The sequence below is a fragment of the Papaver somniferum genome, chromosome 1 (genome assembly GCF_003573695.1).
Source record: "Papaver somniferum cultivar HN1 chromosome 1, ASM357369v1, whole genome shotgun sequence".
NCBI classification, from domain to species: domain Eukaryota; kingdom Viridiplantae; phylum Streptophyta; class Magnoliopsida; order Ranunculales; family Papaveraceae; genus Papaver; species Papaver somniferum.
Genome location: NC_039358.1, coordinates 86786150 through 86858238, shown reverse-complemented (window position 1 = coordinate 86858238; position 72089 = coordinate 86786150). Strand labels below are relative to the sequence as shown.

General features: G+C 35.2%; 4 protein-coding genes across 4 annotated transcripts; all 4 read right to left on the bottom strand.

Moving 5' to 3' along the window:
* Positions 1 to 20039: 20039 nt before the first annotated feature.
* Positions 20040 to 20780, bottom strand: LOC113347132. The gene is made up of 3 exons (XM_026590721.1): positions 20632 to 20780; positions 20345 to 20546; positions 20040 to 20291 (listed from the first exon to the last, which is right to left on the bottom strand). The coding sequence occupies exons 1-3, from the start codon at positions 20778 to 20780 to the stop codon at positions 20040 to 20042; spliced, it is 603 nt and encodes a 200-aa protein (XP_026446506.1).
* Positions 20781 to 22524: 1744 nt separating this feature from the next.
* On the bottom strand, positions 22525 to 23391 carry LOC113347124. Its single transcript, XM_026590711.1, has one exon. The coding sequence runs from the start codon at positions 23389 to 23391 to the stop codon at positions 22525 to 22527; it is 867 nt and encodes a 288-aa protein (XP_026446496.1).
* Positions 23392 to 28875: 5484 nt separating this feature from the next.
* On the bottom strand, positions 28876 to 34812 carry LOC113347113. The gene is made up of 8 exons (XM_026590703.1): positions 34754 to 34812; positions 34578 to 34657; positions 34420 to 34481; positions 32844 to 34314; positions 31357 to 32742; positions 30358 to 31263; positions 29731 to 30262; positions 28876 to 29008 (listed from the first exon to the last, which is right to left on the bottom strand). The coding sequence occupies exons 1-8, from the start codon at positions 34810 to 34812 to the stop codon at positions 28876 to 28878; spliced, it is 4629 nt and encodes a 1542-aa protein (XP_026446488.1).
* Positions 34813 to 48521: 13709 nt separating this feature from the next.
* On the bottom strand, positions 48522 to 50083 carry LOC113293485 (classical arabinogalactan protein 9-like). Its single transcript, XM_026542112.1, has 2 exons — positions 49354 to 50083; positions 48522 to 48849 (listed from the first exon to the last, which is right to left on the bottom strand). Exons 1-2 carry the CDS (start codon positions 49942 to 49944, stop codon positions 48772 to 48774), a joined length of 669 nt encoding a protein of 222 aa, XP_026397897.1. The 5' UTR covers positions 49945 to 50083; the 3' UTR covers positions 48522 to 48771.
* Positions 50084 to 72089: the final 22006 nt, after the last annotated feature.

The window sequence follows — 72089 nt, the reverse complement described above, 5'->3', positions numbered from 1 at the left end:
CTTGTCCTCTGAAAGATTCTGCCATCTGATCCTTGCTTACACTTGCATCTTAGCATCTTGCTCTATATTGGCAACATAGATTGCATCTTTTGGCTTATTTCTGTGATTGGTGTCTTGTGCACATTTGAACTGATAAGCACACTTGTGTCCTAATTCTGCTCATGCTTCTATGAACTGATAAGAATCTCAGTTACAGTTCATATTTCAGCCATTTAGGCCATATTGCATCTGTAACTCTGTCACTTGAAGCTTACTTGAAATGGTATACTTTCAACCACTGCACCATTGCATCTTGTTAGCTATGTTTCAGTCCAATTGAACTGACAATCTCAACTGAGTTGTGCTGTAACTGGCAATATCTCCATCTATGTACAACTACACTCTTGTAATTCGCACTCTGTGAGACTGTAACCTTGCTATTGCATCTGCAACTTGCTCCTGCTGCACAAATACAAATTGTGTTATCTCTGAAAACTGCCTGCTCATCTGCAGTTCTAACTGCACTGCTTTATGCAGTTGTTCATTTTGCTTCCACCATTCCATGCATTTTCTGTGTACTGATCACACACAGTGAGTGTCAGGTAGTTGGTGTTGCTGCTGCAAAGGCAAAAGAGCTGGAGGAGAAAGGAGTAGCAATGCACTGAGAGCCAAAAATCTTGTGATACTACCTGTGGTGCTGCTGTTCAAGCCAAAGCAAAGGAAAAGAAAAGGAGCAGGAGAAGCTGTGGTGCTGCATTGGTTTGGATAAGACCCAACTGGGTTGTTGCATTTGCTTGAGTAAGCCTAAAAACAGTAAGCCTAAACTCAAAACAGTTCTGTGGGCTTGTTGTGTATCCCTGAATTGTGGGCTTGTTTAAATTTTGTTTCAAACTGAAGTCTGGGCTTGTAGTTTAACTGAAGAGTGGGCTTATAGTTTGTAACTAAACCGTGGGCTTAAAACTTAAACTGAACTTTGGGCTTTGTAATCAAAACTGAACTTTGGGCTTCTGTTTAAAATTAAACTGCTGGGCTTCGTCTAAATTGCTCAGCTGGGCTTCATTGAAAACCAAACAGTGGGCCTAGAATTTTCACAACTTCTCTGCTGGACTTCATTCAAACTGAGTTGTGGGCCTTGTAATCCAAATTTTCAGAATCAAAAGCCCCTCTTAACCCATTAAAACCAAGAATTGCTTCCATTTAACCAAAGTTTTGCTCCCATTTAAAACCAAATTTCCCATTTAAAACCAAAATTCCCAAATGGGCTTTACCTTTAAAGTCTAAAACCAAAATTTTGGGCTTACCTTTTTTCTCAAAGTTTGGGCCTTGCTTCTTTGTGATCTGTGTGGTTGTTAAACAAAACATGTCTGGATTTTGGTCTGCTTCGGGGAGTGGAAACAAAACACTTAGAGAACTTGCTTACGGGCCAGATTCACATTGTGATCCTCCCCCATTCCATAATGTCAATAGTTATAAGGATTATTATTATGAACCTTTTCAAGGTCATGAGCCTCAATTTGCAAACCCTAATGACTATTCAGACATGTATCAACCTAGCCAACCTGAAATGCATGCTTGTACCTTATGTGGTGGTTTAGACCACCCGGATGAATATTGTGATATTTTGCATGAATTTAGGCAATCTAGAGGATACCATGAAAATCCAAATTATGAAATGCTCACATATTATGAGGCTGGTAGTCATTGGGACCATAATCAACCTTTCCAAGGTTGCGATCAGTATTTTATAGATCCCAATGAACATGCAGACATGTACCAATCACCACCACAATTTGAACATGAAGAATTTTGTACTCCCATGAATTTAGACTCCACCATAGAAGCTCTCAGACTCAGTGAACAAAATTCTGCTAGATCTATATCACGAATTCAGGCGCATTTAGATCAGATTTTGCATCACCTACAAAAGGAGGAAATTCATGAGGAAATGTATGTTATCCCTAATGAAGTGTCTAGTCCCATTCATTTAAGTGATGTTGAATATGAACCTAATTTAGAGGAACATGAATTGACTAAGGACACCACCACTGTTAATGAGGACCAATATGCATGCTACCATGATGATGATTATAATGATTATGATGATATGTTAGAAGAACATGAAAATATTTTGGAACCTGTTGGTTCAATAACATATGGCTTCTCGCCCTCGACCTTCATGAATGTTGTTTTTTCTAATACTCATTGTAATTCATATGATTTTGATATTGACATGGGATTCGTACAATTGTTCTTCGAAGATGAACATGACATAGGAATAGTTAAATCTTCTGTAGACACTAATGTTAATATGCATGAAAACAAATTTGATGTGTCTGATTCCTTGCCTAAGTCACAAAATGTTATTTCTTCCGATGTTGATTTGAGTACTACGGACAATCATGATACCGATTTAGGTCTTGATGTTTTGTTCGATGAATATGAGCATGATTTACCTGTTTCTGATTTAGGGAAAGTATGTACTAATACTATTGATCATGAAAATAAATTAGAAGTGCCTTCTTTCTTGCCTAAATCATAGATTGAGATTTTTCCACCCAACCTAGATTTGGTTTGTCACAAAAATTTTAAACCAACTAATCTGAGAGTCCCTAATCTAGGATTGGAACTGTGTGCTTCCCAAGTCCTCTTGGACTATTTTTCTGCTAAATATAACATCTTTAAAGAACCACAGTTGTAATTAATTTCTCTGACCATCCCAAACAAAGTCCATTTTGAGTTAGACCTGGTGAATCCCGAAACCCCAAAATTGCTAGATTTTGTGCTTAAAAATAAATCCGTTGAAAAATTTAGGTTTAGGGGTGATTCATTTGGTTTTTCACTCTCACTTTCATTTCAGTCCAATTTTTGTTGTTTGAAACTGTCTATGTTTCAACACTTTGTCTTTTGGGTTGATCCTCAACTCTTTAGACTGTATGTATATAGTGAATTGTTTGTATATAATCTGGTAGGTAATGTTTAGTGGAATCATATGTTTCTTGTATATATTGTGCTAACCCAATATGAATTTAATTGAGTTACTGTTGGGTTTTGCCTTGAATAATGGAGTTCAAAACTTGTTTTCGCCAATATCCGGTAATCTCTTTCCTTTTTCTACACTTAGCATCGTTCTCATGGTATGTGTTATAATCATGTTTATCTTTTGAAACATTGAGGACAATGTTTAGTTTAGGTTTGGGGGTGGAAAGTAGATACTTTGATAACATTCTATAATCGAAAAATAGAACTCTTTCTTTTTGAAAAAAAAAAATGAAAAATGAAAATAAAAAATAGAAAGTGAAAAAAAAAAACATAAAAATGGATCTCATTTACCTTGAAATGTTGACTCTTGTGCATATATGTAAACATAAGGATTCTTAGTCTAGATATTTAGGCACCCTGATTCTAGCAGAATTCACATAGTGATAAGAAACTTGCACGCGCACGATCTACCAATACATGTATAGCCTCAACCTTGAGGTGTTCTATCGGAAGTCACGATTGCCAATCACTTTAGAATACTGAACGAAACTTGACTAGCTTGTTCTTTGGTTGGTTGGGATAGAAGGTGGAGGTTACATTAAGAAAGACAACCATCGAATTTAACTGGGTGCATCAAAAAGGGCTACCTCTTGCAAAGTGTCATGTAATTTTTTGTTTCTTTTTGCTTATGTATCAAAAGTGTTACCATGTTAAAAAAAAAAAAAAAAAAAAAAAAAAAAAACGATGTATATATTCAGAAAAAAATCAAAAAAAAAAAATCAAGTATTTATCAATTCCATCCTCTCTTGTTCCAAAAATAAAAGAGAGTAGTCAATGTAAATAAGAGTCATGTAAAGAGTCATCTTTTGTGTTTTTGTAATAAGCAAGGAAGGGTGTATGCATTGATGTACAACGCGAGTAATTGTGAAATACCTCCAACTCATTCACAATTCTCGTAAAGTCCGGACAGATAGCTAGATTTCGACCTCGGTTATTAGCCTGAGAAACTATCTCTTGGTGATTAGTAGTCATAACGTCCGATCTTTCTTTACACATGTGTAGATACACTTTACACTCTTATCACATGTCTTTATTTTTTATCAGTGCTAGGATTGTGCCTTTGATAGCTAGATTGACATCTCCATTTTGTTGTGAGCTTAAACTGTCTTGCACATGTCACATTTAATGGAATCTGAGCTTATATTTTGTCCTAGAACTTTGTAGGTACGTTCTAAGCAAACCTTCACGAGACTTCAACTCGTCCACTAGGGACACTTAGTGGTTTAAAAGGCTTATTGCATTCGCTAAATGCAATCGAGAGACCAGCGACAGTGGTATAGGTAGGATTTCCTTAGTTTTGTTTTACTTGAGGACAAGTAAAATTCAGGTTTGGGGGTATTTGATGAGTGCCAAATATTGTATATATTTGCACCCTTTTATTGGCATTTAACTCATCTTTTGTGCATTAACGCTCCATTTTATCCCATATTCTGTGTTTTCGTTGTTTTCAAGAATAAATACTTTTCTTAATTAATTTTGCATTTTTAGGTACTAAATAAAGCCTGGTTAACTCACGGAGCGAAAAGAGCAAAGAAACGGCAAAGACTCCCGCAGAAAGGCAGCGAAGAATGATGTTTGCAAGAGCCGGATCAATTAGAAGTGGGCTTGAAGAGGAAGAATTGTTCTTAAAGAAGATATGGGCTTGGCATACCCAAGGCCCAAAACCCTTACCCAAATCCATTTCCAATATCCATACCCATTTCCATGAGAGCCGTCAGATTGGATCCATCACATCATCCAACGTTCGCCTCATCACCGAGCATCAAATCTTGAAGCTCCTGTCAAACATCATAGTACCTAACTCCAATCTAAGCCGTCATAATTGTTGTATCACGCATCCAATGGTCGCTGCAAGCTTGTTCCATCTTAGCCGTTCGATTCAATCCAGATGTGATCATCCATCGTATCATCTTCGCTGGACATCGAATTTGCTACAACCGCTCAACAATACAACACCTAACACCTATACCCGCAAAACAAACGCACACTTCTCCTATTCTATCGACTCCATCTTCTCCCTCACGGTCTGCAGAGAAAACTCTGCCATCACCACCACTTTACGCTACCTCGAGCTCAACCACCACCTTCCTCAACCACTCCATTCAAACAACTACCAAAACCCATCATCACCATCACTTCCACCAACCCTCTAGCCAGCTATTTTATTTCCTTCTCCTCTATATAGAAAACCCTAGGTGAGGAGTTGATAAGATAGCTCGAGCTAGAGACGCATATGGAGCAAGACTGGGAGCAGGAGAAGAAGAAAAGCATGGGTGAAGATGATTGAGTGTTTTCAGAGATTAGGTAAGATTTAATTTTATTTTTTATGAGACCCTAATTCTGAAATTGGTGATTTTTAGGGTTAGTTTGTGTAACTATAAATTGAGACCTTGGGTTGTTGTATAAGGCATGCCCGGATTAGCCGGTGCACGAAGCAGTAGTTCATGTTTGATTTCATCATCTTCATCTTGTTCTAAATTCACATGCTAGGGTTTAGATGAAGCCCTAGTTTGCTACTATTTATTCCTGTTAATGGCAGTAACCTTGTTGTGCTTAATTATTTTAGAATAAAATTCAATCTTAGGACTTCAGTACTTTACTTTCACAGTGTATGCCATGTATCCATTGTAGTTAGAATAATATTGTGATGAAGAACTACAACTCATACTTAATCCCATGTATTGATCTTTTGATTAGATGTTCCCTGAAAAGACAGTTAATGCTTAGGAGAAATACCTTAGTTGTGATTGAATCATTCATATCAAGGTGACCTTAGATATACAGAGGATTGACATCCCTTTTGTTATCAGATATAAGGACAAGGTTAGTGTTATGAGCAGAATAAATAGTGTAAGTTAGTGGTGGAATCAAAGGCCCTAGTACCATTCTCATCATTTGCTCTATTTACTTTCTTTGCAAATTACTTTACTGTTTCTGTTACTATCAATCATCTTCGTCGTATCGACACCCAACCAAACAACAATTGTGTTACTCTTTCATAGAATCAGTTAGTAAAGACCAATAGAAGCAACTTTAGCACCCACCTTGTCCCTGAGGACAAACCCCTTCTTACTCCACCTATCTACAACAACCCTGTATACTTGCAGGTGTAGTTGTAGGTTCTTTTAAAACCTCACCAAGTAACTCATGAGAATTAGTTTGTGCAGAAGAATTTTTTCTTAAGACAGAGTTTTCCTTTTCCAAGGATTTGCACTGTCTATGGGCTAGAACAAGTGATGCTTCAAGCTTTTCTTTCTCAACACGAAATCTGTCAAGATCAGATGAATGTGTCTTGATCAAACATTTTTCTCTAATTCAGCTTTCTTTGATCAGCTTTTCAAGATCACCAATCTTTTCATGTTATAGATTATTATCTTGAAGAAGTTTCTCAATATCCTTAGAGAATGACTCTATGATGTTATAGAGTACATATTCACGACCAATAGACTTTTCAAATTCATCAACGAGCTGTTCATGATTCTGAAGATCAACAAACTTAGTAGAATTTTTTGCTATTTTGGTGAGCTCCATTTCAGCTTTTGCCATTGTGTCCAATGTCTCATTGGAGGAAGAGTGGTCAACACAAAATGGGACAATCTTACTACCTCGGGATTCATAAGAATCAACTAAGGAGTAATCCTTTGAGGTATTTCCGAGACACTTGACAAAGTTGAAAGTTTTAGGAGGCATTTTGGTATGCGTACGAGATTTCGTCCTCAGACTCAGATTGCTAAAAACACAGACTTGTAAGGTCTTAAACGTGTTTGCCTGCTCTGATACCAATTGAAAAAGCGGGGGTCTAACAACACCATCCAATATTTCGCTTAGAAATCTGTATGGACTAACTCCGAAATACTTTCTAGAGAATCAACTGGACAGTCAGACTCAATCTAGGTAAAACTATCTCAAGGATTTAATCTTTCTCTCTTGTTTTGATTCACTCAAGCTAATAGAAATCAGCGAGTCTATAATCAAACACAAGGAATAACACAGACACCAGAAGTTTTGTTAACGAGGAAACCGCAAATGAAGAAAAACCTCGGGACCTAGTCCAGATTGAATACACGATGTATTAAGCCGCTACAGACCCTATCCTACTCCAAGTTAACTTCGGACTGGACTATAGTTGAACCCCAATCAGTCTCCCAGTGATCCAAGGTACAGTTGTACTCCCTACGCCTCTGATCCCAGAAGGATACTGCGCACTTGATTCCCTTAGATGATCTCACCCACAACTAAGAGTTGCTACGACCCAAAATCGCAGGCTTTAACAATAAACAAATCTGTCTCACACAGACAAGTCTATCAAAGGATCAATATGTCTCCCACGACTAAAGTTTTTATTCCGTCTTTTGATAATAATCAAGGTGAACAGGAACCAATTGATAATCCGGTCTTATATTCCCAAAGAACAACCTAGATTAATCAATCACCTCACAACAATCTTAATCGTATGGTAGCGAAACAAGATGTCGTGGAATAACAAATGATGAGACGAAGGTGTTTGTGATTACTTTTTATATCTTGCCTATCGGAGAACTCTCACGATATCAAGCCAATCAATATGATTATACTTTGATGATGGAAGATGCAAGATCAGATCACACAACTATGATAAAAGTAGTATCGGTCTGGCTTCACAATCCCAATGAAGTCTTTAAGTCGTTTACCTGGTTTTCTCAATCACACGGACATGTGGGGATTAGTTTTCTCAATGCTAAATGTCTCCTTTATATAGCCTTTCAAATCAGAGTTTTGCCTTAGTTACAAAGCAATCAATATCCACCGTTAGATGAAAACCTGATTTAGATTCAAGCTAATATTTCTGAACCGTTAGATCAAAAACTTAGCTTGTCATACACAAATGACTGTACGCTTCTAGGTTTGTTAACCGCACCCAAACATGTACATTGTTGGTTCAACAATAGTCTACCCAAAGAGGTTAACCATATGAGCGTTTCATACCAACCATGTTCTTATTCACCATAACTAGTTCAATTGACTCAAATGAACTAGTTAAGAGAGTTATTCAATTGCAAGGAAATCTTATGTAACTACACAAGACACAATTGAAGCAAAGATGATTTGATTCACTTGAAATCGGTTCATGAACTTTGATAGCCACGGTTTGCAAATGCATTCCTTAGTCTTTTAAGATTAAGTTCAGAAATCATCTTTAGATATATAACCTTCTCAAGTTCGCAGACTTGGTTCGCGGACTTAAGACACCGGATAGAGTTTACAAATTCCAGCAGAAATTCTCGGGTTCGAGAACTACGCCGGTTCGCGGACTGGGTTCGCGGACTTGGCACTTGCCATACTTCCGGTTCTTTTGATCAACAAAGTTCAAAAACTTCGGTTCAAGGAATCCATTGGTTATGTAATCTAAACTCTCATTTCAATCATTGAAACATTCTTAGAGGACGTTATATAGTTGTTACACTATTTCTCGTCAAAGCAATTTTCAAGGTGATTGAAACATTCATGACTTCCGTCACTAGGTAAAGATAAACTTGGTCGAAGCGAAAAGCTTACCAACACATATTTCGAGATATAGATAGGCGAGGTATACTCGGTTCGAAATACCAAATGTGTATGAGCTAGTCTATATATATAGCATACGATTTTTGTCTCAAAGAGTAGGAGATAAAATAGATAGACTTTTGAGTGACAAATAAGTTCAAGTCTCCACATACCTTTTTGTCGAGAAGTTTCATCGGTTCCTTGATTAGATCTTCTACTTGTATGATGAACCGCCATGAAGTCCTTGAGCTCAACTACACTTACTATCCTAGTCCCAGACTTAGCTATTAGAGACTAGAAATCCAGACTTATAGTTTTGATCACTAACATTGACAAACATGCTTGAGATAGCAATGCATGCGAGTTTGACTGAGCAGTGCTCTAACAGAATCAGTTATCATTAGACGAAATCAGTGTTCGAACTCGATCTAGGTCTTCATTAGGATTTGTATTCAGAAACTTTGGAGAACCCGATGCTGCTGCTGATAATATAGATCTTTTTGTGATGTTACTATTCATGATAAGCTTCATCAAAGTAACAAAATCAGATGAAAAAACCCAATCAAACAGCTCCTAAAGTTAAAACCCAAAACTAAAAATAAAATGGATACTTAAACCTATTATTGAAATCAAAAGAAAATAGTAGATAAAATCTAAACTTAGGTTTAGAAATCAATAAAGGAGAAAAGGAAGAAAAAAAAACTAATTCTAGATCTCAAATATAGTGAAAGAAAAAACACAAAAGAAAAACAATTAATCACTACTTGGCGAGACTAATTAAAGTAAAAAAAGAATTTTGGGTGAAAATCGGCTCAAATCTGTCGCCATGAGAGCAAATATGAGCCACTGACAGAGTTAGGTTTTCGTTTCTCTTGCCGCCTTGTCTAGAGAGAGACAAAAAATTTGCCTCTTTCTTGTCTAGGAGAAGATTGAAGCCAGAGAATGGGAATATTCATTTAATAGCCCTTGCTGAGCCTTTTAATCAAGTGAAATGGGAGTTAAAACACTCATCCAATATCCCTTGGTGGAAGGTTTTTTATTTTTATTTTTCGAGTCAGATTTTAACTTCTAGACACATATTTACTAGGGGGAAGATTGAAGCCGAAGAACGGGAACATTCAAGCGATAGCCCATGCAGAACCTTTTAATCAAGTAAATGAGACGACCTTTTTTGTATTGGGGAGAAAGAGATTCGAACTTATCAAAATGGTTGGATTATAATCCCAAAACCATTCTTTCAATCTTCGGATTGTTTGGTACCCTTGTTGGTAGCTCGTTACTTCTCTTCACCGATTATTGTTTATTAGTATCTTTTAGTTGTATTTCGATCTTTGATCTTGACGTTCTTGAAGTCCATATAATCTCCAATTTATCATAAACGAAATTTATGAGATTTATCAAAAAGAAACTCCAACCATCAAAGTCAATTTTCTCGTAATCCTGCTTCGTTATATCACTATGGTCTTCTTCTATATACCCACAAAAACACTAGTGGTACCCCTTTATCTATCTACCCCCAAACCCTATCTTTCTACTCCATTAAATCTATTAAATCCGTGTACCCCCGAGATCATAGAAAACCAGGAATACATATGTACATAGGATATCTTCCTATTCTCTTCATAAATGATCCTCCAACAGAAAAAAAAAATCCAATTGTTCTTAAATAGATCCGTCGGTTATTTTTATCCCAAAAAACTCTAATTTTCATCTTGATTTACCCATAAACCTTCTTCTTATAGCCAAGAAATTTTTTAAAAACCTAACCCTAAATAGACCATCGTTTCTCTCCTTCTCACCCTCTTCTTCCGTTTGTCTCCTATTGGATGTTTGGATCACAAAATAAATAAAATTAACAGACTTCTGATCTTCTGCTCTTAGCTAACAGAACCCCAAACATCTAACCTTAAACAAAGATCAAATCAACTAAATTAAACAAAACCTAATCAGTTGATCACATTTTGAATCAAAATAGTCTAATTCAATATCTTTCAATCTAACATAAATTCTATTTATTTATTTTTTTGTTGTTTTTGGATGAATCAGAGATGAATGAGGTTTTCAAGTTTTTGTGATAGTTGGACTAGAAGTGTGGAACTTTAATATATTATTTTGAATCTACGGCGTATCAGTAGAGAAAAATCTCGGAAATCCATATTTGAATCCTTGCTGCGTTTTACTATCTATCATGCCTAACAATGTTCGTCTTTTCGATGATTATATGACAGAGACAGGGGTATACATATAAACAATTTCAAATAATTTTAGGAATTTCATGTTAACAGAATTATAACTAACAAAACTAATTTATGGGGGTATTGTTAGTGTTTTTATGGGATATATAAAGGAACGCCCATATCACTATTTGCTTGATACACTCCAAATTATTATTACTAGTGTCTTTCACGTGCGTTGCACGGGGATAAGTTAATTGTAGTGTAATTGGCGCTGAAAAATGAAGATATGGGTCTCTCCTATTGTGTCAAAATGTAGTATTAGCAGATCAAATAGTTGTAGCTGCGAAAACATATAAATTGCAAATATTTAATACTCCAAGATTAGACTTCATAAACTTTAACCTTTTTTATAAATTGGTCGTCCAAGAATAGATTTATATCAACTTCGTAAAAGTAAAAAAGTTAACTACAATAGAAACTCTTTTAATTAATACTCGATTATTTAATAAATTCTCTTAAATAATATTTTTGGCGGGTCCCGAGTCGGGAACAACGTGCCAAATTAATAGTTCGCTATAATTATAAGATAATACATTTTTGATGACCTATGTAGACCCCATATGAAATATAAATTAATAATGCATATATATATTTAATACATTAGTGATTTACGTAGACTTTTTGAAAAATAATTTAAGCAATATTGCATTGAATTTCATCTCTAATTTTTCTTATCATTGTTTTGGTGTTGTTTTCTCATAGCTCAGCAAGAAATTATTCAATGTTATTGTCGCTTTACTAACCCCGTTTCGTGAAGGCGGCTCTATTTTAGAACTTTCATCATCTTATTCTACATCTTTATCAAGTCCCATAACGCTCTTGATTATTTCTTCATCAGTCAACAACTGTGTAACCAAAATTTTCTTTCGGATAATTTAGGACATCTTCGACATTCATTGAATTGCGACAGCCCAATTTCTCGATCAGATTTCGCAAGTCTTGAGTGATTTCACTGTCTGTATGTTCATCCGAATTGTCTAAACGTGTGTTATCTGTTGATCGAAATTTACAATGACAAAAGCATCAATTTTGTCTAACTTGTAATATGAAATTTATCTATAAGTTAATAAAATATTAATTAATAATTATTAATTTATCGGTTAATTAATATCTCGTTTAATTAATAAATTTTGATGGTCCGACAACATTAATTTATAGAGTTTATACTCTGGAGTAATAAAATCAGCCTATTAAACCAAATAGATCGCATCAGCTTATTTGTATTTTATCACAACGCTATCATATTAAGGAGTTTCTCCATTAAAGAATGAAAATTGGAGGCAAGTTGAGCAAATGAAGAATTCAATGTACAAACAACAACAAACAAAGAAAAACAATGAAAATGGGATGCAAGCTAAGGGGGTAAATCATTTGTTTTGTTTTTTTTTTCTATTTGAAAAATATCACAAACTTATTTCATATGAAGTTAACCGTTATTGAATTCCCCGTACACTAAATCTCGGAGGACAAACTACCCATCCGATATCGACAATTTGCCATAGATAGTTTTCTATCATAACAGATGTTCGATTTATATTTACAATATATTTCGTAGAAGACTGTATTTGAAGATAGTGGTAAGTTCAGATCCTTGAACCATTGTGCAGCTTCAAATAACGCTAATTCCTCAGCCTGCTCTGCGCTTGTAGGCTGTAGCAGTATTAGTTTCTGTTTTCCCTGCCATAAACCCATCCGCAGAGTCAGCAAGTATCAAACCAATACCATCTTTTTTAGTGTCAGTATTAAAAGCTGCATCAAAGTGTAATTTTACCCAATTGGATGGAGGTGCATGAGTCCAATACAGATTATTACGATGAGACCTAATAGATTTATTATGAGAATGTTGATGATATGAGATGAGGTCCATCTTATAAGAGGAACATAATGTGAATTTTTAGCTCTTAGATCAGGACTTTTATGTTGGAACACTATAAAACATTTGTGTTTCTAGAGATGCCAAGTTGATCACATAAGGATTTTGAAATATAATATACTGACCGTACGCGTGATTATCCCGATTCTTTATCGGTTGATGAACTGAGTTGGATGAATCGACATAATATACTGATTCAGGTAAAAGAAAAAATCAAATTGCTCTCTCCATACTGCAATAAAGTAAAAGATGTCTAATAGACTCAATTTGCGGATGACACCAGGGGCATAAGAAGAAAAATATTAAATAAATACACTTTGGATCATCCCAAAATGAATTTTATCTAACTAACCAAGACTTCTTACCCATGGTGCATAGTTCCGGGTCATATATAATTCTGTTGTTGGTGAACAAAAGGGTGATGATTATTATTTAACCAACAATACAAAAATTATATGAGCGCATAAAGAGCCCTGTACTCGTTTTACACTCTAAAGCTTGTCATTCAAGAGAAAAGAAACTTACTCGTCAGATTAAGAGATGTAAAGAAACTTACTCATCAGATTAAACACGCTTAGGCATGACGTTCATGACCCACGATTTGGGAGAGTAAATCCATGCATCCCAATTCTGCATTCATATTAAATATGTTGTGGTACCCCCTGAATCAGGGAGCTTAATGATGTTCTTATAGGGGTGGCTTTGAAAGATCTATATGATCACGCAGCCACCCTCCAATCTGCGTGAGCTACATCAGTTATACAGAGAAAGAGTCAATCAAGCTCTCCAAAAATTCAGCTCAGACATTCACCCTCAAACTTAAATTTCCCAAGTAGAAACTGGTATGAAAACACCCAAGTACGTACCTTCGCGCCACTTACACCCTTTACATGACATATTTCATTGGGCTGCAAGCTCTTGTTTTCCCTTAATATCTTATTAAGAACAGCCTATAAGATAAGGTTAAGATGAGAACATGGAGCTGACATCTTTTTTGAAAATAGGATTTAATGGAAACTCAACCATTGGTGAATCATAAACATTAAATCGCATCGACAATTAAAGGATATTATACAAAATATTTCAAAAATAAATAAATACATAATACATGATCAAATACAGCAAAGGAAAAGGAGAAAAACAACTCATATGGGTACATCATATTAAAAAACAATACATACCGGATGATTTACGTATCAAAGCAAAGGAGGAAACATAGGCCATCTGGATCAACCACTTACAAATACTTATGAATGGTAAAATATAGCAAATTAAAGGGGGAAAAAAATACACACAAGATGATTTACGTATAGCAAAGCGCAGGGGGGAAAAATCTCAAGTTACATCTATAAAATAATTCAGTAAACAAAGATTCCTATCCCATCGTTGCTTGAGACATTTTTTCAAGTACACATCCATGCACAAAGGGATTTACAGTATCGTGTCAGATCATTTTAGGTTATCCCTCTTTGAGTAATAATTCCTATAAATTACTACTTTATATACTGATTGTGATATACATGCATACCATGCAAGCGCTTGCATCTTGCTCATCTACTATTGTATGCGTTACTCTATGGATATAGAAAACACACCTCGTTCACCTAACAACCATAGCAGCTACTACTGTCCAGACATCCACTCCTTCAATAATGACTTAACTGGTAGCAACGTTAAGGACCAATATGTGGTGTTAACATTCGGCGGAATAAGATTCACCATATGCCGACGGAATAAGTTTGTACCTTAAATACATTGTGCACTTGTTGCATGAGCAAGCGTCATTTTTTCATTTGTTTGACGTATCACCATTGCAATAGAAGTTAGGAACCTGATAATCAACTTCCATTACATAAGAGACTACTAAGAATGCCAATAAACATAGAAACTCCAAAATTATACATCAATACGATATGCCCAAATAAATCACCTCAAAAGTGATTCATGTTGGACAAAAGCGATTGGATTCTACATCCTAAGTAGCTGAGTTGAATATTAATAATATAAAATAAAATTCACGAAGAGGTACCATGTATTTCAAAACTTAATAATCTCGAAATAAATTGACAACCAAACAAAATTGACAAAGAGGGTACCTTGACGCTTTTGGATGTTGTTGTAAAAATGAAAGAAGAAGAAGAAGAATACAGAGAAGAAAAGAGGCGGCAGAGATTTTAGGTCTCATGCCATTAGAAAGAACTCGGAAGCTCCTCTGTTCTCTACGCATGCTAACAGGTTTGGATGTTGTTGTAAAAACCAAATAAGAAGAAGAAAAAAAAGCAGCAGGCATGCGTTTCTTTGTGCTGTAAAAATGAAGAAGAACCGGCAGAGGGAAATCGGCAACAAACGTTTCTTGATACTGTAAAAACAAAGAAAAATAGGCAGAGGGAAATCGGCTGCAGAAATGGAAATTAGGGTTTTATTTTCGTGCTCACGAATTAGGGTATCGGTTTGACTTGGCGAATACGTTTGGTATCTAAATATTGATCATGTATACCGAAAAGATCTCAAAACTCTCAATTCCTATTGGTCGGAGGCCAGAAGCTCTAAAATTCAAGCTTTTGGCCTAACTTTCGATGTGAGGCCAACAATTTGTACTCAAATTATATATACATTTTTTTTATAAGAAAAGAATAAAAATCGCCAGTGCACATGTAAAACAAACCGCTGTGTCGGTGTTGATAGTTTGCTTTTCATTTATCCGGTTCCTACAACTAAAATTGTTGGAGAATTAATCATTAAAAATTGATCAATTAATACGAATGGATCAGATTTCATTTTGAGGATTTAAATCAATAAAATAGTTTTACTTTTGTTTCTTAATTAATTGATGCTCACCAATGGCATAAAATAAATCACTAATTGCATGTAAAGGAGCTTACCCTCTTCTAGATAATCGATCTTGCTCTTCAAGACCACCATTAGGAGATTACACCTCTGGTCGGGGTAAACCTCGTTAAGATTGTAGCCGTGTAGAGCGATTGACTGCACTCATGCATATATTAATTAGACTAGATTTTATGCCCGTGCTACGCCCGGACAGCTGCACTCATGCTACGCCATGCTGTAGATAATAAAACCATACAAATCTATGCAAAGAATCACAAATTGTGCACAATTAATAGAACAAATTAGATAATAAAATCATAATTAAACTATCATAAAAACAATTGTTGCATAACCTATTAAAAACTAATAAAGTACCAAAACCATAATAAAGCCATTGTTGTATAACTTAACAAAAACCAAAAAATTACCCAAACCATAATAAGCAAATCCTAAAAGAAAAGTGTGTTTGATTTCAAGGACCATTCTGGGGTGTTTTTTCCGCGGCTTCTAATTATGCTAATGCCGCCTCATCCTCCAAGTTTTCATTGTCACCATGCTGGGCAGTATCCGACGAGTTCTCCCTTTCAAGTCTATGTGGCATATATTCACCCTTTTGACCATTATGACATGCTTTTTTCCCGGCTTCTAATTCTGCTAATGCCGCCTCATCCTCCAAGTTTTCAGTATCAACCTGATTGCCAGTATTCGCGGCATTGTTGCTTTGTAATCCCTTTTCTGCCAAGTCCGCCAATGCTATGATTTCTTTCATATTTTCATCTCTGTCCATATTAGCAGTTCCGTTGGTTGGTAATACCTGCAACCAAATTTAATTCGTTATTTTTTTCCCTTACATTTGATTAGAAATATATTTTGTGTTTGATTTTTTACCTGCTGCATATTGCGGAGTTCATATTTGGCTTCAAGATCATGATTTATCGGATATAGTTTCCTAACCGAAAAATTACTGTAGCCGAAGAATTTCTCATTCAGGTGCACTTCAAATATGAATGACCTTCCTAGTGTATCCACTATTTCGGGAACAAACTCTGCCATATTTTCCTGTTTTTACAATGTAACTGTTAGATTAAATTTAGTATATGCGATTTATTTAGAACCTAAGAGAGAATATATTTCATACCTTTATGTCAATGCTGCTGATTTCCATTAGTTTTGATACCCTTACATTATCCAATAGTGGTTCTGCCGCTGGTCTCGAAACTATTATAACAGCTGGCGTGGCATTGTCTGTCATTATGAGCTGCAATTTGTATCTTGGGACTGGATTTCTAATTTTTAGTGCAACCGTTGCACCATGGATATCCATCTTTCATGAGGTGCGCCTTGGTACATCTTGGACACGCCATGTAGAACCAATTCGATCGCTCTACGATACTGATCATTGTTGCCTTGATTGTGAAAGTTGTTCCCTGTCATGAATATATATTAATGGTTAGGATATTGTTTTAATTAGATAACCAATTATGTAACAATGTAACAATTATGTATGCATATGTTACATTGTTGGCTGGATCCTGTAGCAGTTGAAGCCCTTCCATTACAGTGACTCTGTTTCCAAAAAGTAATGCATCAATGGACTCCACTTCCTTTTTGTTTGTATGAATAACATCCACTTTAGTTGAATCTTCAAATATGTTTTATCACTGGGTTAGTAATGATATTAGGTTTAACTTTGTTTTTGTAGTTTTAACTATATTCACGTGTACTTACTTGGATCTTGTTTCATGAACTTGTTTTATGTCCAGATCCACATATACGGAAGTCGACTTTGTTGTCTTGAAGTAATAGTTATTTAAGGACATTTGGACGTTAGTATAGGAGGTATTCTGGAATAATTATAAATAATATTTTTACATGTTTTGGTTTTAGTTACCTGAAAACTTATCCACTATTAGACCGGTTACAATCAACATCACATTCTGACCTTCAGTTATTGTCTTTGTATTATGAACTGGGTTTGCAGTGTCTCCCCACAAAGCTATCGTTGTTCGTGCTCCCCTTTCATTTTCTATTGTGATGTCAGTTTTGAGGGCATCTAGATCTGATCTTTTTCGAATTATCTCTGGTGCTTTTACACTCCTCGGTATTCTAATGACATCTGCCAGAAAAACAACACATAACTAATTAATATACATGTTAACTTCCATAGAGATTAAGGATCTGGTCCCCTTCCATGACTAATTAATATACATGTTGTAATTTTATGTGTGTATAATAATGTTACCTGTAGTGTAGGTTGTTTTCCCACATCTTTTCTGTAATTGATCCATGTCATCTAGGTCAGTGAATATGAATCTTTAGGTTGGGATATCCTTAGTGTCTTCAGTTTCCAGTTTCACTTTTGTAAAAGCGTTGAAGTACAGCCTTATATCCGAAGGCAGTGGTCTATAACCTTTTGATGATTCCATGAGCTTGAAAAACTGTAGTGATATCACGTTCTGGTCTATTAGTTTGTCTCTGTGGATGTCAAACTGGGTTGGTGTGAGATCGCATAGGATTTGATCACCCTGATAAATATTGATATGTTAATATGATATTCTCATCCAAAAAAATATACACCTTTTTAAAAATAAAGTGTATATTTTGATTGTTGTAATTGCTATCAAATAAATCAGTTCTGTAAATGTGACAGCCAGATCATGATCATAAAAATACATTCAAAAAACTTACAGTTGGATCCATTAAAATCATGTAATGATGGTAAGGCTTTCCAGTATTTATATCTTTTTCTTCCCATGTACGCATGATCCTCAGTTTTCCTGAGATTTTAATTTCTCCTGGAGCCATGTGACATAAATCCGGAAGGTGCGGGCTAACTGGTAATAAGTTTCCTGCATAATGACATTAATAGATTAGTATATTTGATAATACATGGACTGGAATTTATTCATAGGAATAGATATTACTGTGTTTTTGTTTCTTTGGTTTTTTTTGATATAGTCCCATCTTCATTTGAATTGACATCTCCTTCATAAAACAAAAACAACAGTGTCAAGTATAGGAATATTCGGAACATTAACTTAATAATGTCATGAACTTACTTTTTTTGTTGTTCTCCTGTTTTGACGGTGTGATTGGCATGAGTTTTGATGATTCACTTGTTTCATCAACCATTGGCGATTCTGTATGTAATAAGTATAACACATTAGTTATCTAGCTTATGGATTAATACCACATGAATTATCTAAAACTTGGATACAAACATGATAAATAAAAGAAAAGTAATAGCCTATGGATTAATACCATCTGATTCGATGACCATTGAGATTTCTTCTTCAGCCATGGATAAATCGTCAATTGTTTCATTAGTCATTTCTGCATATACATTTTTTTAAAAAAAGATTTTCTGAAAAAGTTTTTATGAAAACATAAGAGTAAATATGTTTAAAATATCACACCTTTGGTTTTTCTCTTTGAACCACCCAATCTCTTGTTACGACCCATCGTTGTTGTATCAACTTCTAGGAAGTTTTAGATGTCATGTATGTTTTTGTGTGTTGATGTATATATACGTGAATTGAATTAGGGTTTCTTGGTGATTAATCCAACTAAAATAGGTAGATTTTTATTTTAACTAAGTTCGGTAAATCTATCTTTACCACGAAAATCTGTAATACGTATTTGTATATAATACGTTTTTCTTTGATTTGCTTAGGATGAATATAACTAAAATAGTTAGATTCGTATATTTATTTATTTTGGTAGAAAGTTTGATTCGTATATGATCAGTTAGATTTGTACATTTATTTTTGTTAAACAAAATCTATTATTAATTGCTTAGGATGAATGTAACTAAAATAGTTAGATTCGTATATGATCGGTTAGATTTGTACATCTATTTTTGTTAAACAAAATCTATTATTAATTGCTTAGGATGAATGTAACTAAAATAGTTAGATACGTATATGATCAGTTAGATTTGTACATCTATTTTTGTTAAACAAAATATATTCTTAATTGCTTAAGATGAATGTAACTAAAATAGTTAGATACGTATATGATCAGTTAGATTTGTCTTTTGGCCGAATCTTGCTAATGCCAAATCCAAACGAAGCTTCATCATGCATGACCATCATGGATGAGAATTCGAGCCATGAATAATGCATCATATGTCTGTGCCAAGTCACCATAATAATCTATACGTAATTGTGCTTGGTTTGGCAGTTCTTTCTTCCTTGGTTTGCCAAGGAAGTGCTGAACTGAATCTGTAAACTTATTGCCAAGTGCGTTGATTGCAAGAAATGAATTGATACTTGTTTTACGTCATTTCAAGTCCTTTGATTTGATGTAATTATTATTTCAACTTCGGATGTATCTTGAATTCAAGTAGAGAATAATATTCTGTATGGATTGTGTATTGTGATATTAGGGTTTGCATGCTTATACTTTGAATGTAGTCAAAAATTAATGAACCTAATTAAACTTATTTAAAGAACATACTAAATAATAATGTAGCATAACTCAGAATGCTAAACAAAGAAAAAAATCAAGGTCCTTCAAAGAAAATACTAATGAAAATACTAAGAATGATAAAAAAAATCCTAATTTTCGTCGTCTGATATGATCACCACCTCGGGATGTTTGGTTTCTTCTGATTCACTGTCGTCTGATATGATCATCACTTCGGGATGTTTGGTTTCTTCTAATTCACCGTCAGAAATCATGATTAGCTTCCTGCGACATTTTTTCTTGGAAGGTGTCTCCGGAGAAATTACATCCGAGTCGGTAGAGCTTTCATCCAAGTCACTATCGGTATCAGATAAGATTAAAGATGTAGGGTTTGGAGTATTCACCTTGACAATTTTTTCCACCCGAAACATTTAGCACCCCATGTTAGCTTAGTCACCTCAAGATTAAAGATACATTGGTATCCTCTAATCTTCTCAGCTATAGCGCGTCTTAAGTTGCGTTGTTTTTCTTTATTTTTTTCATCTATGCATGCTTTGATCTCATTTAGCTGGATAGCAGTTAGCTGTTCAGCTGTTTCTCCATGCACAACAAATATTGATGCATCATTTTCATCTTTCACCCTAAGCTTTAATAATAACCTGCAGGTGATCATACAAAGATTATTTCAGTTTTCTCTAACCTATATTGTATTAATCAGTTCTTTGTTCTTTAATATTTATTAACCTTATCTCTGGGGTCTTGACCTCCTCATTGCAGGAGTAGCGCCATTGTGTGTTGTCCACTATTGCATGCCTGCCTTTGCATTTCTGGCAAGCCGAATAGTACCACTCTGATGATTTCTTGATGCCCCTGATCGTAGCTTTGCAATTCATTGTGTAACGTTGTTTAGAAAACAAATAACAAAAAACATCAGTGTATGACATATGTACTTATAGATATGCAATAAATATTTGATGAACACATATGTACTTATAGATATGCAATAAATATTTGATGAACTCACGTATTTTTTGTTTTCGAGTTTTTTCTTCTCCAGAAGCCTAGAGGCTTCAAGTATGTTCTTTTTTCCAAGATTGATTAGCTTTGACATCTCTCTTTCTTTTCACAGAATTTTTATTTCGTGTTTTTTTAATCTTATATTTTCCAGTTTATATAACTTTTAGTTTTTCCGTGTTAATTTAGGTTTTTTCTTTTTAACCACGGAAAAATCTTTTAGATCTGGATTTAGATTTTTTTAGATTGGATAATTATGTTTAAAACATTTGTTAAATATAGTATAAGCATATTTTGATTTTTTTAGATTTATTTAACTAATTTAGATAGATTTCTTGAGAGAAAATTTAGCTAGATGATAATCTGTTAAAGGCACCTTTTGTTTTTTATTTATCCATTGTGGCATGTCCACATGTTTGTTCTTGAGAAGAGGCAATGTTCAATGCGTCAACTGCTAGTTGTAGGTTGTTGCTCATTAATGGAAATTTAATGGTAATTGTTTAAATTAATTGGATATTTAATGGTAAAAGGTTTTTTTTTTTTGATTTATCCATTGTGGCATGTCCATATGTTTGTTCTTGAGAAGAGGCAATGTTCTATGTGTCAACTGCTAGTTGTAGGTTTTTGCTCATTAATGGAAATTTAATGGTAATTGTTTCAATTAATAGTGACAACTGCTAGTTGTAGGTTGTTATTGTTAACCTTAGGGTAATAGTATACTATTATAGCTTCAGCTTTCTTTTCAATGAAAAATGAAACGTATACGAATTACCTGCAAAATGAAACTCATTAATGCAAATTTATAGCCTTACACTATTAATATACGAATGAAACGTATGGAATTACCTGCAAAATTAACTCTCCATTTAAGGCTCATGCATATATAAGAACAGTTAGCTCATTAGTTTTACCAAAAGAGTTTTGGCTTTTGTTTTTATGTTCTTTATTGGTGAGGAATCGAGCTTAAGTTTATTTTGGTAAGGACAAAGTAAAATTGGGAGTGTTCATCAGTTAGCTCATCAGTCTTACTTTGTGTTTTACCAAAATCAACTTAAGTTGATCTTCTTTTAAGAGCAGCTGGTTCATCTGTGTGGCGCTGTAAGTTATCTGTGTTTCTCCATTTTTTTTATAAGTTTTTTCTTTTAAGAGCAGCTGGTTCATCCGTGTGGTGCTGAACTTATCTGTGTTTCTCCATTTTTTTTTTCTGAAAAATATTCTTGATTGTAACCATGGTGGTAATAAGAAGATTCTTTGGTGATGAACTGTTCTTACTTAGAAGTTACAAAGCTGATGTTCATTTTATCTTTTGGCAGTTTGTGATTGAAGTAGAGGAAGTCCTTAACTGAAATATCTATACATTTGCACTGCTTGTATGTGTTGATTGATTTAATACCTTGTTTTTATTTGAAAAGATGGATTCCAGATTGTATCTATGTATTTGGATATTTTTAAAAAAATTTAAAGAGATCAAATTTCTTATTAGAAATTGTTGAAATAAGAGACAAACAAAACCAATGAGGAAATACCTAAATAGCTAAGTAAACAAAAAATAAACCAATCTTTTTCTAAGAATAACTGAGATAAGTACCCCATAGACACTCCATATAACCATCTGGTGAGTCATTAGATTTGGAGGATCATACGGTCAATAGAGCTGGAATTGTCAGGAATGTGTTGATGCACAGTAGTCTTGGTATAACCATCTAGTAAGTCATTCTTCTTGATGATGGTAATCTTTGTTTTTGATGCTCCCTTACCTGTATTTGAAATGCCAATGTATGCAAGATTGTTATCTTCATCAAACGATCCTGACTTGAAGTAGAATCCAGCATTGTGTAAGCTTTGTCCTCTGCTTCTGTCCATGTGCATTACAATTGCTATTTTTACTGGAAACTGACATCTAGTGAGTGGTATTGCATTTGTTGATTTCATCACATGCTTACCTATAACTACTTTCTTCCCGACTGCAGGTCCTGTTAGCACTTCAGCAACAATTTCATGTTCTAGCAATTGCGTTATAATTAATCTTGTGCCAGTAATGATACCTTTTTTCTCGTCCAGGCATCTCAAAAGAGTAATTGGTAATCCAATTTTCAGTCGCAGCTCATGTTTTGGCATGTATGCAATTTCCACCTTGTTCAGAAATTCGGTAGGATACAGCTGCTTTGCTTCGTTGTAATTCTCAGTAGCAAAAGATATATAATCCTTACTTAGATACTGACGTTCTTCTCCTGGAAAAAGGGATGTCGTGTGTCTATTTATTTCATCCATATGATCATCCTGAACAACCATAATAGTTGTATGGGCGACGTACTTTTTGCTGAACTTATTTCTTAGCAAATCTGAATATGAAGCTGCGATTACTGCATTGAGAAACTCATTTTTAGTTGAGAAAAAAAAATAATGGAACTTTGTTAGATTAGTAATCACTGCTTGGGTTTCTCCATTAATGGTTTGTAAAACATCTCTGACAAATAGGTTTTCTGCCATACCCGTGGCCAAAAAAACAGCAAGAAAGATTAAATACATATCATGTGAGACGTTATTATATGTTATTAAAATTCAATGGAAGATAACCACTCACCGTATGCTGCACATATGAGAAAGAACTTTTGCATATGATTCCTGAGCCTATATTTCATATTTATATAGTCTTTTAAAGCTATACAAGTCAAGCTAACCCTAACGTGTATTCCAAGTTTTGTGACAACCAAACCCTAACATTTTAGTTTCTTCATACAAATCTTAGTGATTTTCTAAGTACGACAATTTTTTTACCAAAATTGGATAACCATAAAAGACCAAAGAATAAGCATATTTAGATTATCACAAATATATTTTGATTAATAAAATATGTACTTATCATATTTTTATTTTTTTTGACAAAACTTCTATATTTGATGTTAATATGTTGGGTGTATTATCAGGGTTTATGTTGTGTGTATTATCGTATTTTTTTTCTCCCCTGATATATAAAATTTATTTTGTTTTCTCCCCTGATGAACCCTAATAATTAGATGTGGTGTTTTAATTAGATTGTCAATAGAAGATATGTATAAGAAAATTTAGTACTTTCAGACACAGAATATTGTCAAATTTCAAGATTACATGAACAATGTAAAAATGGAATTGAACGATGATCAAATTTATTTGATAATAACTAATGAATCTCTAATCAAAAACATTTTTTCTACCCTATTAGGCTTAAAGTATTGGAAACTGCTTTCGATAAATAATATTCGTAAAACCCATTACATGATAGTATATCTTGAATACAATCCTCGGTATGAAAATACTTTCACCATCATCTTCTCCGGTTAGTATCCTAGCTTCAATGACTTTCGAAGACAATCGAGTCACCAGAATTGTGCTTATGTTGGGCACTTTGTTGGACAATCTTCGAATAATAATTATTATCATGCCTGTTTCGAGTCTAATAAGATGTTGCGGGACATTCTAGAACTCCAAAGTGTTAAGAAAATCTGTAGCATACGGAAAAGAAGCTCCATCGACTATGTTTATGCTCGCATATTCTTGTTGTCCAGCCATTTTTATGCTTATTTCTGCATAAAATAATTTAGATGTTACTCACGGCTATAAGAAAAAAAAAAAAACAAAGAAGTTGTTCTCTTACCTTTGTAATATGAGATTAGGGTTCCAGTCTTTTAGTTTATTAGAGGTATATATAGTTCTTAGTATGTACTGATGAATGCTTAGGTTTGTGGATATGGACTTGGATTTTCCGAAATGGACTTAAATTCATAATGGACATAGGCAAACTCTTAAGTTGTCCCAGTCACTGCTCATTACCTTCTCTGTCTTTTATAGCCAACATTCACAATTCAGAAATGTATATTTACATTTGAAAACTTATATTATTAATTATAAAAACAAATTTCATTAATCAAATTCTACTATCTTGTACAAAAAACCCATTATTTGATTAAACAATCTAAATAAGAAAAAAGAAATCACGGTGCATTACACATCTGTGTCATGATCATTTAACCCGAAAGTGAATTTATAAATCTTTGAGTTGTGCTCTACTTCCCAGCTCCTTTCTTCCATTCTAAAGAGTGTAAGACTATGTTTGCATACGTGAATTCTCTCTTGATACCAAATTTTATCTAAGTTTACATAGTATTTTTGTCTTAGATGTTCTTTTAGTTGTAACAGCTTATGTTGTTGCTCTCTCTTTACTTCTTGTTCATCCTGATAGATATATTCTTTATATTCTCTTATGCAGTCCTCAGATCCATGTTTTGGACAACGGCACATTAATCTATATTCTCTATATATTTGCTCGATCACTTGTTCTCCTATGAATGAAACAACTTCTCTATCAATTTCTTTGATTATTTTTTTCTTCAAAACAATGTTTGGAAAGCAATAATGGTTTACGCTTTTGATGCTTTGAAGACATTTTCTTAGTTGTTTTTGATCATGACAATTATTATACTCATCTTGAAATTCTTCATCCAGTAAATAAGCTTCGACCATTTTAGAGTCCCAGTTCAGACTTCCTGTTGTTGTATTTTGCACATCTTCAGTGTCTTCCAACGCCATGAACTGGTTAAATGTTATCCCATTCCAGTTTTTTGGTAATTTCTGATACTCTCTAAACTTTTCCAGTTGGTATTGTTGTGTTTTCTTAAATCTCTCCATATATGTTGTCATGTTGTAGTGATATTTGATCCATTCTTTTTTATCAGATCCATATATCTGAACAGGATCCTGCTGCGCCGAAGCTGTAAAAGTGTAGTCAATACGTTGCTGCAGTATAAAAGATGCGATTTCTCTTTCGTCATCTGAATCTTTATGGTCTCTATTGTTTTTCCATGGAATCCTTGTGTAAGATGATTTCAGTTTTTCCATTGCCGTAAATTATTCTAAACCTAGACACGATGATTAGAATAGTTTTTCATGTTTGGTGTTATTAGGTGGTTTAGGGTTTGGCTTGGTCTATATTGGAGGAGGCACTTGTTTAGGTGGTTTAGGTTTTAGGTTGTAGTACGTGGGGGCCAGTTTATCGCAAGTAGAATTTCTTTGGGTCAGTTAATTTGTTTGGGCCAACTGGTATATGAATTCGCAAGTAGGATCTTCTATTTTTTACCCCCTTAACGCAACTTGTGTATGAAAATAATGAAACATCATAGTAAGAACTCAGAATCTTTAAACAAACTGGTATATGAAATTAAGAAATCTAAATCTAAATAATAAAATAAGAACTATCAATCTTGTTAGGAATTATCTAACTAAATAGTTATCTTGATCATTTACTAATAATAAATTCCTCATCAGTATCTAACCCAATGTCTTTCTGTTGCTCCCATCTTTAATGGATCAAAAACTGGGTCTCATCTTGGCCATTAGGCAACGTGCGCTTCTCTTACGTTTTTTTATTCCTTTCCGTTGTTTCTCCCCTTGTTCATGGACTTTTATAGGAAACTGCCTCCTGTGTAAGACGAATTGCAATGATTCTCAATATGCGTAGGGTGTTTGTCTTTCTATGTAAAAAATGTCACCACCTTGGCGTAATTTCTTAGCACCGATATATACATCATTCAGTTCCACAACTGTAAGCACATCACCGATATTGGCTACTGGTTCATCCGGCATAACTAAATATGACTTTTTGGCCTGTATTATCTCTACCCTGGATCCAATGTCTAATTCGAGTTTTCGCTTAGGCACACCTTCAAATTGCTAGCTGTCAAGGAATTCGACTTGAAATCCTACCTCAGGTAATTTATAGAGAGGGTTTAGCTTCAGTATGTCTTCGCTGTAATATGTTTGCTGCTTAAATTTTAAGTAAGAGTTCCTTCTGTAGTTGTATTCCCAATGAAGAATTGCTGATTTCCAAGTCTGCATTACTGTATGTGGCAAATTTGGCAGGCAAGGACGCTACACTTTAGATACAACAGTATTTATCAAAAAAATTAGATACAACAGTATACCTGAGTTAAGTAGTTTTAAACAAAATGGTATTTTTAAAAGCAGAATGAGATTTAGTAAGAAAAACGTACCTCTTGTAAGGATCTGAAAACAAAGTAACTTGTAAATGTTTGATAATTAATAAGCCAGGAACCTTTTCTGGTTGGTTTTTTGAATTTGCGCTGCGTAATTCTATCTTCGTCCCGTATCCTGTTAATGTTGGTTTTGTACTTCTCCTCTAAGTCCTTTTTTAATTTGTTCAAGTCTCTTTCTTGGACTATGTCTAATTCCTGAATCCGATCGTGCACCCATTGTATGTGATCATGTTTTTGACTTAAAGAACCCATAAATGGAAAATATTGGATAAGATAATACTCAGTGCGCTCTAATTCGCGGCGTTGTTGATCTAGTAATTGCATAATTTCATAGTTGATAAAACTCAGAATTTTTTTGTGAAAACTATTGTTGGCAGTCCAAAATTGTATAGTTGTTTAGGGTTGTAAAGATGGGGCTTTAGTTCTGTAGCATCACAAACAAATAATTCTTTGGCATCACTTTCTTCGTTCTTATGTATTTGAGGATTCATGAAATGAATACCTGGATTGGATATGTTAAATAGGAAATCTACGGATTGGAGCACGCTCATCTGTTAAATATTTTGGGTTCAAATCACAAAGTAATTCACATTAATATGCTAATAGATTAAAATTATTAAACAAAAAAATCGATAAAGAAAAATAAGTTACTGTCGTACCTCTGGAATACATGGTCAAAGGACTTGTTAGGAGTTCTTTTTCGATATACTTCGACTAAGTTGAGAAGCCATCAGAAAAATATATAGTTTTTCGAAGTGATATAAAATTAGGGTTTTAGCATATTATCATGGGTTGAAAATGGTCATGCAGAATAGATTTAATTATTGGCCTCACCTACGTGTAGGGAATGGATACGGGCTTGTAAAATGGACTATGTTTTTTTCGGTATTCCTTTACGGGTAGGGAATGGATACGGGTTCAGTAAATAGAATAGGCTTTTGCCGGTACTGGTTCCTACTTAGATAGAATAATCCCCTTCGATAGAATAATGCATCTTTCATTTCTGAAAATGAAGATCGAGTGAACAACTGAATCTGTCGACGGTGCGGGATCTGAATGAAGAATTGGATTCAGTCTTTTGTATAATCAGATAGCCATTACAATATCTTAATTGACCTTACGAATGTTTTAGATTTGTTTTTTAAAAGCATTTGTAAAAATGTTAGACCTAATTTCGTTATAATCTATGACTGTTATTTTCTTATTCAATTGTGAATAACTGAATCCGTCGACAGGATTTGAGTTTGGGGTTTCAGATTAATCGATTAATGGAATCTTTGCTGGAAATGAGGAATCCTGAATTTAAGAATTGGATCAATTCTTTAATTGATAATCAGGTATGCATTACAATTTTCTAATCGATTTTAGCAATGTATAATTGTTTTAGATTTTATTATAAACATGTAGAATTGAATAAATTTTAAACTTATAATCTGTCATGTTTTAGCTTTGGAATTTTAAACTTATAATCAATCTGTAGATATCATGGAATTATTTGTGGATCATAGATATGGAATTGTAGAAATTTTGTTTTAACATATGGTTGAATAATTCAAAGGAATGATAAAAGAACATAGATAAATCTGAAACAAATCTAAATCTATAATATCAAGGCATTTTCAGGCTAGTCCAATTCCTCCATTGATTCCATTGCATCTGAGTTTGCTTTTGGAAAGGCATGTTGATCTCTATTTGCATCTTGTTGTGATTCGTAAGCTTGTCTGATTTCAACCATCCAAGGAATCATCTTTTGTCCATAATGCTGCATTGTTTTAATGATAATCTTGGTCTTCTCTTCAAGGCTGGTGGTTTTAGACCATTTTTGATAGAATTAGTCTGTTTTATTGTCTTCATCATCAATTTTCCTTTTTTTACAGGTCTTCCGATCTGCAAACTGTCTCAGTAACATATTCTGGTAGGCCTCATCCCTAGCAATGATTTGTTGTCAATGCCATTTATGCCATGTAGTGGTGTTTTCATCCTTCAGCCCTTCTTCAGAAATAGCCTCCTTAAATTGCAGTGCTGGTACGTTTCTTTCCCTGTTCTCCTCCATCAGTATTATCTTTGTTCTATTGTACCTGCATGAACTATTAAACTGTTATACCATTTAAGAGGAAAAAAGAATAACACAAAACACATAGACAAAGAATGATACCTTTTAGAAGAGGTTTTGTTAAATCTATATACCTTGTAGAAGAGGTTTTTTAAATATAGTTTTTTTGTAGGGTTTACATGATTAAAAATATACCTAATTATATTTGTAGCTATCATAAAAATATATACCTATTATATCTGTAGTTATCTTAAATATATATTTATCATATTTAAATGCATACTTATCATATTAAAATCCATATAATAACAAATATATTGATTAGTTGATCTGTTAAAATTCAGAATCAGTTGGGAAGAGTAATATGTCATGTTTGGAAGTCTAAATTTGAACAACCATGCTTGTCTTTACTAAGAAATGCAATATCTCAGATTATGACCTTGTTAAGCAGTTTTCTGGTGTTATATTATGAATTTGTGATTGACAATAGTCTTAAATAAATTGAGCTAATCTGTTATTTATACCCAAAATATTAAACAAAATCAAAAAATAACACCAGCAAATCAATAAATAATGTTCAGGAAGTAAATAAGATGAAGTAACTAATTCAAGAGATTTTGAAATATTAAACAAAATAAAAAAATAACACCAGCCAATCAATAAACAATGTTTAGGAAGTAAATCATATGAACTAACTAATTCAAGAGATTTTGAAATATCTCTTCAAACACAATATTTTGTGTATACCCGTCTGGTTCTTTCCCATTCTTCTTGATCAATATTTTCAAGCCTTGTCTTCTAGTGGTTCTTGAAATGGCTACATAAAGCTGTCCATGGGAGAAAACAGGTACTTCCAAGTAAACTCCCACATTTGGTAGGCTTTTCCCCTGACTTTTATTTATTGTCATGGCATAGCAAATTCTTACTGGAAATTTCCTTCTGTGTAAAATAAATGGTAAACTTGTCTCAGGTGTAGTCATAAGTATTCGTGGTATGAAAACCCTATTTCCACTACCTGGACCTGTGAGTATTTCAGCTTCAATTACTGTATCTCCTAACTGGGTCACAATTAACCTTGTGCCATTGCATAGTCCATATGCGTTGCTCAGATTATGCAGAAGCATAATTGGTACTCCAACCTTTAGAGTTAACTTGTGGCTTGCCATTCCAGATTCCTCATGCTTGTTGAGGAATTCTTTGTCGTAGAAAACAACACTTGAGTGATATTCTGATGACTCTGGTCCGATTGAATCCGCACTTAGATATGTACGTTCTTTTCCTGGCATACACGACACAATATATGAATAATGATATGTATCAAGTTCAGATATAACAGTAGATTGATCTGATGAGTTAAATAGGAACATTATTTACCTGGCACAGATGATAAGACATGTGAATTTATCTTGTGAAGACATTTATTCGTGGGCGCCAGTATACTCCGTTCAGCAAGGTACTCCTTTTCAAGCATTCTTTTCAAAAAGTCAGGATACATGGTCTCTACTATTGTCTGAATGTGATTTTCTTTACAGTCAATCAGTAAATCTGATGGTATCTGTATCCAATCTTTGTCTTCGGATTCATCCAAAATGATTGCCGGTGCTTTACCATTTCCAACATCAAGAATCCATTTTGCGAATTCCTCTATTTCATCCTTTTTTTCCTGGGATGTATCTCCGGTGGATAATCTCATATTCTCTGTAAGTTCGAAAACAGTGAAGTATTTCCAAAATTTTGATTTGCTTATAGAAGCATTTACTATGTCTTCTCTTGTTCCTTCCTCAATAACTGGTAGAATTTGTCGGAAATCACCCCCTAACACCAGTGTTTTTTTCCCGAATAATAACTTCTTATCGTTATTCGCTTCCATCATTAAATCATCAAGAGCTCTTTGAACTGCTTCAAGTGCATTCCTGTGCATCATTGGTGCTTCATCCCATATAATCAAATCTACTTTGCACAATAACTCAGCTAGATCTGTTTTTTTAAATAGATTGCAGCAGGATGTTTCATTCAGCTTCAATGGAATCTTGAACCTTGAATGAGATGTACGACCACCTGGTAATAGAAGTGATGCTATTCCAGAAGAAGCAACTGCTAGAACAATTTTACCCTGTGACCGAAGGGAAGCAATAAGGGTTCTCCATAGGTATGTCTTACCTGTTCCACCACTTCCATAGACAAAAAACAAACGACCATCATTCTGTTCTACTGACCTTGAAATCTCGTTAAACGCCAATGCCTGTTTTTTGTTTAATGCGTTCTTCAAATCCTCTGCCTCTGTGAGTAGAATATCTCTGTCATAGTTTAGTTCTTCATGAATAAGGGTGTTTTTAGGAATATCTTATTCAGACATTTCTGGGTATGGTATACCCGAAAATTCATCCTTCCTTAAAGTTCGATTATATTTCCAGAAAATCTTCTCAATTTCCTGTAGTGTATAATTTTGCAAGACTTCATTGGCTAGTGTTCGTGCCGAATCTCCGTAAAACTTTATTTGTTCGTACTTGATGTCTTCTGCTAAAAGATCCCAATTATCATGCCATAGTTTTTTGGGTTCTGTTACTTTGCAATTCAGTAAGATTATAACAAACAATTCACGTAACCTCTTGCATGTATGTGTTTCTGCTGCTTCCTGAATGGCTCTGTGCCATTCACCATCATCTTCCAACAATCCTAGTGCCAAACAGGCGGCTTTGAATGTAAGATGAATCATTCCACCCACTGTTTTAATATCATTATAGTTTTTGCAACCTTTTTGCACATTCAATAAAATACGCAGGTAGTATTTCTCACCCGTTGTTGGATGCACATAGTAGATACGCCCAATCTTGAAGCCCCTTTGCCTTACTTTCCATGTTTTTATCGCTTGGTCCCATCTCCAATGCTTAGGAAACTCTGCGTATGTCCATTGTATTGCATCTTCATGATCTCTATTAGCTTGCATCCATTGAATGAATTTTGATGCATCCGGATCTGCCTTGTCTAGAACATCTCTCAAATCATCGGTATCGTTGTGGTACACTAACTGTTCCCCTTCGAGATGTAATGGCAACCTTTCCACACTTGGATTTCGGTAATGAATTTCAAAACCAAGTGTCCTCCATATACATTCACATCCTGATAGGTATCGTCCCTCGAGATATGTATTGACCTCGTCCTTAGTTGTCTTTTGTGTTTCTTCGACAACACCATTGTTGTTTGGATTTTTGTCATTTGCACCCTGGTTGTATGAATTTTTTTTACCAGGTGGAAATACTGCAACAATTGCAGTTATCATGTCCTTTCCTTTGTGGATGTACTTGAACAAATATTTAATAGTCATACCCCTACAGTTGCAGATTTCCACATTGATGTGTGCATCATATCTCATTATCAAGTCTAGATTGTATGACACAACCCATCCTGCATCTAACTTGATTCCTTCCTTTTCCGGTCCCCAATCTGCATGTCGTCTCTTATAAATTACGAATCCCGTATCATCAACATATGTTTTGCTGCTATATTTCTTTGGGAATTTTTTTTTGCATTTTTTGCCGCGCATACATGTAGAGTCAGGTTTTGCATGTCCGCATGGACCGTGGAGCATATACTGGCATACTGCATCAAATGCATCCTTGTTTTCATTAGGGTTTGGAATTTCTGCAGATATAATTGAATCAATATGTGCTGCGGATCTTCGCTTATCCTCAGGTTTAAGCCACAACAATATATGAGCATGAGGTAAACCTCGTTTTTGAAATTCAACAGTATAGAGAGCTGTAATTTAAAACAAAATGTTAATATGTCTCCAAATATATGTAGCTAACGTCATGTATATATATTTATTTGGGAATTAAATGTTCAGTTTCGAAATATACCTCCTTGCACTTCTCCGAAATGCCTGCTTCCAACCAAGTCCGACATTAACTGTTTCAGTTTGATGTGAAATACGCGACTGATCATGTCGGATCTCTCACTTGGCTTTTTCCCATGGAACATTTTGATAGCTTCTGCAATTTCCGGCCAATTCGGATTACATGTGAATGTAATAAATAAGTCAGGGGGTCCCAACTCTCTGCATAAGGCTATTGCATCCTGGTAATGATGAATCATATATCTTGGCCCACCTGTGAAAGATGATGGTAAGATTACTCGACCTACGCTACCGGGTTTAGTGTCTCCAACCCTTACGGCTTCTTGTATACCATTGTATAAGTCACAACGTATTTCTTTTTGATGGCCTTTAACCCACTGCAATCTGTTTTGCTCAATTGTAGCATAAGCATCAACCACATACCGCTGGAATAGTCGTCCTCCCCGGAGAAGTGTTTGACCTTCACCTGCTCTTTGTTGCAATATGAATGTATAGTATTCCCTCATAGTTATGTTTTTTCTCTTCTTTTCATTACCTATTTCATCGTCTATTTCGTCGTCGTGAATAATTTTAATTTTCTTATCATATGGAATATCAATATGAAAACCATCTTCACCATAAGGAAATAATAGTGGATACTGCAATGCCATATAACTTGGGTGCAACTCGGATATATCTATCAGTAAACCATTTTTTAGCTGTATGATTATGTCCCTTTTTCCATCTGAATCGGGATCATCAACTACAATTCCAGCTATTTCAGATGTAGTTGGAAGATTGTATTGCCTCGCATCCCTTTTTCGTGTACCAATAAGACGGAATTCAACATCGCTTAGTTCATCTGGTCTGTACCTATCCCTCCACATTCTGAATTTTTGGCTTAGCCAGTTGTGTGTGTCCAGCATTGTAACTAAGCCAGCAACAGTGTTTTCATTCAATTCCCTTGTGCTCTTCTTTCCATATTCGTCCATGGCCATCATTGAAGATTTAACGCCTGACTTTCCATCCTGTTTTTCATTTTTTTTCTTACAGGTAATAGCATTCATCCTATTTTTGACTTCATTTTCAGTGTCTATAATGTACAGTTGTAAGAATGCAGGTGGCTTACCATCCAGTGGCAACAAAGACCCCATGAAGTGATGATTAAGCCCATACATTGTAAACACCCATGGGGCTGAACCATTTTTCTGTTCTTTGGACACTTTGGCACCCTGTGAGGTAAATGCAAACATTGAATTATATGCCCTGATGTTCAGTCTGAAATTTGATGCTTGCGACCCACCATCTACATATTGCATTAGTTTTTTCAGAAATTCAGGTGCCTCCTTAAGTAGTGGTAATTTGACAGCTCCTTTCCCACAACAAATGGAAAATTCTGGTGGTTGTTTCTTTTGGATTTTGTTGACTCTTTCCTCATCCCATATCATTGCTTGCCAATGAGGGCATGTTGCAGTTGTCCCTCCAATATAATAATTCTGGGGTGGCATCACTGGTTAACATAGATAATCAGAAAGGATGGTAAGTATATACTGTTTTATTTGAGGTCAACGTATAGTTTAGATCCAATTGAATACACTTACATGTATATGGGAATTCTTCCTCTGATTATGCTGTTCCTCATTATTGTTGCCTTCTTTTCCACCTAATCAATGTCAGAAATATCATCAATTGAAATTAGTGAATTATGCAGAATTGACAACATCAATTTATGTTAATATAGTTAGTTGAGACATGTCACCATTCATGTAATTGTCGGCGAATATTTTTGCTTGTTTCCTAGCTCTTTGAGATATGTCCTGGAATGAGACTGTCACAAAACTGCACATGTTAGTAAACACATAGGATATTAAATAATAAAATTGCAGATGAGCCTAAATCATGTAAGGTTTATACCTGTCCACTTCTTTTTAGAACCTTTCTGCTTGCCTTGACTCCTTTTTCTTCTCAGCAACCTTATCTTGTTTGTCATGCATCTCTGGTCCATTGGTTTATGTGCAGTTTGTTTTTTTGCAGGTATTCTAGGTTTTAAAGCATGCTTGAGCTGATGTTTGCGAGAACTAATTATCTGTCTCCTAAATCGTCTAGCAGTTGTGGGGTTTTCTTGGTCATGATTGTGTGTATGGTTTGTTGATTGCCTGATAGTCCTCAAATGGAGATAAAATGGTTTGGTAAGTAGAATGGAAAGCCTTAAGCTTCTGGAAAGTTTATGGTCTCTGGATTGTAGGATTGTTCTCTGGATTGGAAGCATGTCATTAGTTGTTTGAAGTCTGGAAGATCTCATATGCACATAGAACACCTTGTTCAGTAAACGATAAATCCTTTTGTCCCCTGGCTAGTTGCTTTTCTTTTCTTTGTATCATCATCTCCATGAAGAAAGCATATCCTAAGGTTTGTTTTTAGGGTTTGTAGTTTTTTTCTTTCTTTTTTTTTTAGGTTTTGTGAGCCGAAATAGAAAAGGGTTTTGTATGTTTTTTTTGGGTTTTATGTTGTGTGCTGGAAATTTGTGTGGAATTCCTTTTTTTTCTCTTTTTTGAGGAAAAGTGAAACGGAGCAATCATGTGAGAGGGTGACGGTCACCATTCAACGTGGAGCCTAAGGAGCTTAGGATTTTAAAGGAATAAGATATGTTCTAAGAGCATCTCCAATGCCAGAGATCAAGGTCATCCTATGTGGAGGTCTTATTTATACCTTTTGGTAGTGAGTTATTTACTACATGACAAAAAAATACTCCCTCCGTCCCTAATTAGATGGCCTACTTGGTTTTAAGTTTTGTCCCATAAATAGATGACCTATTTTTGTTACTATAAGAAATATGTATAATTTGATAGTTATGTTTATATTCGTCGGAAAATGGGTCTTTTGTCCAAATATTTTTAAATCACGGTTCAAATGGACGAGTAAAAAATAGTTTGGGTGAAATGGCCAAAAAAAAATAGTAAGGATGAAACTGGTTTCATCCTAGCTTAAATTTAAAAAAATAGCAAGGATGAAACTGGATACATCCTGTGTAAATTAAAAATAAGAAAAAATATTTGAAAATGGGCACGATGAAACTGGTTACATCCTGCCTATTTTTACATTTTTGTCCATTTAAACAGTATCAATATCTAACTGTCCATTTCACCCAGGAATTGTTGATTTTGGTCTTTTTAACCAATTTTGTGTATATTTGTTACATATGTGTTTTAAAATGCTTTTCAACTGTATAAAGTTTACGAAAAACCATGATATGGTTTAAGAGATAAATCATTTCTAAGTTTTACTAACATCCTTGTCTTAAAAATTGTGCAAACTACAACTAGGTCATCTTATTAGGGACGGAGAGAGTATAAAGGTAAGACTCTCTAGCTAAATTTTATCTCCAATCCCCAATGTCTTACCTAATACTTTTTATTTAAATTTAGAGACAAAAGATGATGTGGACTTAAGAGTCAAGGTTATGAAGAAAGTCTTATTTAGACTTTCTCATTTACCCGCACTTAGCCATGTCATCTTTTTCTATGACCTTTACCCTTGCATTGGAGATGAAACTTTGGTGGAAAAGATCTTAAATCCCAGGTGTCAAACTAATTTAAGACCTTTACCCCTTGCATTGGAGATGCTCTAATGATCCAACAAATATTATATCTAATCAGTTCTAATTGTACAATGGAGGAACTAGGTTTTAGATGTTCGAGGAACTCGGGCTTGACAAGAAAAATAAAATAAAATTGCACCCTTCTCGACCCTATTTTTGTCTACAAAAATGTAATTCACTACATCACACACAAAAAAAAAATCGCCTTTAGGGGTGGCTGGAGTCAGGGAAAGTCATCCCCCGAATCCACCCCTATAATTAAAGCTATTAATTTATTTGGCAGAGTGAGTGATTGGATTGGTCTATTTAACAGCGTTGGCATCCAAACTGAAAACACATATTAATTGTTAAATCCGGGTTGTTCTTTATATGTCTGAAATTATATATATATATATAAGGATCATTTTCATTTATCGACACTAATAAATGATAGGTCCGGAATTTCGGACTAATCATAGTCGATGAAAACAAAAACTTATCATCATTATATAACAAGTCAAAAGACTATTGATGAGGTTCTTAACACTTGGATAATAGTATGTGTGAAACGTTGTCCCTGTCTCCGTCGCCTAAACAAGCGTGAAACGCAGGATCCAAGGCAACTATCATGTACTTGCTGAAAAGGAACATGCACTTAGAGTATCTAATCATGTGGTCAAGTTAAATGGGTGCTTCTCTCAACTATTGCGTTATAAATAAGAATCCTTTGACGACATTCATACAAGTATTGTGGGTAACATCTTTCACTTTAGTTAACATTGGCACGCTTCACTTTTCTATTTCCATTCTCTTATCTATCCATGTGATTTCAATATGCGAGTGTTGTGGCAAACGTTGCACAAGTACGATGACTATCATAATAGAGTTTTGTAATCAGGTTGAATGTCTCACTAATTAATTGCTTGTGTGTGATGATTGGGATGTATGTGGGATGTTTGCAGCTAAAGAACATATGCAAGCTAATTATTTGGCTTTCTACTTTGTGTCTATCCTTAGTAGTTCTTCCAAGGCGAGAAATTGGAGTAGGTTTTGTGGGTATACCTCTTGTAAACCCTCAAGAGACTATAACTCGTCCACTAAGGACACCTAGGGGTTTAAAGGCTTGTTATACATGCTAAGTGTAACGTTTTCTCAATGAGATGGAGTTGTTGTATTTAAGATTGTTTTTATTTAGTTTTCTCGAGGACTAGCAAAAGCTAAGTGTGGGGGAATTTGATAAGTGCATAATTCATATGATTTTAGTATCCATTCCATACTTGTTTTAGCTATTATTCTTGCATGTATTCGTATTATTACTATTGTTTTCTCTTATTTGCTTCTATTAGGTGAATCATCCAAAAATGATCTACAAAGTGCTGAAAAGAGCTAGGAAGAGAATTATTCCAAGAATCCAAGTGCCCAAGTCCAAGAGAAGTGGAAGAAGTGCGACGACAAGGAGCAAAACGCTCAAAATCAAGAGAAGGGCCAATGACAATCTTAAATCATTCAAATTAAGGATTTCTCATCACCATCTTGAAGAGAATTGAAAGATAAAAAGAATGCAAAAACGATTTTTTATCGAATATCGAAGACAGTAAAGTATGCAAACAGGTACGCATACTTTAATTCCGAAAATTTCTGCTGAAATTTGAGGTACGCATACTGGTACGCGTACTTAACAAGTAGAAAAACGTGTATAAATACCTTGGAAGGTCTAACGGCACGTTTGGAGTCGTTATTTCGGGTCGGGTTCTTGAACCGAAAATACTTGATGACAAAGCAATGTAAACCTATAAAAAGGTATTAGGTCATGGAATCAAATCATTCTCATATCACAAGTTCTATATCAAAACCTAAGGTTTACCCCTTTAGGGGGGAAACTACCATTATTCATCTTCTTTGTAATATGAGTAGCTAAATCCTTTGTTGATTAAGGATGAATTCAATGTTCTAAGCGTGAAGCTTTATTATTAATACAAGTCTATTTGATGTTTTTATCATCATCGTTTGTCTTTACCATAACTAGGGTTTATGAGTGATTTTTAGATTGATTTGGGATGCATACTAGATTAGTCTATTGATTGTTCTATCGCTAGTAGAACTTATAAGATAAGTAATCGTCGATTAACTCTCTACACAAGTAGAAATCGCGAGACCTTACAGAGGGATTCTGTGGAGCAATCTTGTGTGAAGACAACACCATCAAGTAAACCTTGATCTAAGAGTTTAACTACTGGGATCAACCTAAATTCACAAAGCTAAAGGCGTTCGATTGGATCACACCTTGAGCGATATACTACTTGGTGGTTCGTTGGATAGAATCTGGTAGTCGAGAACTTCCGTATCCATTGATATAAGGAGTTTTGGGGATAACACTGATCTAGCTGTTATTCTACGGTTGGTGATGAATGGTTCTTACGAACAATAGACAAGTATTCTAATCCTGTTAGTGCTTGGTAACGACGAAGAATTCCTTAATTATCCTTTTCTTCTTTATTGTCTTTATATTTATCTCACAACCAAACCCCCCTTGTTATTTACTTTATCTTGTTGATCAAATAAAATATCAATTACACATCTCTCTGTGGGAACGATCTCTTACTACCGGTATATTACCAGTTAATTAGTGGGAAATATATTTATTAATTTTTTGAGCCTACGACAGCCCATACACTCCTATATTGAGACATAAGTCGTGTTACGATATAGTTTTCTCTATACATATTTGAGATTTCGAGCTGAGTATATCTCGCTTGCATATTTCTCGAAATATGTGTTGGTAAGCTTTCGCTTCGACCAAGTTCATCTTATATCATGAGAAAATTGCCGAGTAACATCTTACACGGTTTTTGTGATACAATCATTTGGTGTAAGACTTGGAAGGTTTCAATAATGATTATTTCAATATCTTGAAAATTTCTTTGATGCTAATAGTGTGTGAAAACGGCTATTGACATTATAGAAGAATGTTTCAATGATTGCTTAAGTTTATTGTGAGGTGATTGATAATACTAGGCTTTTCTTCGGGAATATAAGTCCGGTTTACCAATTGGTTCATGTTCACCTTGATTTATCAAAAGACGGAACAAAAACTCTTGGGTATTTTTGTGGGAGACAGATTTATTCTTTCATATAGACTTTTCTGTGTGAGACGGATTTGTCTATCAAGTCTTCAACTTTGGGTCGTAGAAACTCTTAGTTGTGGGTGAGATCATCTAAGCGAATCAAGTGCGTAGTATCCTGCTGGGATCAGAGACGTAAAGAGCGCAACTGTACCTTGAATCAGTGTGAGATTGATTAGGGTTCAACTACAGTCCAGTCTGAAGTTAATTGGTAGTAGGCTAGTGTCTGTAGCGGCTTAATACAGTGTGGTGTTCAATCTGGACTAGGTCCCGTGGTTTTTCTGCATTTGCGGTTTCCTCGTTAACAAAATTCTGGTATTTGTGTTATTTCTTTTCCGCATTGTATTTTGTTATATAATTGAAATATCACAGGTTGTGTGTTAAGATCAATCAATTAGAATATACAACCTTTGGTTGTTGATTTACATTGGTTGACACTTGAACATTGGTCTTTGGTACCATGTAATTCCTCTTACATTCAATTAGGCTCGCAGATTTCTATTTGCTGATTGCGGATTGAATTAAGAGTTAGAGATATTAAACTCTTTGATATACTTTAATCTAGATTGAGTCTGAATATCTAGTTGATTCTCTAGAAAGTGTATTAGAGTAAGTCCTCTCAGATTTCCAAACAAATTGTTGGGTGTGGTTGTTAGACTCACGCATTTTCAATTTGAATTGAAACTGATATTCATAAAAATCCACCTCCCCTAAAAATTGTTTTGTGTCCAAATCATAAACTTATCATGCCTTTTTACCAAATGGGTATCCAAAAAACACACATCTTTTTCCTCGACTTGTAAACTTTTCACCCTTGTTATTTTGATTATATGCACATAACACAAACACCCATATACTCGCAACTGATCTTATGGAGGAAATTTTCCAAACATAATTTCGTATGGAGTCTTATTTCCAAGCAAAGGCGTTGGTGCTTTATTACTCAAAGTATGTTGTAGTCAATGCACACTCCCACCAGAATTTTATTGGTAAATTAGCTTGAAATATCAAAGCTCTTGCTACATTCATTATATGTTTATGCTTTCTCTCAACTTTCCGATTTTGTCGCGGTGTACCAACATAAGATGTCTCAAATATCATACCATTTGTCTTAAAATACTCACACAAAGAATTAAATTATGTCCCATTATCACTTCTAACATATGTGATTTCCTTGTCAAATTGACGTTTAATAAGAGCAATAAAACTAAGAAACATCAATTCAACTTCAGTTTTGGTTTTTATCAAATAAATCCACACCTCTTGAAAAATCATCAGCTATTGTTAAGAAATAGTCAGCTCCACAAGACGAAAGGTGTCTTGTAAGGCCCCCATAAATCCAGATGAATTAATTCAAATAAACGACTAGCTCTACTCTGACTAACATGAAAACTACTTCTACGATGCTTTTTTCGTGGACAGATATAACAAGTTATATTAACTTTCATAAATAATCTACTCACAACTGGTATATTCTGTAAACTTTCTCCGAAGGATGTCTCATTCGTTGATGCCACAACTCGTATGAATCCATACTAACTGCCAACACCTTAACTGGAGGTACACCACGAAAGAAATATAGTCAATTTTGTCTCTCACCCACCCCAATCACCTTCCTCGTCAACTAGTCCTGTATAATACATAATTTGTTAGTAAATTGCGCAACACAAAAAGACTCATCGATCATCTGAGTGACCGAGCTTAAGTTACATGTTAACTGAGGCACATAAAGAATATTATCAAGCCTCAAACCTCCAAGAAGGATAACTATTCCAATTTTATCAGAGTTTGCAGACTTTCCATCTGGCAAACCTATTGAACAATTCTTAATTTCCTTCACTTCTCTCATATCATCTAAATTACCCGTGACATAATTCGTAGCCCCTGTATCCACAATCTTGGAATCACGATTCTTTTTACCTTGTAATTGAATTTTCAATTTGTTTGAATTCAAAAACTCAAACACTTGTTGAAGTTTTGTTGATGTCACTCAAACTAATCCACTCCATCTGCAGCTGATGCAGTTTTTACAAGTGATAAGTATAGGATTCGATTCTCGGACTTTTGAAAAGGTGGGTTTTAAGATTATAAGACAAAATACTCGAAAACTAATTAATTTTTGTTAACCAAGGAGAGATAAGCCTAGGGTTTTGGATTCCACTACTTCTGATGCTTGTAAAACTAACAATTTATTATCTCAAATAATTACTCATAAAATACTCAAAACCATATTGAACTCAATCTCATATTTTGGAAGATAAAAAGTTTAAAATTAAATATGCGACTTTCGTCGTTACGCAAAAATATAACCTCCTTCGCTTATAAAAGATCGGTAGAAACTACCCAAACAATTAAAATGAAGCATTTATAAAAGAGAAATTATTAGTCATGAATAACACAAATAATTGAGTAATTATTGTCTAAGAAATAAAACTATTAATAGTACATATCAAAAATAGCTTCCTCCAAAACCCTAGAAAATAATTTAGCTACTCATGAATCGAAAATTGGAAGAAAACTGATTAATCATTGTATTAAAAATAATAAAGATTGCTTACAACGATTTTTGGTTGCTAAAGATGCTCACCAAATACACGGCTCTGCGGCTAAAGAGCTATTGCAACTGAAGATGTAAAACGATATAGTGATGTTGTCATTATACAACGACTGTTTCTGCAACTGTACCTGAGATTGTTTCTGACAACACTATGTTCTTCGTGTTCTTGATCAAACAGCAGCAGCAGAGTTTCTGCAACTTTGATTTTTCCGAGTCTCAGCTCTATATTCTATTCCAGACTCTCCGTCTTCTTCTTTGGAATGCCAACACCCAATTTATACTTAACAGGCGCATCAAATCTCTGTGCAGTTACTCCAAATCTTCGACAATAAAGAGAAAATATTTTCTTCATTTTTCTTTCCATGTTACGGGATTTGCTTCCCATTTTATCTCTTTCATGCGTCTAATGGTTGCGTTAACGCCTCATAGAGTGGTAAACACACGCCAATCTTCAATTAATAATCCCGAGCATACTCCAAACTTGTTTTCATGAGAAAACCACATAACTTCCCTGTTTTATAGAATCTACGTGGAAACTTCCTTTCTTTTCGAATTCAACCTAATTACCAGCTTTATTCAATCATAACAGGCCCAAACTAACCCAACCGTGAAAGATATTCGGCCAATCGATCCAGAGAAAAATGCATGTGAACCCGAGAATAGCATATCAGTATGTTTCTTCAATTCCACGATTCCATCCAATTATAGACAAATCAATAGCCATCACCATCTCTGTTTAGATCATACAAGTCAGCACAAACGATTCCATCCATTGAATCTCTCTCAAACAATTTCAAATCTCGAACCCTAATTCTGCATGTGACTGGTTTGCTTCAAATCAACGATTCTAGACAATTCAAATCGAAACAGAAAACCTTACCGGCTCTATTTAGCCGAGAAGATCATACCCATGCAATTTCAGCCTTTTAATCTCGTTATAACACCTTCAATTATCGAACCCTAATTCTGTTCCTTGAGAACCAATTTTCCCGCCAAATTTCTTAAATTCAAAAGGTTGAAGATTACCTCCCCTTATCCAGTTCTGGTGTCCCTTTAGCAATTTGGGGTATAAATAGCAATTCCTGGGGGTGTGAATAGAAATTTATGGGGTACAAAGATTAATCTTGGGTTGTAAATAATGAAAACTCCTATGGTGCCTTTATCAACTCCTCTGGGTGTCTTTAACACATTTCTGGGGGTGCCCTTATCCAAAGCTGGGGTGCCTTTAGGACTTTTTTGGGACCAAATACCACTTTTCGAGCAACTTTCTCCACAAGATCTTATTCCCTTCAAAAGACTTAAAACAAGTTTATGACCAATAAATGAGTCCTAGCTAATGTAATTATGGGTGAAAAACGTCACACTTACGTGCTTATCAGTAGGTACGATACTCAAGTTATTTGACTGCTGATTTGCTGGTACACTCAAGTTGTTGGAACAAACAGGGTTGGTGTTGTTATTACTTCTGCCACCTCTGCCAGATGCAAAACCACCTCGACCACCAGCCTTGCCATCTCTGCTACATCCTCTTCCACCACTAGGTCTATCTCCCCACCATTCAGGATACCCAATACCATCCTTCTTCAGAAGGCCCCTCTCGGTTACAATGTTTGCGAAATTTTACACTAGTATCATGATTACTTGTGTTGTCTCTTTGATCAGGTTGTACCTTAAAGGCCATGATATTGTCTTGTACATCTTTGGATAGTGAAGTTTCTCTCAGCTTCAAACGTTCATCATTCACTATTGTCTGGTATGCACTATCAATGGACGGTAATGAATCTCTAGTCAATAATCATTCACGAATCGATCCATACATGTTGTCTAAACCAAAATAATGAAGGTAATCTTCTTCTCTCAGAGTAGTGACTTGTGCCGCAATATTACAAGTGCAGTTACCACACTTGCATTGTGGTATTTTCATATATGTCACCAGTTCATCCCATATCTTGTTTAGTCTCCCATAATACACAGCTACACTTTCGGATTTTCCTTGTTTGCACTCACCCAGAAAGGATTTGAGTTGAAAAATTCTAGTTCCACTAACAACACAAAATATATTCTTCAAGTGTTTCCACAGGAGACTGGCATCATTATAATCTCCCAATGTTGATCGAATGGAAGAATCTAACGTGTTTTTAATCCAGGAGACAATCATTGAATAAACATCAATCCATTCCTCCAACTGTCCAGGGTCTTCAGGTTCCTTTACATGGGCTTCAACAAAGCCAAACTTACACTTTACTTTGAGTGATGTTAGAATGGATCTACCACATTCATCATAATTAGTCCTCTTAATATGATCGGGGTGATAGTAATACCGAGACCATCACTTGATCTTAGATGATACACCAGATCTTTCTTCACCACATGTGATGATGGTTCATGCACCAAATCTTTCCCTTCTTTCCTCCTTCGTTTGATGTTTATTTTTCTCACATCGCCGCTTAAAGAGAATTTGAAGGGGAAAAAAAGGGTTTGAACCAGACTCTTGAGACATGAAAAATTCTCAATAAATCGTCTGCTTTTCTCATTAATCATTCAAGGTATTTATACACTTACATACTTGTTTCTCGAGAACACAAAATTGGTTAAAAAGACCAAAATCAACAATTCCTGGGTGAAAAAGACATCTAGGTTTTGATACTCTTTAAATGGACAAAAATGTTAAAATAGCCAGGATGTAAACAGTTTCATCCTACCCATTTTCAAATATTTTTTCTTATTTTTAATTTACATCAGGATGCATTCAGTTTCATCCTCGCTATTTTTAAGTTTAAGCCATGATGAATCCAGTTTCATCCTTGCTATTTTTTTGGTGTCCATTTCATCCATACTAATTTTTACTCGTCCATTAGAACCATGTTTTAAAAATATTTGGACAAATGACCCATTTTCCGTTCTCTATTCCTAATATAACTCAAATAAACTAAAATATATATCTCCTAAATATAGTCTCCTATAAACTTCACATAACCTCTGATATTCCTCAGAGATTCCCGAGTGCAGTGGAAAGTAAACAATTTATTGCCCAAGAACTCCCCTCAATCAGCATTTATTGCCCAAGAACTCCCCTCAATCAGCGTGGCACATACTCCCACTCAAGACTGCTTATCAAGCAACACCACTTTGGAGGAATTCTCCAAAATTTCCCATTGCCTGGGACTTTAAAAATTTCTAGTTTCTTTGTTTTTCTTGAATATTTGTTTCTTATTTTCCATTCTTGCATGAGCAATGAAAAACAATGGGGAAGATGACATCCCATTAACAACTTTGTTTTTCTGGAGTATGACCTTTTCCTTTCCAAAAAAAAAAGACTCTCTCTACAAAAAAGAAAAAAGAAACGAAGACCTCTTCTGACTGATCTTCCTTTGCTCAGATCGGCTCCTTCGGAGCAGATCTGAGCAGATCAAGCACCATCGATCGTTCTGTTTCACCTTGATCTATATATTTGCTGTTTTAGATTTCTATTTTCAGTTTTAAATCGGGTTCTACGATCGGTTCTGTTCTTGTTGCGATTTTAGGTTTTTGCTCCATGGATTGATGGTTGTTTGTGCAGTATTGTTATGTGATCCTTTGCAAGGAGGAAATCAGGGCATATCAACATCTATAGCTCTTTGCTATGGACAAGACAAAGCAACATCAACAGCTTTAGCTTCGGCAACATCTCCACATCTTTTTCTCCCAGTTTATGGTGGTGATCGGATTTTAATTTGGTTTGCTTTAGATTTATGTAATCTTGATACTCTCGGTTGTTTTAACAATCAAGTGATATTTGGATCTGGTCTTGTTTCGGGTCTTTGTTTTATATTTAGGACTTACTGGTTGTCCTATGAACTTTCTTATGTGGGTTTGGTGATATTCTCTATATTGGTGTTCTTATGTTTGGGTCATGTTTTGATCGACGATCGCTCCAAGTTTGGTGTTGTTATACTCCGGCAGGTAGAGGGACTCCGACGATTTATCCGGCAATTTCATTGCTTTCCGGCCTGGAAAATTTCATCTCGACAAAGAGATAGTCATCAGAAAATTTTTAAAAACTACTTTAGGGTTGTGGATCAAGCTTCAACGATCCAAGTTCTCCCGTATGTAAGCGGGTGTTACGGTTGCTGCTACTTGTTACTAATGATTTTGTTATCTGTGATTCCATTAACTGAGATTCTATCGCTAGAGATTCGTTACTTGGTCCTGTATGAAAGTTGTTCACAGTCAGTCATGTTACTTTCAATTTGTGTTGTGTAAGTTCGGGGCTATCTCCCTGTTTATCTATTAAAAAAAAAAAAAAAAAGACATCCCATGATACATTGATACTTCCTATAATGAAATTTCCTTTGTATTCCATATCAATGTGGGACCAACTTTGAAAGTGACGCACCCAATTCCTCAAATGATCAAAACAGAAAAGTAGGGGAGAACCTGATAATTTCAAACCATTAAGGATTTCAACAATGAAGAAAGGCACCAAATACCTTGATTCAGTCAAGGCCCCATTAGAAAATAGTTTTGGGTTTTTTTATATAACATAGAGCTGGCAAACGGGCGGGACGGGGCTAGCTTGTGACCAACCCGCGGGTTACGGGTTAATACAAGCCTAAGCTTGCGGGTTGAAATTCTTCACGGGTGGTCATTTATCCGACCCGCGTCCGTCCCGGGTAAAGCTTGCGGGTTCACGGGTGCTCACGGGTTAACTGGTTTTTGTTGAGTCAACTCGCCAGAAATCGAAAATTACATAAACAGAAATTGAAAAATACATATACATCCAACAAAACTATTATAGTACATGCATTTCAAACAACAGCAAACTCCGATTCCATGTTCATCTTCGTCTGCAGATCTGTAGACAACCACCGGTAGCAACAGCTTCACCGATTAACTGGCTGTGGACGAGGCAATGAAACTTTCCTAGAATTCAGCCAGACTCGAGTTTAAATCAGTACACTTGAAACCCATTCTTCCTTGTTCATCTAAATTTCATCTTTAATTAGTTTTCAAAGCAAACCATCTAACCCAAAATCCATTTCATAATTGCCGTGTGATGTGGAATAGAGTAGAGTATACAAGCTCCTCTGTGTGGAGTCCTTACAAGCAGTTGAAGTGCATGCGGTGGTATTACCATTGCAGGCTTAATCCTTCATTTAGGACCTCAATTCTTGCGGAGTATATATATCAATTGAATACAGAGCTTCTTAATTTCCATCATTAGTTCTTTGCAATATGCATCAAACCCCTTCCTCGTTGACATCTGAGAGATTGATCAAGAAATTAAGAGATATAATCTCGATTAGACATGATAAGTTAGAGAATTAAATCAAATTGCATTGTTCGTGGTGCGTTGAACATTTAAAGTAGATTTTGACCTAACTTGAAGCAACCGATCGAGAACAGACTCAACTCGGAAATGCAAATGGATAAACATCAAACCAAATCAATGGGTAATACAGATTAAAGCGTCATATTTTTGAATATGATGAGTTACTTCCAATCAAAATTAAAGATATAACAGTTTTAGATCTTAAAATAAGAAAGTGTTTCTTTTTGAAATTTTTTATCGATTAACTAACGAGATTGCAATCAAGTTAGGATGCTAGAGTGGGAAAGACTTATCTTTCCAACCGTGATTTCACTTGAACCCAATTTCAGTAACACCAATATCAATTCCACCAACACAAATCTCTAACTTTCATTTTCTGCCATCTTCAATTACGTCTGCAAACCACATACAGCCACCATGAACAACACCCATGGAACTCATCTCCAGTTCCGTCTCAATTTGATGCCAGCAGCTTGGAGAAGAACAAATTTCAGATCCCCTTTTCTCTTCATCAGATAGAAACGAAGCTACATGGTTAGGAAATAACAATTCCTAGAAGAAGAAAATAAAGAAGAAAACAAATAGGAAGACACGTAACAAGCTACGTGTTTCACAGTACGGGGAATGGAATTACGGGTTTACGGGCCAGTTGCGGGTTTCACAGTACGGGCCGAGTTAACCCGTTTCTTCACAAGCCACTAATTATACAACCCGCGCCCGTCTTGTTTAGTTACTATCCGGGACGGACGCGGATTTTCACGGGACGGGACGGGCCAAACTGCGGATTTTGGCTTGGTTTGCCAGCTCTAATATAACACAAGGTAAAGTAAAAAAAAAAAAATCCATGAATTCTTTATCTTGTACTCGTTCTGCTTTTAGTCCCAACAGTAAAACAGCTGTAATGGGGTACATGGATTCTTGCAATTTGTAAACCAAACAGGCAACATAAAGGACAGAGCTATTAACTAGTTTGTCATGCGTCTCGGCTCCGTAGTATCTCACAGCTCTCGTCCCATACTTTCTTGTTTCTAGCATTCAACAATCAATCCACACACACGTGAAGCACCACTAGATCTCTCATTTATAAATTCTAACAAATCAAGATCATGATTAATGTTTGAATTATAAGAAGACCATGGATCAAATGGTTCTAAAATATTAATAACAAATCCTCTATCTCCAAAATACATAACAAAAGAATCCAGAACGATGAATAATGTGTGAAGAACCATAAAGACAGTAGTAGTGATAATACATCAAGATCTCAACTTAATCGGCTTAATAATATATAATTAAGCCCTAATAAGTCAAATTAATACAACAAATAAAATAGCATAGACAAGAAGAAAAAAAATTGTAACAAAAAAAGTTTAAAATTAATCAGATTCACAGTAGCATACTGAAGATACCAAATCCAACAACCAAACTTCCGACGATCTTCTTTCCCAATTTCTCTACTCCACTCTGCAAGCAAATTTCATCAAGAATTAATTAGGAACTCATTAATCACACATTACTAATTAATTAAGAAATTATGGGTTAGACTGAGAAAACGAAGAAGGCAGCTAGCTAGTGGTACTGTGGTAGTATACTGTGGCACTACTCTGTCTGTCTGCCTCGAGTTTCTTAACTATCAATAACCGGATTTCAAAATATTTATACTGTAATTTAAAAGGTTCGAGGTCCGTGACAACAGCTGGAGAAAAAGACTCGACTGTGTGTCGGTAACTGTGAGTATCTATCTATCTATGTCCCAATGTAGATCTAGGTAAAGAGGCTTTGATACATGTGTTGTGATATGTCCGGTAAAAATGAATTTCACTAAGCACAAAACACGAACAGATAATAAAACCAACAGGAAAACATTTTCAGATCTGATCCCAAAATATTCAGATCGGCTGATCTTAAACAGATATGTGCATTATCGGATACTATTGAATGTTAAGAGAATGGATTGAGAAGACTTACTGTATCATCTGAGGAGTCAGATGGACCAGGGGCGAATGCATCTGAAGGTCCAGGTGAATCAGCAGTTGGTGGTGCTGGAGGACTAGCAGCTGGTGATGGAGATGGAGCTTTTCCTTTCTTCAATTTGGATGGTGCTGGTGCTGGAACATCAGCAGCAACTGGAGCTGGTGTAGGTGGGGATGAAACTGGTGCAGGGAGAGGTGGAGATAACAATGCAGGTGGTGGTGCTGAAACAACTGGTGCAACTGCTGGTGGTGGAGTAGCAGCAACAACTGGTGCAACTGCTGGTGGTGGTGTAGCGGCAGCAACTGGTGGAGTAGCAGCAACAACTGGTGGAGTAGCAGCAACAACTGGTGGTGTAGCAGCAACTGGTGCTGGTGTTGCTGGTTTAGGAGATGCAGCTGGTGGTGTTGATACTGATACTGTTGGTGGTGATGCAACTGGTGCTACTGGAGTTACTGGTGCTGCTGGTGGTGTTGCTACAACTGGTGTTGTTGGTGTTGCAGTTGGTGCTGCTGCTGGTGATTGACCACCAACTCCTGCTACTGCAATGCAGATTATAACAAAAGTGAATATTGTCTTTTGATCCATTTCTTTTTTCTCGTTTATCTTTCTAGATCTCTCTTTCTAAATCTGTGAGTCTGTGAAGATAGAAAAGAAAGAGAAAAAGAAGAAAGATGAGTTAAATTTTTTTGTATTGTGATGAGAGGAGTGAAGAGGTCTGAGTATGAGGGCAATAAATAGGACACTGCCTTTAACTATTCTATTTACTCTTCCTCTCTTTTTTTTATTATTTTCTTTCTATTTCTCTCTCTTTCGGTTTGGATTGGAAACGGAGCAATGAAGGAAGGTCCAGAATCCGGAGACCCTACCAAGCGCACTAACCAACAAGACAGTATTAGCTATGTGGCGCCTAAACACAGTCTGTCATTGGTGGGTCCTACTATCCATGTGATCTCGTGATCGAACAGATGTCTGGTTGGTGCATGCCATGTAGGATTAGTAACCTCAAAAATGGAAAATTTACTATTTTCCACGTAATCTCTTGGATTCTCTACAGGAAAAATTTAGCTGTCTTGGTGGGACCAGTGGAACAAATAATAACTTGACATGTTAGCGAAATAATAATTGAGAGAGACGTTGGATTAAATTATGTGCCAAGCAAGTGGTGGTTGTTCTCATCTTCCATTTAGGTCTAACGGCTAGTGTTTGAGTAAAGATCTCTGCAGCTCAGCACCGTCATTGGGTTGGGTGGTGGGACGTACTCCATTTAGCGGACACGGCTATATACATTTTACGTGCCTTGTAGTAATAATATTTTAATTTTGTGTTGTTTTAGGCGAATAGGAGAACAGATTTGGTTTTTTGATCGGTGGTCCCTGAATGTTGTATCCAGTGTATGTTTTTCTATTCTGGTTCTGATTTCTCTTTCAGTCTATAGAAGATTTAGAAATAGTCTGTTTTTGGAGAAGAAGATACATTGTGTATATAGACAGGCTAACTGTAAATAGGTAATGGGTCTGCTTCATTCATCTAATGATGATAGATGAAGAGGCTTTTATTGAAATTGTTTTTTGTATGATTTGATTGGATTTCAAAAACTTCATTACGAGTGAATTAAAGATGCAGCAAGCGTAGACAGCAGAGTTGCCTTAACGGTCATATTTCTTTGGTTGTTGGCTTTATATGTGTTTGAATATTAGCCAATCTTTCTTCCCGTTGTAGATCTCGTTTTAACTTGCATGGTGTCTTCTGTACCAGTAAAGTTAAAGAGCAACAACTGGATTTGATCTCTGAAGTTTTTTTATTTGTTTACTCGAACTTAAATTCTTTTCCATGTGGTCGCGTCATTGTATCTATCCTTAGACTCTGGAATAATACGCAAAATTACAGTGTGGGTATATATGTGTAGAAAATTAAAACTAGTAAAAGTACAACATAGGGCCAAACAATATGCGAATTAAACACTTCATAACTGCTGCCTCTGCATTGTGTTGAGAACTTGAGGTGAAAAACAGTAAGATGCCCGTATTTGGGGAAACATGGAAGGATGTTACGTGGACATAGTCACTTGCCAGGTTAGGAACCACTCGGGGGGACTTAAGGAATATGTCCGAAGTTTGAGACCAAGAAATTTTAGTTACAAGCTCGGAAATTTGCCGGTTAGCTTCTGTGTGTATTACTGTTACTGTTCATATGGCCGTAGCTTGAACAATAAATTGAATGTCATTATTTGTACGACCCGTTTAATTGTCTCTCATCTTTCTTATCATGAATCATGATTGCACACTAGACACATCTTTTTCGTGGCCAGTTCTAGTGAATAATTTACAATTATGAATGCACCAAACATCGGGAACCTTTGCTTGCTCATATGGTCTGGTTACTGTTCAATTGAATGTAAAACTGGCTTATGACGACCTCACCCTTTTTGTTTAGCTCAATGATTTTGCTAAAAGTAAGGAAGCCTTTATTTGAACGGTACACTATCCCTTTTTCTTTTTTTTGTAAGGGGTTTGTTAACTTGTATATCCGTATACATGTTAAGGTTTAATAAATAATTGTTTAATGGTATTGGAAATTGTGTTTTTTTGTCTTATTCTACTAGAAATTGGTAATTCTTGCACTAAAAACAACAAATCATGTTCCCAATGTAAAGAATTGTTGTTTTCATTGCAATAAAACAAACAAATCTTGTTTTCAATGCAAAAAAATGTTAATTTAATGCACCTTAACATGTATACGGGTATACTAATTAAGAGGACCCTTTTTGCAATAGAAGTGCACGATCCCATTTATTTATTTAGGTATATATGCAAGAAAATATTTTTACTGTTTTGGGGTTTACTTCCTACGTTAATCCAAGTATTATTCTGTTAAACGGAAAATTAAAAAATAACCAAGTAATGGTAATAAAGTTGGTCTAAAATACTATACTTACTTTTTGTAAATAGAAAGTCTTTGTAAAAGAAAAAGCCAGCCACTAATTGCTAGTTGTGACTCTAGGGCTTACAAGTTGCAGTCCGGATTTCGGTCCATTTCGGCTGGGACGGTCCGAAACAACTGAATCTAGGGGAGATTCTCGGCAAGCTCAGAATAACTACCGAAACTTCGTTTCCGAATTATATGCCTATAATGTGTATAAGAAATATTATTCACACGTTACACTTGTTAAGTTGTGTATAGATATAATGAAATACCACCAATTTTTTAGAAAAGAAACAAGTCATCATTCAAAATAGCTGAAAAATCTAAGATATATACAAATTCCAAACTGAAAGCACAAGATTAATAAATTTAGCCTAAACTTCTGACCAACTTCCGTCTCACTGAAATCAAACATTCCGCTACCTTGATTGCGAAATCAGAATTTCCAGCAAGATCTTGGCCATCTCGGCCAAGATAGACTTTATTGGTTAGAACACAAAAACTAGAGTCCAATATTACCTGATTTAGAAAAAGTAGTACATTAATCGAGTGGAACAAAAGTTGCATGGCTAAATTTGTTGAGCAAATCTGCTACATTGTTACAGGATCTTAGCTGTAAAAAAATACTCAAAAAGATAAAGTATGACCCTATGATGTTCTCTTTTTATCCTACCAACCAAAATAAAGTATAAATTTCTTTTATCATTTTAATTTATTATCACCTTTAAATTTGCCTTATTAGAAAAAAAATATATTATCTCCTTATTAGCAAAACCAATAGAAATAAAAGTTGCCGCTAAATATGTTTTAGTAAGGACATTAGCAAAGTTACCGGTACAAGATTATTACGGTGGAAGAAAGATATGTTTGAAAATTTTGATTGATTAATTGACTAAATTTTTACATGTAATAAATAGAGTCATTCGTAAGATGAGTTCTGAATTAATAAGTTAATATGATCCGTTGTATCCATAGATTTTTATGACAGTGATCATATAAAAAGCAAAATATTATGATTGGCAGGGCAAAGAAAAAGTCGATTTTGGATTTGGGTTTTCGTTCCAAATATTATCTTCAAAATTTTTCAGTTAAACCAAACACAAAATAAGATTAGTTAAGCTGTCACCTAAGCAACGGTGTGATCGTTAGGAAAATTCTTATGGGAATCAACAAACCCATATTTTTGTTGAGCCAGGTGGATGACCAAACAGGTTTCTCCATTATGGAAACAACAGTGCGCGATTGAACATCAAGCGCCCGGGCTAGGGACACACGCCAGCGTGTGTAGGTTAAACGCGACGCTGGTAGGAAAAACGCTAGCGCGCAAGTCAAAAACATTGGCGTTGCTCATACAAACGCGGGCGTGAGAAACAAAAACGCCAATGGTCGATTTTCCAACGACCATATTCTCAACGTTATAGTTTTCACAACTATAAATTCCTTCAACTGAATTCATTTTCAGTCACACCACTACTATTTCCTTCTTCTAAAACTCTTATAAATAAAAAAAATTGATACAATATGAGAAATTTTTTAAGAAAAGCGGTCAATACAGTAAAGAAGAGATCGGAGATCAAAGAAATGAACCGGCACGGCGTCCTGCCACGGGTGTAGATTATTCTCAAAATCGGGAAGCAGAGTTTGCTTCGCCGAGTGTCGTTGCTGCTTCATCATTAGTCCAAGGTCACTGCAGAACCCGTCGTGAATAACCCCCAGAAATTCACCCATGAATAGTTTGTTGAAGCAAGATGAGTAAATAAAAAATCATAATTTATGCAAATAGATTCATCTTCTTCTTTAGTATACGGAGCTCGCCGAACTAACAAGGACCGAGACATTTTCAAGAATTGAAGAATTTTTTTAAGCTCAGAGAAGAAGAGTAAAGAAGACAAGATGTGTGAATTTGGAGTTGAAATGGAGAGTATTTATAGAACTCAAAATTCTAACCGTTGGATAACAAGGATTTACAGCCCTCCAGATGTAATTGTTGACGGTTTTGTGTCAAACGCTGGAGATTTCAATAAAGACGCTGGCGTGTGAAATACCAACAGGCGGTGTTGCTTTTGGCTCACACGCCAGCGTTTGTGCCAAACTCGTCCGGTCTTACATCTCGCGTGCTACATGTTCCATCTCACTCAACAAACCAACAATTTGTTGGTTTGTCCTTCCATTTGTCATGTTTGTTGAGTCCATAGTGGGATCAGGATCAACAAATTCTTATTTTGTTGAGTCCATAGGAACTGCTCTTGGATATGGAAACCTAAGGCTTTAGAGGATTTGTCAATACATTTTATTCATAGAACCTACATTTCGTATACATAAAGAACGATCCTGATAGAGCAACTGATATGAATGGTAATTTACATTTTGGCCTCATGAAGGAGGGACCGAAAACGTTTCATTTTTCAATCATAGCAGTTACAACTTACACGTGCACAATAAATTCACCTTCAACTGTATCAGCACGCGTCAAACCCTCTGGGATATTCCGTAACGTGTGTCTGAAATAAAGATAACCTCCGCAATTCTTTAGCCATAATCTCAGCTGCAATGAGTGTTTTTAAAACTGAAATAAATGCGAGATTTCGAAATAATAAAAGAAAAATTGGCTGCAACAAGGATTTCTTTGTTCTCCTCAGGTTTGGTTCACTTATTTCAATTTTAGGCATAGTTAGGATTTCCACAGTCAGGTTAGGTGTAGAGAAGAATTGTTTTTGTTCTCATAGTGTTTGATGAAATTCCTGAATACGAATTTTTATTGCAGTCCTTGTTATTCACCTCCCAAAATAGTCAACGCATGCAACAACTTCACAAGAGTTACAAAGTAAGAATGTTGAGGTATATAGTCTCCCCAATCGATTCTTCTCTCAATAAAACAACAACCATTTTTCTCATTACTTTTGAATGTAGAAAGAATGATATTTAGGAATTTAGGCTTTTGCAGTGTTTATTCATGAATGTGTATCACTGATGCGGTGATTCAATAGTGTACTGCTTCTAACCATACTAGAGTCCGTTTATGTTGATTCGGGTAATTGATAACATACGGGATTAATTTTCTAATAGCACGGGACGGGTACAAAAATTGGGGATAGTAGAAGGGTATTAAAGATACATGATAATTGGGAATATGTTGCGACACCAACCCAATATCACATATTTCCTTAATTGTATTTACCTTATTTAGTTTGCATTAGTTTCCTAGTTTGAATAGACTTCTTATTATTAGCATCGCTTGCCTAACAAGCAATCCTGTTAGCTTTAAATACTCTGTTTTTGTATCGAGGACAACTATAATGAATACAACTCAGTTTATCTATTTCTTCTCTTAATCTTCTAAGCAGAGGTGGCTAACCCCCAACTCGAAGGGTTTTATCTAACCATTATTCCTGTGTTCTAACTAGTGTTTTGGTCAAGGACCCTAACACCTAGATCATAAAAGGTTTACATCATACCTAAATTTCACCCAACTTTTTTTTGGAAAATTTCTTGTTTGGTCCTAAGCCCATAAGGTTATTTATAGCAGGGTACAACTAGATTTTACTCTTATTCTAAGGTCCAAAGTTATTTGAAAACATGGAAATGACTAATATACCCCACTATTTAAGTACTTGTGAAATAACATACTACCATAGATTTGAGTACATAACTGATACACTGTTTACAAATTTGAGTACATATCTGCTACATTGTTTACAAATTTGAGTACATATCTGCCACACTGCTTACAAATATGAGTACACATCTGCTACACTACTTAGGAATCTGAGTACTCCTCAATTCACTTTACTTTATTGCAGCACCAGCATCTCTGCAGTCAACCATTCACCACTGCTTTCAGCTCCATCTTCTCAGTAATCTTCTATCTTGTTGCATCACAATATTCTTAGCTTAAACCACAACTGCAACAGCTACATCAACACCATTGTCATTTCAATTCTGCTGCAACACAGACTATCAAATGCAAGTAAAACATCGTTATCATATAAGCATCTAAAAAATGATTAATTTATCTCGCAATAACTCATGTCATTTCTGTGTCCGTCCTATGAAATCTCTAATTAAGATTCATTTAAGTGCTTTGATATGCACCAAATTTATGCCTATAATTATGAACACAATAGAATATGATTTCTAAACCTACAATATTACAAATTTTTCTAAATGCGAGCAAAGTTTTTTGTACATGGAATGTCGTCTGATGGAGGATATTACCCTTTGTATTTGTATTCATCATTCACATCTGAGAATGATGGTCTGCTAAGTCGAAAATAATCGCATCTAAATCAGAACCCAAACCACATTTTCCTTAGTGTGAATCACCTCAAACATGACCTAGCATAATGCAACTTGGGGGACTCGTTCAAGTTGGTATATGATGTGTAATTCTTAAACATATGCCGGGAAATATCTAGTCAAACAGAAAAATTATTGTTAAGCTCCAATAGAAAGGCAGTACATTCCGAGAAATCCTATTGCATCGGGATCGATATCCTAAATTAGCTAGAAGCAAGAAAATCAAACTGCAAAATAAAATACCCATAAGAACAAATCAAGGTAAAATATCGTTATTCAAAGTGGATTCCAAGAGGAAATCAAGTAAATGAGAACAAAATAATGTTAAGACCTGAAAATTGTCCCGCATTCCTTAACTGACCTGATTGCGAGAACTTTGCACATTCAGACTGAAATTTCTCATATAATGCCTCTAATAACTCAGAACTAATTTGCTCATCCAAGGAAATCAAAATTAGGGTTTTGAACGAAACTTCAAAATTTCAAATTTGGTGCTTTGAAAATTAACAAATCTAGGGTTACCTGGTATCCCTGTAAAGACTCATTTTGTAAGTCTATCGAACTCATTTTTTTAAAGAAGTAAATAAAAACGAATAACCAAAGTTAATACGCACCTGATCAGGTAGAGAAAAACTTAACTGAATGTCAAGAAGAAGTGATGAATCCGTAAAATCTAACCGAATCAAAGCACATATTTCAGTATTCCATATATGTACTCCTGGATCAAACCAAAAAAATAAGAAAAAATCTATAAATTCATAGTAAACACAAAAATAAACAGTACGTCATATATGTACTGATGGTTAATACACAAAAGAAAACTGAAAAACAAACCAAAAACCATAAAAATATCAGATCTACTAATGAAATAAACATAAAACATGATATTTTATTTAGATATGAACTTGTTTCATCAAAATCCACCAGTATATCATATATGTACCGATGATTGATACACAAAAGCAACTCAAAAGCATATAAAAAACAACCAAAATGAAACTAAAATCAGCTGCATGTGAAAACCAAGTAATGAATCCATAAAAAACAGAATCGAAACACTTTTTTTTTCTAGTATTCCATATATATACTTCTAAATCGAAGAAGAAAAATATCCAAAACTACAAAAATAACAAAATTAAAGCATAATTTTTCAGTACATCATATATGCACTGCTGATTCATAATCTAAAATTTAGCTGCATGTGAAAAACAAGTAACGAATCTATGAAAAAATAGAATCGAAACACTTTTATTTGAGTATTCCATATATGTACTTCTGGATCAAACAAGAAAAATCTCCAAAACTATAAAAAACAACAAGATTAGAGCAGTATATTTCAGTATACCAAATATGTACTGTTGATTCATAGTCTAAAAATCAGCAGCACGTGAAAAACAAGAGACGCGTCATGAGATCGAACTACCAAAACCGCAAAAAGAAAGTGAAAACATCATGAAATTGATTGAATTTTCATGATTCAGTTGAGAAACAAAGAAGAACTGCAGAGAAAAATTAAATAACATACCTGTAAAACCACTAAACATCTTCACAAACCCTAGGTCTAAACTTCATAAGCGGCAGCAGCAGAGAAGAGGAGAGGGAGAGAGAGAGAGAAAACGCATCTGAGAAGAAAAAGAAAATCGAGGAAAGCTGCTTTTATTTCTGTTATATATAGTGAAGGCTATTTTGGGAATTCTTAAAATGCACGTAATAGGTTACACACGTGTGCAGGACCTGGGCTTAAAAAATTGGATCCATTTTTCTCTTTTCTTTTAATTATGGACCTCCGGTTACTGGGCTTTAGTGGGTGAACCTGCCACTAACTAAGAACACTATAATAGGATCTATAGGTAATTCCTACTTTTTTTTTACGATGACTTACACAGAAGAACAAACACAAAATTGTTTGGAAGACAAGTAACTGCGCCTTGAGGATACAACAAATCTGAAGTTGGATTTAGTTGAGAATACAAAAGATCTGACAAACACTATGTGCACGTGCACGGAACCCACAAAATCTTTATGTGCTGTGTTTCTAGAATTTTTTCCTCAGCTTAATGCTCATCAGTGTATTACTAATCCTAATATTGGTGATGGAACTCTTGAAACCCCTATTCGTGCCGGAGCTATTAGTTTGAAGTTTTCTACTTTTATGGAGATGACCCTGATGGTTGGATTTTTAGTGCGGATCAATATTTTAGTTTACACACGGTGACTGACAATCAAAGAATCACTATCGCTTCCGCGCATCTTAGAGGTGATGCCGATGTTTGGTATCGTTGGTTAAAGACCACGATTACTGTTACAACATGGGAACAATTTTGTTCATTACTTCGTTCTCGATTTGGATCACATAAGCATTCACACTTGGATGCTACATCAGAAGATTTTCTACCTTCACCTACATCAATCAGGGCTTCACTTGTCACGTTACCAGCTCCACTGGAAGAATTATTAGCTGAGGAAAGTGAGGTTTTAGAAGCACCGAAGAGTGAAGAAGACAATATTTTCAAGGGAAAATTGGGAAACTGCCCCAATTTGGAGTGCAATCTTGGAAAACTGCCCCAACGTTAAAAAAAGTTGGAAAACTGCCCCACTGTTAGAAATCTCAGTTAACTCCGCGTGTGCGAGTTCTCACGTGCCAAAACCTTGAACCCTAAACCGACGCCACCACCACCCGAACCTTAAACCTTGAACCCTAAACCTTGAATCCTGAATTTTGAACCCCAAACCCTGAATTCTGAAGGATATATTTGACTTTTTTTTCGCATGTATAAGCTCACACATGTGACTTAACTGGATTTCTAACGGAATGGGGCATTTTTCCAACTTTTTAAATGTTGGGGCAGATTTCCAACATTGCACCCAGTTTTGGGGCATTTTTCCAATTCTCCCTATTTTCAATAATTTGATAGTTGAACCAATGTTATCAGAAGATGAACAAAGTATTGCAGAGAAGAATGACAGAAAAGACGCGGAACAGATTGCTGATAGATTGAAATCCGTCAATGCACTCACTGATTCCCATAATCCACCACCATCTGACGTGCACTTGGTCGAAAATTTTGAGGCATCGACAACTGTTCCAAGTCCATAACAAGCTGGGATTATAAAAGCAAGGATTGAGAAGATAAAAGATTTCAGTCGAGAGTGTTCCATTCCATCAGAAAAAGTAAAGGATGACTATCTCTATTTTAGTGGGAAGAACGACGTCAAATTGAGTGAGGATGGTTACGACAAACTTGCGCGCTTGCAGGTATTATTAACTCCTAGAAGTGCTGAATATTTTACCATTAATCTCAATTCTTCTCGTAGCATATTCGATCGTGGGAAAGAGTACAAATTTTTTATAAGGAATTCTTACTTTGACGCGGAAAGTAAGCATCTTAGTTATTACAAGAAAGAAGCTACATATGATTTTTTTTGCAAGATGATAATATATTTGACAAAGCTATGATAGCTAAGGTTCCTTCTCTTGTCACTTGCCGGGCGATGTTTACTGCAAGGAATTTTCAACAGGATATGTCGGATTTCGACAAGAGTAATGACTCTTTAGGATGTTCGATCAATGAAGAGGAAGAACCAAAGAGGGTCACTTTCAAAGTTTCGACTATTAGTTTTCATATTCAACTTCTGGAGACAAATAAAAGTAATGAATTGTTTTGTGGTATTTCAAGTGAAAGCGACGTCAAATACAATGTCCAGGAAGAAGCTTTATTTCTTAAACAATTCCGAGAAAAAAAAAAGAAAGTTTCTTTGGACAAGGTGCTGCAGAGTATCTACAAACCACCAACAATTTTTAGTATACGTTATGAAGGAGAAGTTGTTTCAGCTGAATTCAGTACTCATGGTAGAAAACGGACTAGTAAATTTACTGATAAGTATGTACGCCTATGGAATCTTACATATATGATTACATCGTACACTGGTAGAAGCCATGAATATAATTTTCTTTCTATTGCATGGCCACCTGATGTGAACAAAAACTTGAAGCTTGCAATTAACCTCAAGTTTTCCTATATTCATATATACAGTGGATTCTCAGATGTAGCCTATCTTTTGATTATCTGTCAACGTTTCCTTCATCGAAGTTATTACCGTTATGGTACGCCTTCAACTGAAGATATGAAACAAGATTCTTATGCAAAACCAATTACAACAGAAGCACAGAAGTATTGTGATAAATGTGTGTTCAACGATTCATCATTTTGTCGATGTGAAGAAAAGAAAAAATTCTCAAGTCTTATTTGGGAAATTATGGATAAACTCCTCCAACTTGATAAGAATCGTCTCTCTATATTGGGTAGAAAAAGGTCTTGCAATTACTTTGTGTGTTATCTTGCAACATGTGGAAATTCATGGGAAACATTACACCTGATTTCCGCATATCGACGCTTTGACGCTTCAAGTAAAGAAGAGGATGTACATATTTTAGACATTTCATCAACAAGATGTGTTTTTTCTCTTGTGAGGCACACAAATGGAGTAACTCATGTTCATTGGATTCGAATGAGAGTGATATATTCAAGTTTTTGCGATACACCTGTCGACCTTAGGAGAATGAGCACAAGGAGGTTTCCACTGGCTGGATCCACAGGAGGAACCACAACAATGTATTCATTACACTCGTAGGATATTTGATCCTGGAAAAAAAATTTAAATTTATGAATTTAGTGGCCAAGTACAATGCAAATTTTGTCCAATTGCATGGGTGTGGATTACATTTGTGGAGTGGCGTCACGCTCGATGGTACAACTACACTTAAGGACAAGGAATATCTCAGATCAGAATGGTCAATTTGTGATGGCACTCGTATTGAGTCTCGGTGTAGTTCGATTCCAACAACTCTAAGAGATTCTTATGGTCCTCCAAATGTTGCAGCTATCCAAGTCATAATGCTTCCCGTGTCAAACAAAAATGCCGACACTCAAGCCATTTGGATTGGGACGTTATCACCATATCCAATATCATGTATGCATATGGTTCCAGCATATATTGATAAGCCAATCTGGGCTACGGTATTGGTAATTTTTTGTTTCGAAAGTGTTGATCGAAAGAACGTATGGAATACGTACAAGATGCATAATTCTACAACTGATAAGGTACATTTTTCACTACTCAATAACAGGGTATTTATCACCTCATGGTTGTCAGATTTTGACCCCTTTATATATTGGATAGCCTATGAATTTGTTATTAATGTTAATATTTCTGATGTGAGTAAGATGTTTGTGGGAATACTACACAAAGAAACTATACCTGAGAGTACCTTCACAGCTTTATCGGGGAGTAGTATATACAATTATTGGCAAAATAGTCATATATTTGGGGGAGAGTCCTTCAATCACCATAATTTTTATTGGCAAAATAGTCATATATTTGGGGGAGAGTCCTTCAATCACCATAATTTTGATGATGATATGGCAAGGGAAATGGTTATTGAATTTGAGGATTTTCTATCTACTTCTTGAAAAAGTGGGGGTCTAACAACCACACCCAATATTTCGCTTAGCAATCTGTATGGACAAACTCTAATATACTTTTTAGAGAATCAACTAGACAGTCAGACTCAATCTAGATCAAAGTATATCAAAGAGTTTATATCTCAATCTCTCGATTTGATATTTACTCAAGCAAATAGAAATCTGCCAGTCTTTATCAAAGAGAGATAACTTGGATGGTACCAAAGACCAATATCCAAGTGTCAATCAATTTAAATCAACAACCAAAAGGTCGGATATTCTAATTGATTGAACAACGCGCAACTTGTATTATTTCAATTATATAAACAAATATAATGCGGAATAGAAATAACACATACACCAGAATTTTGTTAACGAGGAAACTGCAAATGCAGAAAAACCCCTGGACCTAGTCCAGATTTAACACACATTGTATTAAGCCGCTACAGACACTAGCCTACTCCAAATTCACTTCGGTCTGGACTGTATTTGAACCCCAATCAATCTCACACTGATCCAAGGTACAATTATGCTCCTACGCCTGTGATCCCAGCAGGATACTGCGCACTTGATTCCCTTAGCTGATCTCACCCACAACTAAGAGTTGCTACGACCCAAAGTCGAAGACTTTAATAAACAAATCCGTATCACACAGAAAAGTCTACGATAATAGATAAATCTGTCTCCCACGAATATACCTACGAGTTTTGTTCCGTCTTTTGATAAATCAAGGTGAACAGGAACCAATCAATAATATCAGACTTATATTCCCGAAGAACAACTTAGTATTATCAATCACCTCACAATAATCTTAATCGACGCAGCGAAAAAATATATTGCGGAATCACAAACGATGAGACGAAGTTTGTTTGTGATTACTTTTCTATCTTGCCTATCGGAGATATCAATCTCAAGCCAATTATTACAATTGTACTCGTACGATAGAAACAGCAAGATCAGATCACACAACTACGATAAAATAGTATCGGTCTGGCTTCACAATCCCAATGAAGTCTTTAAGTCGTTAACCTGGTTTAGAAGAAGAAACCAAAGATTAAAGGAGAATCGACTCTAGCTTAGCACAACTAGTATCACACAGAATGTGCGGGGATTAGGTTTCCCAGTTGCTAGAGTTCTCCCTTATATACACTTTCAAATCAGGGTTTGCAATCAATGTTATTTTAGTAACAAAGTATTCAATATTCACCGTTAGATGAAAACCTGATTAGATTCAATCTAATATTTCTCAACCGTTAGATTGAAAACTTAGCTTGTCACACACAAATGAAATGTCCAATTTTGGGTTTATGAACCGTACCCAAACATTAACATTTGTTGGTTCAACAAGTCAACCAAAAGGTTAGCCATATGATTACTCTCATATCAACCTTATTCTTCTTCACCATAACTAGTTCAAATGACTCAAATGAAGTAGTTAGAGAGTTGTTCAATTGCAAGGAAATCTTATGTAACTACACAAGACACAATTGAAGCAAAATCGGTTTGATTCACTCGAATCGGTTCATGAACTTTATAGACACGGTTTGCAAAAGCATTCCTTAGTTTATTTAAACATTTGTTCAAGAAAAACCGACTTTAGATATAACCTGCTCAAGTTCGCGGACTTAAGCTCATGGAAGGACTACACAAACTCCAGTAGAAAATCTCGGGCCGAGAAGTTCCGAAAGTTCGTGGACTGAGTTCGCGGACTTGGCTCACGTCACTTCCATTTCTCTGGATCAACAAAGTTCGCAAACTTTGGTTCAAGGAATAAGGACTTATACATATACATGTTTCCACAACAATGCTTATATCCTACCAATAGTTATGTAATCTAAACTCTCATTTCAATCATTGAAACATTCTCAGAGGACGTTATATAGCCGTTATTCACAGACCATTTTTCGTCAGAGCAATTTTCAAAGTTATTGAAACATAACATGACTTTCGTCACTTGGTAAAGATGAATTCGGCTAAAGCGAAAGATTACCAACTCACATTTCGAGAAATAGATAGGAGAGATAAACTCGGCTCGAAATAGCAAATGTGTATAATGAAATTTTATATATCAAAACGACTTTTGTCTCAAGAGTAGGAGATAGAGTAAATAGACTTTTGAGTGACAGATAAGTTCAAGTCTCCACATACCTTTTAGTCGATGAAGATCCGCCAGTTCCTTGAGTAGTCCTTCGTCTTGTATGATAATTGCCATAGAGTCTTGAGCTCAACTACATTTTCTATCCTAATGCAAGACCTTAGCTCTAATAGGCTAGTAATCAAGACTTATAGTTTTGATCACTAATATTGACAAACATGCTTGAGATAGCAACGCATGCGAGTTCGACCGAGCAATGCTCTAACACTTCTGAATGCAAAGCTATTCGAAGAATTTCGGCGGAAGACAAGAAATTAGCTGTACAAACACATAAAAATCACTTGATGTGCTTACTAGGTTGTGGAAAGATCTTTGTTAGTACTTGCAACGATACTATCATTCATTCTGCATTAGAGTCAAACGTAACCAACTACAAGCTTCAAGGAAAATGTATTGTGTGTTATGAAGAACTTGTAAGTATGAAGACATTGTGCGCTGTTGACAACAAAATAATCCGTGACAAGTACCATTATTCTTATTTTGATTGTTCTCGAAGGATATTTGATCGCGGGAAGTCTGGACACACGTCTCATAATGATTTGAGAAGCATTTTTACATGCCTACTTCCATTTATGATCTCCAGAGCTATGACTATTGTGTTTGATCGTGGTAAGTTGTTGAATGTTGAATCTGCGCTTTCCATGAACGAAAAGAACTCTTGTACTATGAACATATTAGACACAACAAGATTATGGAAACCACATTGGTTAGAGGACGCAGAATCTATGTTTCCGTGGGAACCTGCAGCTATAATAGAACGTAAAATGTTCAAGAAGCGCAATCAAGCTGGAACTAAATGACTTGTACATGGGAAGATGCAGATGATATTCTCTGCATTTTCCATAAATTGTGGTTTGAGGACAAGCCATTTTTCAAGCAGGGTGGAATATTGTGACACCAACCCAATATCACCTATTTCCTTAATTGTATTTACCTTATTTAGTTTGCATTAGTTTCCTAGTTTGAATAAACTTCTTATTATTAGCATCGCTTGCCTAACAAGCAATCCTGTTAGCTTTAAATACTCTGTTTGAGTTTGTATCGAGGACAACTATAATGAATACAATTCAGATTATCTATTTCTTCTCTTAATCTTCTAAGCATAGGTGGCTAACCCCCAACTCAAAGAGTTTTATTTAGGGTTCTTTACCATTATTCCTGTGTTCTAACTAGTGTTTTGGTCAAGGACCCTACCAAAATATGATGTTGTTGCTTCTAACAAGACCAAGGTCTTCTATGCTTTGATTTGGTTGTCCTTATCGAGTGGGTTTTCTTATATTTTTGGTGTTTTATTGCAGGTTTTTGTTGGTAGACGACATATTAAAAAAACAACCAACATCCGTTTCAGGTAAATTTGAACCTATGCTTTAGGTTCTAGGATTCAATCTAAATTTTGGATATTTTGCTGCAGGTTTTTGCTGGACGACTAATTTGAGTTTTTGTTTTGTAAGAGTAGTTTGGGTTTGAGTTGTCGTTGAACGTATTAGTTTGATTATGGTTGATACCATTAGCAAGAATTTCGATTATAATCTAACTTAATAATTGTTTTTTGAACTCTTGATATTTTTGATTGCAGCATATCACCTATCAAATATGAAATATCAATAGTACCAAAGATAATATTTTTGATTACAGACCTATTACCTATCAAATACCAATATTACCAAAGAAAATCCTTTAACCTATAAATCCAATATTACTAAAGATAATAGGCAAAAGCCGCAAAATGAATGCTTCTAATACAATTGGTGATATTCAATAAGTCCATGATTGTAAGAAGCCAATGATGATTTGAGTATCATAGTTTTATTTCCTTTGATTGATTGATCGTTATCATTTTTTTTTCTTTCAGAAATGGGATTCCAGTACAAGATTGAAGTGAAGTAATAACAATTGGGGTAAGTTATGTCATCTTTACTTCCAGTCCAATCATAATATTGCTTTTGCAATTTAGATTTGTTGACTCCAAGAGGACCAATGAGGTTACAAGTTTGGATCTATTGTCGTTCGACAAAAACGTTAGCAACTTATAATGTGTAAATATTGGGTTTGCCTATCATTTCATTGTAGAAGCACTAAGAGTCCATTCAATACTGGTTGATGAATGCACGGGGATATATTTGGTGTGATTGATGTTGTAGAAAATCGGTGAACACAATGGACTATTGGTGATACGTGTGATACTTGGATGAATATGCATCTCTATGAAGTTATTTGTACTTCTAAAGTAAGTATTCTTTTACCATTATGGCTCTCTTTTGTTTTACTGTCGTTAATACTCCTGATAGTAGTCTGATTGTATGCTTATCAGCATTATTACTTTTTACTTTCAATCAAGTGCCACGAGTTTTTCCATCGGTCGTGATTCGTCTACTTTCATTTTTCTTCATATTGCACCATTCATTTAAATGCTCTCAGGATGTGAAGAGAGTAGGAAGATTTGCAATGATAGATGATAAAGTTTTGTGGATCTTTTTGTTTTTTCACGTAAAGGAGAATATGAAATTTGTGTACCTTTACTTGAGAAAGGTACATGTATTTATTTTATTTTCAAAGTTGAGATTGAAAGTTATGGAGTGTGATTTTCAGTTATGGAGTGTGATTTTATATTTGCTGGAGTAGCAATTTATAGTTTTTAACTTGCTAATTGGAATAATTGTGAAGATTTCGCAATTAGCAAAATAATTTTTTCACTATAACCAATCGCCAATCTCAAAATGTCATTTTTTAATTTCTTGAATGGCATCGTCTTTTCAATTGATAATACGAAGAGTATTACGAAGGACGGAGAAAAGTTCCTTTAACAAAAAGTGTATAATATATGTTGTTTCCAATCCTTTTTAAGCTACATTCTGTTTAAATTTCGGATGACTTGAAAAGTTGCGTTGTACTTTGTGATTGGGAATGAACATGCAAGAAATGAATTGACAATTGTATTGTTGGATTCCAAATAGTTAATGTGGATTTCAACCAACATCTTCCCATTTTCCAACAAGAGTCACAAGACCTCTACTTTTATTTCGGGAGTCTTGCAAATTCCTGGAAGCTCATATCTGCTCATAAGAATGAAGTGTAGGTTAATATGAACGTTGCGTTTTTTTCATTTTTCCGCGCTTCATGGTTTTGCTGCTTTTTCATAATTGATGGTCACTCGATAAAATTACAACTTTTAGTTAGATACAAAACAAAATATAGAAAGGCAGATACAATATAGCTAAACAACGTATATCAATACGTATTTACTGCCTAGCGACACGAAGTGGAATTTAATGAAGAGTGAGGAAATAACACAAATGCGCAACACCAAAAATACAGTTTAGTAGCAAGAAAAAGAGACGAGACCTAAGAACAGACATACAATCCAACATGTATTGCTTATACCAACACACTAACAAGTAACAACACTAGAAATTCCTGACTCCCGATACGATTTTATGGTCCTATCATCAATAGCAACCCAAAGCCCGTGCCATAACCTTAGTGTATATATATATATATATTTTACTTTTTCCGGCTCACTCTTTATGAGTGTAAGACAATTGTTTATGGGACTTTTATATACTCAACCAATTATTACCTTGCTACAACATCCATGGGAGTACTAGGATCCCACCAAATCACTTTAGAGAAACATATAACCGTAAAAATAAAAAGAAAGTGATTCAGTATTGATTTATTGCGAGGATAAATCTTTCAAACAACTACCATAAATTAGTTTCGCATTCAATTATGAACGACAAAGTGGAACTCAATCTATAGCCGTAAGAACTGTTTCAACCTAAAAAGATTTAGTGTGTCATCCTAAATAGCTCATAATTAACTCCAAATGATGAAGTCTCAAGAATGCAAGAAATCAAAAATTATTATTTATTTTTTTGTTTTTTTATGCAAGCCAAACATGCTTAACTACTCCCCCACACTTAAACTCAACATTGTCCTTAATGTTTAAGACCGAAAATTCTGATTTCTGACATAACATCCCTGAAAACCTGAAAACCTATACAAATGGGTAGGGAAATAGGAAAAACATCCTAAACAAAAGTTGTTAGCCTACGTCTTTTCTATAAGGTGTCAAAATTTCACACTGTTTCCATAAACGGTCTGACTTTTATGGTCTCCGTACTGACTGACATGCAATCTGAAAAAGTTCTGTAAAAATACTGAAACTCAAATGTCCAGGCCTATCGCTCCAACTTAACAGACTCCGAATTCAGATTTTCTTTTTGGAAAAGAAAGGTGAGTCTGTCCTCTTTAAAAGTTGGGGTCAACCACTCAAATCATACTTCGTACGAAGTCTCGATAGTTATTTTCGTGACAAGTACGCAGTCATAATTTTCTGACGAGAATAGTTTCGTCAAAACTTTCATTATAGATATAGGACTTTGTAAAATCTAAGATGGGAATGCAAGATATGATATGAAAAACTAAGAAAAATTAAAAACAAAAGGTATATAGATACAAAACTGATAGGTTGCCTCCCATGTAGCGCTTGGTTTAACGTCGTCAGCCCGACGTTATTGTTATCGTCCGTACACCAATATTCTGAAAATTTGGTAGTCCTTCCAACTAACAATCTTCAATTCAAGTAATAGCTTCACAAAAAAGTTAGCACAAAACATAAATATTGAAACTATCACTTTATTAAATTTTCCCCCACACTTAGTCCTTTCTACACTCGGCAGTGAGTAGAGAACATAGAATTCGGGAACTTCAAAAGGTTCCTCAGCTTGGTGAACCTGCACAATACTCGAATCAAACACATCAAGTGGTGGATACTGAGAAGAAAAATAATTCTTAAGAATATTAATAGCACATATACCCAAACCTAAGTGAGGTAGCTCCTTAAAAATCGGGTTAACGACTCTTTCAGAAACTATTTCAATTGCAAGAGGAGAATCAAAAGATATAGAATCATGCAAAGGATTAGAAAAACCTTTCACAATCTCTTGTATAACGGGATCCTCGTAATTCTTAAAGAATTTCAATGAATTATTTACCTCATTTGTATCATGGTCCTCTATCAAACTATTTAGCCATTCTTTGTCTGCTTCAACCATAATCTCAGCATCATTATAATCATTGGCAAGCTCAATTGGGTCTTCCACGACTTCAATCAATTCGGTTTCTTGCTCAATCTTAATCTCTTCAACAACCTCGTCATCAGAATCAGAATCCTCTCCCAAAACGTCTAGTTCATTGATGCAACTCCTAATTTCTTCGTTTGAGTACGTTACACCATTTATAACAATAGATATGACATACCCAATCTCCTCCTTTTGAATAAGCGGAGGATCTTTATTATGATCCGGAGTTTGAATAATCGTATCATTGTTGCAAGGACTTTCAAAAGGTTGCTCATCTTCATCAGAATCATTGTCAGCCTCAAAATCATCAACATACCAACGACGTTCGAATTCCATGTCTTTGGACTTGTTAATTTCGTCAAGAGTCTCTTGTGAAGCACCGGCTTTTTCTAGCTGCTCGTGTTGCTTAAAAAGTTTTCTGACATTAACACGCTTTCCACCTTTATGCACAATCTCCTCTTTTAGAAAGAGTGAGGGAAAAAGACGATGGAGAGGAATAGGTCCTGATTCAGTATCATAAATTTTTAGAAAATAATTACTAGAAAACAATTGATCAGAAGCATAACTATCCTTCCATCATTGTGATTGTCCACTTACATACCCGTTATAAGGTTGTTGATATGTATGTGAATATCCATAAGGTTCCGTGGGATATTTATCATAACCAAAAGAATTGTTTTGATTATACCCATAGAATGGTTGGTAGTTATCATATGAACGAGACTGAAAACCATATTGATTACCACTTTTGTATGTGTAATCTTGTGCTCCGTACATGTTATTTACGTAAGGAAACACGACGACTCACAAGAACAAAAGAATAAAAATATAAAAACTAAAAACAAGCTAAACAAATAACAAATAACAAATCAATTAGAAACTGCTCCCCAGCAGCGGCGCCAAAATTTGTATGGGTTGTCTTAGGCTCAACAAATTAATAAATATATTTCCCACTAATTAACTGGTAATATAGCGGTAGTAAGAGATCGTTCCCACAGAGAGTTGTATAATTGATATATTATTTGATCAACAAGATAAAGTAAATAACAAAGGGGGTTTGGTTGTGAGATAAATATAAAGACAATAAAGAAGAAAAAGATGATTAAGAAATCCTTCGCCGTTACCAAGCATTAACAGGATTAGAATACTTATCTACTGTTCGTAAGAACCATTCATCACCAACTGTAGAATAACAGCTAGATCAGTGTTATCCCCAAAACTCCTTATATCACTGGATACAGAAGTTCTCGACTACCATATTCTATCCAACGAACCACCAAGTAGTAGATCACTCAAGGTGTAATCCAATCGAACACCTTAAGCTTTGTGAATTTAGGTTGATCCCAGTAGTTAAACTCTTAGATCAAGATTTACTTACTGGTGTTGTATTCACACACGATTGCTCCACAGAATCCCTCTGTAAGGTCTCGCGAAATCTTCTTGTGTAGAGAGTTAATCAACGATTACTTATCTCATAACTTCTACTAGCGATAGAACAATCAATAGACTAATCTAGTATGCATCCCAAATCAATCTAAGATCACTCATAAACCCTACATATGGTAAAGACAAATGATGATGATAAAAACCTCAAATAGACTTGTATTAATAATAAAGCTTCATGCTTAGAACATTGAATTCATCCTTAATCAACAAAGGATTTAGCTACTCATATTACAAAGAAGATGAATAATGGTGGTTTCCCCCTAAAGGGGTAAACCCTAGGTTTTGATATAGAACTTATGATATGAGATTGATTCGATTCCATGACCTAATACCTTTTTATAGGTTTACATTGCTTGGTCATCAAGTATTTAGTTCGGTTCAAGAACCCGACCTGAAATAACGAAATAACGACTCCAAACGTGCCCTTAGGCCTTCCAAGGTATTTATACACGTTTTCCTACTTGTTAAGTACGCGTTCCAGTATGCGTACCTCAAATTCCAGCAGAAATTCTCGGAATTAAAGTATGTGTACCCGTTTGCATACTTTACTGCCTTCGGTATTCGATAAAAACTCGTTTTGGCCACAACTTCTTCATACGAACTCGAAATGACCTCATTTTTTTTTAATTCTTTTTAATCTTTAAATTTTATTCAATATGGTGATGAGAAATCCTTAATTTGAATGATTTAAGATTTGTCTTTGTCCCTTATCTTGATTTTGAGCGTTTTGCTCCTTTTCGTCGCACTTCTTCCACTTGTCTTGGACTTGGGCACTTGGATTCTTGGAATACTTATCTTCCTAGCTCTTTTCAGCACTTTGTAGATCCTTTTTGGATGATTCACCTAATAGAAGCAAATAAGAGAAAACAATAGTAATAATACGAATACATACAAGAGTAATAGCTAAAACGAGTATGGAATGGATACTAAAATCATATGAATTATGAACTTATCAAGGATATAGTAGAAATAGACTTTACAAGTGATAGATAAGTTCAAGTATCCACATACCTTTTGTCGAAGAAGTTCCAAAAGCTCCCCTTAGTAGGTCTTCGTCTTCAATGAACGTCGAGAGACTTAAGCTCAACTACACTATCTATGTCCTAGTCCGAGACATCTACAAATAGGCTAGAAATCAAGACTTATAGTTTTGATCATTAACATTGACAACCATGCTTTAGATAGCAACGTATGTGAGTTTGACCAAGCAATGCTCTAACAATCTCCCCTTTTGTCAATTTTAGTGACAAAACTATCAATACATATGGATTACAAAAAAGATAAAAAAAAAATAAGCTTCTTATTCACATGCTTGATCTCCTTGGAATCTTCAACGTGACTCGAAATCTTCGTCACTTCCAAGTA

What these genes read in the sequence shown, in the direction of transcription:
- LOC113347124 (XM_026590711.1), bottom strand. Translation starts at nt 23,391, where the DNA reads ATGGCAGAAAACCTATTTGTCAGAGATGTTTTACAAACCATTAATGGA.
- LOC113347132 (XM_026590721.1), bottom strand. Translation starts at nt 20,780, where the DNA reads ATGAATTGCAAAGCTACGATCAGGGGCATCAAGAAATCATCAGAGTGG. An exon ending in GTCAAGACCCCAGAGATAAG is followed by an intron (nt 20,547 to 20,631) that starts GTTAATAAATAT and finishes GATCACCTGCAG; the next exon opens with GTTATTATTAAAGCTTAGGG. An exon ending in AATGTATCTTTAATCTTGAG is followed by an intron (nt 20,292 to 20,344) that starts GTGACTAAGCTA and finishes AAAATTGTCAAG; the next exon opens with GTGAATACTCCAAACCCTAC.
- LOC113347113 (XM_026590703.1), bottom strand. Translation starts at nt 34,812, where the DNA reads ATGCATGACAAACAAGATAAGGTTGCTGAGAAGAAAAAGGAGTCAAGG. An exon ending in GGAAGAATTCCCATATACAT is followed by an intron (nt 34,315 to 34,419) that starts GTAAGTGTATTC and finishes ATGCCACCCCAG; the next exon opens with AATTATTATATTGGAGGGAC. An exon ending in TTTCGGAGAAGTGCAAGGAG is followed by an intron (nt 32,743 to 32,843) that starts GTATATTTCGAA and finishes TTTAAATTACAG; the next exon opens with CTCTCTATACTGTTGAATTT.
- LOC113293485 (XM_026542112.1), bottom strand. Translation starts at nt 49,944, where the DNA reads ATGGATCAAAAGACAATATTCACTTTTGTTATAATCTGCATTGCAGTA. An exon ending in CTGACTCCTCAGATGATACA is followed by an intron (nt 48,850 to 49,353) that starts GTAAGTCTTCTC and finishes ATTTGCTTGCAG; the next exon opens with AGTGGAGTAGAGAAATTGGG.